Source organism: Phalangium opilio, unplaced genomic scaffold, assembly GCF_054372755.1.
Source record: "Phalangium opilio isolate 3A_F unplaced genomic scaffold, DU_Popi_V2 ptg000105l_1, whole genome shotgun sequence".
NCBI classification, from domain to species: domain Eukaryota; kingdom Metazoa; phylum Arthropoda; class Arachnida; order Opiliones; family Phalangiidae; genus Phalangium; species Phalangium opilio.
This window is the reverse complement of record NW_028324207.1, coordinates 9124491-9196579: the sequence shown is the minus strand read 5'-3', so window position 1 is coordinate 9196579 and position 72089 is coordinate 9124491. Positions and strand designations below refer to the sequence as shown.

Genomic DNA, 72089 nt, shown 5'->3' with positions numbered 1-72089 from the left:
GGTTTCCATGCTAATAATATTCCCTCGAATTCGAAGCACTGTACTAGATCGTCGGTATGTAGGGAATAAGGACCTGTGCTTAAAGATTTTTTATAGTGTCCATCTTGAGGCCAGGAGTTAAAAGTACGATACTTTCGCAGCTCTGAGTTCATGATGAGGAATGAAAATGCTTATAGAAATATCCGATTTATATATCCGCCAAACTTTCCTAGCCCCCTCTTTTACCCCCCTCCCCACATTCCTTAACATAAGAAATAAAAGAAAACAGTATTAAGAAAAGGTGACACATTTATTTTTTAAAAGTCCAAAGGAGATTGCAAAGAGTATTTTTTAACAAAAGGAGTAAGTTATTCTTTACGGGCGCGTTTCAACATGTTTGTAACAATGATGTCATTTTTCAAACCATCTCGTCTTTATTTTTTATTTTATTCTCTATATCATTAAAACTAATGACCAAGAAGTGAGTAGACCTTTTCGGTATTACGCGCAGCGCCATTCCCCGTCGTAGAGGAGCCCGTCTTTCTATAATTGAGCGTTCAGCATTGAAAAAATGTGATAACTAATATGTTCTTCCCTCTCTGTCAATTAAATTTTTTTTAAAAAATTTAAACATTATCAAAAATCCAGAATTATTTTTGGAGTCTTTATTTTCCCACAAATACATTTAGTAATTATTTATTTTCCCACGAATACATTTAGTAATTATTTATTTTCCCACAAATACATTTAGTAATTAATTATTTTCCCACAAATACATTTAGTAATTATTTATTTTCCCTCAAATACATTTAGTAATTATTTATTTTCCCTCAAATACATTTAGTAATTATTTATTTTCCCACGAATACATTTAGTAATTATTTATTTTCCCAAAAATACATTTAATAATTATTTATTTTCTCACAAATACATTTAGTAATAATTTATTTCCCCACAAATACATTTAAAAATTAATAATTTTCCCACAAATACATTTAGTAATTATTTATTTTGCCACAAATACATTTACTAGTTATTTATTTTCCCACAAATACATTTAGTTATTATTTATTTTCCCACAAATACATTTAGTAATTATTTATTTTCCCACAAATACATTTAGTAATTATTTATTTTCCCACAAATACATTTAGTAATTATTTATTTTCTCACAAATACATTTAGTAATTATTCATTTTCCCACAAATGCATTTGGTAATTATTTATTTTCTCACAAATACATTTAGTAATTATTCATTTTCCCACAAATGCATTTGGTAATTATTTATTTTCCTTTTTTTTTCTTAGAATACATGTAACAATTTCAATATCTCGTAAAGAAATTCTTAGGCTTATATTCGTTTAGTGAATCATCGCGAGATTTCAAAAATATTAGTAATTCCAGGAGTTCATAATAACCCCCTTCGGGGGGAAGTATGATACTGGCCATAGAGCTAATGGTAAAAATCGCGAACAACAAGATTCTGTCGTTGCGCATAGAAAGGATTAGCCTGTTTATGGACATACAACCTTACAGTATATCGTAGTGGTATCTATGCTCCTTGGTTTTCGTTCCAAAACTTCCGTTGGCTGGGATCTCCGTCGAAAAGAAAAATGGCGATATGGTGGACGTAGAAACACGTTGCAATTCTTATATTAAAGATACTGCGAATAAATTTGTCCAAACCGTTTTAATTTAACCACGGAATTCTCACTCACACATATCACAACAAAACATTATTGACGATCGTTTAAATGTTTTGTAGAAAACTAGAAACCCCGACTAAAAGCCAACTTCTTAGCCAAGGCTTTAATTTACACCGTTCCGACAGAAGCAGACGTGAGCCATTTTCGCTCCCAAAATCACAAGATAAAAATAGTGCTAAAGCGGAAGTGTGGAAGTTAATGCGCGTGCATGGGCGCTAAAAATTGGGATAACTATTTCTTTGGGAGTTAAGCGGTGTATGAATCCGCTGAGCTTTACGGCGAAACTTTGTTGTTACGGGCTTTTTAACCAGTTTCGGACTTCGGGTTATTATGAACTCCTGGTAATTCCATTATTCTAAGTAGTTAAGTAGTATATACTGTGAACTTTCTATTCCCTAATTGGAACGCACCATCACTAGATTATTCTATTTTTTAAAAATTTTGAAAAAGACTGGCTTCATTTGCTGACAGAAGAATTTGTTTACGGTTAGGCCTACAATTGTGTAAGACCTCTTTGGTTTCACTTAGTACTTTGTTTAGTTCAGTGTTTGTCAAAGATCGCATTAGCTATTTACACGCCATTATAGTTACTTTAGCTTATGGTGATTTCCACATCCGCGAACGACAATAAGAAATATAGTAGCTTAGTATCAGCAAAAGTGGACGAGGGGAAAGTATGAAAGTCGCAACACATCAGATTTTCGCCGTAGTTGGCCGTTGAATCGGCGTAGCTATATAAGGTTTATTCACTCCCTTCAAGTACGTCTTAAATTTCGGTTTTAATATTCTCAAATAAGTGAAACCCGCCATTGGGCTGGAAAGTTAAATAACAAATAAAATATTTCGGTCGAATGCGGCCTCGCTCCAATTGGCGTATACCCTTTCCATACCTTTTCTTACAATTTGTAATCAGCTTTTATCTGTGCAGGATTAAAAACATGACTTCGTCTTTGCTTGCGGGTGGTGCATAATTTTTCGATATGCAGATAAACACAAATTTTATCGTTTTATTTTGCATGTGTGATTTAACTGTGAAGGCGACACCAATGCTTTTTGCAAAAACTAGTCTTAACCGCCTTGGTGTGATGTGTTTGATCGGATAAATCAGATTTTTTTAAATCAGTTTTCGGTTTAAAGTGCTGTTGCAAGGGGTTACATTCCTAACAATTTTCGTTTCATCCTAGTGATGTTCAGTGGTTCTCGAAACTGGAATCTTGTCAGTAGCTCGACGGTGAAGACGAAAGAAGCGACTCCAAGCATTGCCGCCCACAATCTGAACTTCGCTTCAATGTCCTTGAACCCGAGTACGTGGACTTCATTCTCAGCCGTCGAATGTTGAGGTTCCACTTCGATGTGCCAGTCTCTCTCGATCAAGCGGTGATACGATGTGATTTGGCCGGTTTCCACGAAAGCCCGCAATCTGCAATCACCAAAAAGTGAGATACTTCAAATCGGTAACAGAAATCAGGTTGTAAAATTTGTCTGCATGATTAATGTTGACTTTTTTCTACCTACAAGGTGAAGGCTTCTCAATTTCGATAAACTCCATTTGTAAAGAAAAGCTAACTGTTCCCATGAGCGTCAAATTTTGCGCAATTATCTTAAAAAGTGCTACACTGTTCACGTACAGCGCCTGTGATTAGTCCCTCTATGCGATTTAGAAATGAGAATAACGTTTCGGGGGATACAAAAACCTTTTTGGATTAATACTAAAGTGTAGGGTCCCATGGACCCCAAATTGGACTTAAAGTCGAACGAAAGGTTTATTGCAAAATGTAATTATGTAAAGTTTTGTCCGCATTAGGCTCGCGCCATCGTCGCACTACTGTTCAGATGCCTGCAAATATTTTGCTTTTCCTATTCTTAGAGCCAATGAAATTTCAGTAACCATTGCTCTATCTACGTAGGTCTAGTCTATATTTATTAACAATGACTCGACTGGACTCGACTGAGTCACTCAGCTACACGCTGCTTTCGACATTATGAAAAGTGACGAAACTAATCGACACCCTTCCTCTCGCCTGTGATTGGTGCATTTTTCGCGATGTTCTTGGCCTAGTCGCGAGAAATTTGTATCTTCGCGAGGTGAGGACGCAAAGTAGCGAAAACCCAATGTGGATCGGCAGTAGCGTGATCTTGCAAACAAGCGATGGGTAGATGCGAACGCGCAAAATGTGTCAGTCTGCACTGTCCTTAATTTTAGCAAGTTTCCAGCGTTATAAATCAATGCACGTAAACGCCAATAGAGGTACAGAATTATCGAAGCAGAAAATAGTAGCTATGTTTCATGTTAAAGATCATCGCCAATGTGCAAATGAGAAACACGTAACGCACACTGTTCTTACATTAAGAAAGTTAACGAACCTTCGGTTGATGTACTTCAGAGCTTTCGGATTCATTGTTCTATTATTGGTTGGGAACACTAGCGCATTTTGCAAGTACTTGGCCGAACCAAGATGAAAATGCAATAGTTTCAGCTTTGGCCCATCCGACATTAATAGCGAGTACGACTGTAAAGAGATTATATCTCCAAACCATATTTGCTTTCCTGAAATTAAGTCTTCAGCTTCGATAGTCTGGTCGATTCCTGATCGCTGATCCCAGAGAGTTTTCATTTCATTGTCAGTCTGAGGGAATTGAAATTTTACTAATGGACTTTCGTGATGAGACTAAAGTATTTAAAAATCTCCACCAATTCTTTGAGATTGCCGCCTATACCCGGATTAATGAAAACTTTGACTTCGGGTACTTTCAATAAATCCAGAATTCCGTTAATGTTTTCCTTTTTCTGAGAAGAGAAATTGGCTTTCAAGACTCCGTTGAACAAATTGACGAAAACCACTACTATCAAGAGATACACTCCAACGCTGAAGCGAATCGCCAGTGACGAAGGAACATCGAAGCCTGCAGGAACGCAAACCAATTGAAAAATTTATTGGTTGAAGGCCTGTTCATTTTGTTTGACTAAACCATCCACTTTGTTGGACGTGTGGGTGTGTCTGTGTGCATTCTTACAACCAAGGGGACCGCGTTCGCAGTTTGCAAATCGAAGCAAACGTGTTTGCAACTTCTGGACCGCATTCATAGTTCACGGAAATTTGCAAAAATTGTTTTTCACTACCTTAGGTATTCGTCGTTTGTATAATGTGTAAGAACGGTTTTGTACCTCTCCTTGTGAAGATGACGTCACGGAGAGGTATAAATTATTAGGTAACAAGTTGACCGAAGGGCAGAGCCATAATAGTGGCAACATCGTTATCTATTTATTTAGCACATAAAAAAAAAGAAAAAAATTCGAAGACCCTAAACAAAATCAGAGGTGTCCGACCCCACAGATAAAAATTCAAAATTAACCGACTCCACAGAAGGAGAGGAACTCTCCCATCTCCGACACTTAGGAGATAAACTAAAGAATGAAAACTCAAACTTCCTATCATGTCTCCAAGGTACTGTGGTGGAGTGTCATACTTCTGCGCGACCGACCCGGGTGCGATCTGAAAATTTTTAAATCAAAATATAATCTCTAACCGAGCTCAGTTACTTCTATTAATTCCACTAAATCGGGAGTTATATAGCATTGTTGTCCACTATGCTATTTTACCACGCGCAATTTCGGAAAAAAATATTTAACCACGAAAATAGAGATAAGAATGACCAGGGATAGATAGACTTTTTTAAGACGGAATAAACAATGTTTGGTCTTTACTTCAGTCCGACTCATAGACGAGTATATAGCCCCTTCCTTCAACACGTAACCAAAAAATTAAATTATCTTATTGGCTCATTAAAACTACGTATTGGTGACGTTGCTGACAAGGAGGGCCACAAATACGTAATTCCTGTTTACCTTTGTCGCTATGACTACGACCCCTCTTGCGTTGTACCATAGCCCACTCGATCACGCGCGTCACGACGCAAGCTGCTCGCGCTATAGCGGGAGCGCGGATCGAGTGGGCTATGGTTGTACAGATAAGCGTCTTCACAGGGGCTCAAAATGGAGCCGTCTAAATGCGAGGGTCCGGTAATTATTCGGGAATTGTTTTTAATAGCAATTAAGAAGTTAGTTAGTGAATTTGGTGCCGGTGTTTTGGATTTGGAGTACATCTGTAAGGGTGAAAAGTGTTCGCGAATTCTTTCTTAAGCCAATCATGTCTACTATCCTCATGACTTTGTAAACGAATTTGATGAAGTTAACCGCCCTATGTCTTGCATAACTTCCATTTTTAAACAATGTTATTTCAAAAATTACAATCCGAACCCATTCCAACTTGGCAGACGAAGGGGCAGACGACGTTTATTTGACCCGGATATACATACAACGCCATAACGAAAATAAGACCCGCCTCTTCTTTCATACCCCTCCGTCACGGGTAAGGGGGTCGTGGACTTGGACGCGCACCCGAATAACCCTGTTACCCATTCCGTCTTAAAAAAGTCTATCTATCCCTGGAATGACATTTTCGATCTCTAGATCGAAGTCGCTACAGAATTTGTGGGTGGAGTCAAAGTATAAGCAGACGAAGTTTCTCAATAAAGTATGCGAGGATGGTACCAGAGGCTAAAGCTATGATCCCACGTTCTTAGTACATAAATCCGTTTTTGATCATACGAATAAATACTAACTTAAAAAAACAACATTTTGAAAAAAAAAACCAGAAATTAAAGGAAAATTCATGATTGGAAATCCGCCAAAATTGCGGTATTCGGTCCAACGGGATTCGGTCGAACAAGACATTCGATCCAATGAGATTCGAACCAATGGTACACAATCACCCCTACTGGTGGGTTGAGGTACTATAGAGTTCCTTTAAAGCTAAAATCTATTGATAACAAAAGCGACAACCCTGGCCACAACTACTACAACGGCTCGGGTGAAACTAAGAGCCTATCGTATACTATGATGTGGCTAAAAATATAAGAGCATGATTTTTTACCAACAATACATTACCAAGAAGCGATATCTAGTTTACTATGGAGAAGGTATAAGATGCCTAAGTATTCGCCTGCCATAGTCCCAGTCCCCCTTTCAAAATACAGAGGGGGCGTTAAAGGAGGCCAGACTATTTCACCTCTCATAAGTCGGAATTTACGTAATTTTCGACACTCGCGTCGCACTGACGTGAGCTTTCAAGAACCAATGAGATGCTGGTTGTAATTTAGAGGCGGGGATTAACTCCGGACATACGTTTGGGCTTGAGATAAAGCTGGAAATGTAGCGAATTTTAACCTTGTCCCTAGTAAACTAGATATCGCTTCTTGACAATACCCTTGTCAATACCCTTTTCTCTACCGTGCTGGAAGAAAATGCTGATACACAGAAATGTTATTCGCCCAGTACTTCTAGTGAGCTGTAATATGAACCACTTAAGTCTTTACTTTGCACAAACGTTAGCAAATTGAAAATACTGCTGAGCTATATCGAAAAGATGGTGTTTACACGGCAACCGAGTTATATCGCTTGAATAATTCAGCATTTTAATTATAACGCCTGTAGTTGCTTATCGATAAATAGCAAATAATAATTCGATAATGAGAGCTATCATTTTGGTGTCCAATCTTATAATTTAAAGTCCTTTGTGGATTTGACCGGAAAGGCGCATATTTTTTATTCTTTAAAATGGATTATAGGTTGTGTTTAAAATAGCAATTAGGCTGTCGGGCGCCCATGAATTAGCACTTCTTAAATTCGAATTCGGTGCTTTTGCTTCTCTGACAAACATTAAACCAAGCGCGGTATTCTATCTTCAAGATGAAAGAAAAATCATGCCGACTCAAGCTTCCGCGAAATGACATTAACTCTACCTTTTCCCAAAATGGCTCCGAAATAAAGTAAGAGTTTTTGGGCAACGAATGACATCATTGATCCTGGAATTCCCTTGACTCGCTTGTGAATGATGTCAATCATCGTTAAGACTCCCATGACGCAAAGCAACCCGATCCAAATCTGAAAAGTGTTTTCAGAGGAGCAACGATTAAAAATTACTTTGCTAATAAATAGATGGCTCTCAAGCAAAGAGCTTAACCTTAGCATCACCGGCACTAACAATAGAGTTCTTGGATACGCTACACATCCTTACTGATTGATATTCTACAGATTGACATGAAGATATACATTCTACAGATTGACATGAAGATATACATTCTACAGATTGACATGAAGATATACATTCTACAGATTGACATGAAGATATACATTCTACAGATTGACATGAAGATATACATTCTACAGATTGACATGAAGATATACATTCTACAGATTGACATGAAGATATACATTCTACAGTTTGACACTTTGTAACGCCAAATTTAATAAAAAGTCATCTTCCCTTTAAAATTATTATATTCCCTTTAAATATTCTATAATTCTCCTTGAGTTGGGGTCAGCGCTGGTCGCAAACCTCGGTTCAATGGGGAATTCCCTAGCAAATAGAAGGCCAATGGCCATGGTCTCTATATGCGCACCTGAAAGGCTTACAATTCTCTCTGGGGGTTCGTGAGAGTCCCTTTTTCTTGTATATATATATTTTTAACCCTTTACCTAAAGAATGGAGTTTGCCAATCGTGTTTTTCAAATGTATTATTGTGTAGTGTGGGATATTTTTAGAGTATTGTTAGTTTCGTAGTATATCATTGTAACATGGACGAGAGAAAACTCGGACCACGAACAAAAACTCTGACCTCTTGGTTCACAGAATAAGAGGACGCGTTCGTGTTTCAAACACCTGCAAATAAACAAGTGCTTCATCGTACTTAAAAGAGAACGCGAATAAGGAATGGTCATGGAGACGCTTACAACCAAAAGATCGTCGATGATTGGCTCGACCAAAAGAAACCCTTGACCACCAAAAACCTATATAAGCCCAGAGTGAACAATAAACAGAAACTCTTTGTCACTCTCCACCATCGAGGACGCATATACCGGAGACCAGTTCCATGCCGTAGACGAAGGCCCGAAGCTGATCGCTGTCCGAACCCTTGCCGCCAATGTTCCTGCCCGACGCTATGAGCAAACCGCGCCTGTCTTAAGTGCGCGTAAACGTTGAACTGAGAAAGTTAATTACGGTCTCTCTTGAGACATAAAGAATCTGGCAATGAACATTCAATTGGTTGGGCCCTCGCCCTTGTTCGTCCGCGCCACGCGTTAATCGCTCGTCCTTGCGCCGCGTCGTACCGCACCGTGCAGATAAGGGTGTTCCCACTTAAAAACGTGTTAAGTACAAAAAATTTACTAAACGTCCTTATGAAACATTTGTTTAGAACTCTAAACCCTTTTGTGGTTAACGAGATCAAAAGCTATTTAATAGCTTTATTAATGTTAACACTCTTATGTGGTGAACTATATTTTTATAATTATTACTTAAAACCCTTATGTGGTTCAGTATTTTTATAAAGTTTTGTACAAGAGATTCATTTAGACAATTTGACATGTCAGAGTCCAACTTTTTCCCTGAAGAGAAGCGAATATTGAGACGCTGAGGTTGGCTACGAATCTGATGGCCATTTAATGAACGTCGGGGGAAGTGGCGCTAGGTATGTTACATATAAGCTGACCGTCACATCACACGCGTTTTAGAACCATTATATTTGAGTAGGTTTTTATTTCTTTTACTTATCTGGGTGGCACGCTACTGACGCTAGAGTAAAGAAAACACATAATAAGGCAAGGCAGTGGAGAGGGAAACATGTTTTGGCTTTGTAGACGATACCCTTATTTTTCACGCATAAGGTTAACTAAGTAAGATAATCAAAGTTCTAACGCATTTAATAATGAAACCCTCACACGCAACACTAATCATGTCGTAAGAAAAGTAGGAAAAAGAGCTTACATCTATGGAAAGAGTTTTTAAATCGTCGAAGGCTCCGACTGGAGCAGCGTCGAACGTCAGATTTTTTGCAGACAGTAATCTTTGTTGGTCGTACATGAAAGGCACTGTCGATGTTGAGATATAAGAGAGAGAATATACAGATGCGTAACTCATTGGCTGGGGTAACAAGTCATAATCCTGGAAATGCGTATTTGAAAAAGAGTTAGTAGTTGGGTGTTAATGGGAGCATGAAGGGTTGAAACAAGTTTACTCAATCGCTTTAAAATTATACAGTGAAATCAATAGCCTTAATGAAATATAATGCGTTAATTTTTAAACAATTTTTATGTTGCCTGAAATAGTTTGTTTTCAGCGTTCCTCTCTTGAACCTTTTAACCTCTTTTTGAAACTTGTTAATCGATTAGCGAAGTGAGAATACAAGTTGGAAAAACCAAAATATTGCCTCTCCGAGTCAAGAGGAGGACTACTTACAAAATTATTTACCTAGATATGGAAATATTTCTTTTTTTATGAACAAATACTGAAGTTAAAATTTATAAAATATCAAATCTGTATACAAAGCATAGCGAATGAACTGTAAAGCAGACGACATTTTACATACAATAAGGATATGTCTTGTAGACGTTAAAATCATCCAATGGGGAAAAACCAAAGATTAAAAGTAAAACTTTTGGAGGGATATTACCTTTATGTGTTTGTAAAGGCCCGATTATCTGCACCTGAACTGTATACCCTCTGCTTGAAGGAGAGAGGAATGGAGTGGAAACCGCATACCTATAGCGTTGCCTCTGTACCCCACCTACGGCACCGTAGTTCTCCCACCCTCCTCAGCGGTTAGGTAGGGTCGTACCGGACGAAATGGTAAAAGACTCTACCTCTATTTTAAAAATAAAGCTAGTTCTCATACAAATACAATGGCGCTACGCTGCAGCACTTAGGGTAGGGTCGTGCACGAGGTACACTGGGAGAGTTACGGTGCCGCTTCATCGTTTCCAATCCATCTCACCTCCCTTATCCCTGCTCAATGTTCTAAGCCATATTCACAACAGAGTTGCCGTGTAAACACTATCCTCTCGTTTTACCTCAACGATTTTCTTAGTTTGTCAACGTTACATAACACCAGGGGTTATTATGAACTCCTGATAACACTAAAGCAAGTAGTCCACTAAGCCTTGCGAAACCGTATCGTTAACGTAACGTCACGTATCCGAATACGAACAGAACGCCATCTGATAACGTTTCTTAAACAATGCTTTCGGACTTAGGTAATGGGCGCCCTCTTTCGGATGATTTACGAACTTAAAACGGTAACGATACGGTTTCGCAAGGCTAAGTGGACTACTTGCTTAAGGCTTTTTTGTGGCTACACGCACTGAAAGTGAATTCGCCCCTTAAAAAGTGTGAAAACTGCAAAGCTATAACCCGACTATGATCAGACCTTTGAGTGATCTGATTTCCACCATGATCTTTTCTTCTATTATAATATCTAAACCTGATTATTTAAAAGTGTATTTAACTTTCGGCTCACTCTGAACTGTTAATCTCTCTTCAAACCTTGAACAAAAATTAGCGGATGTCTCGCGAATTCCCCTCGTGCTAATAAAAAAAACAAGGTGGTCAAGTATAAATTTACCGTCTTTGCAGGGCCGTCTTAAGTGCTATATGGGCCCCTGGGCAGTGCAGTATATTGGGCCCCTAATCCCCTATACAAAACAAATTAATCGAGAAATAAAAATAGTTATTATTTTCTTCAAACAAAAGTCTACAAATTTAAAAGTCAACGCAAAGTCAGAAACATTTGCGCACTTCCTTCCTTGAAAATTCCTTTACAATTGGATCGAAGTCGATCCTTTTTTGAATCGCCTTTACGTGATTCACGTTTGAACACATTTTTTGACAAATCTCTTGTCTTGGAATTCTAATGCTTTCTCCATCCTCTTTATACACTCGGCGTGTCTTGGAAATGTCGCTTTCATGGTTCTGACAAGATGTCGGCCCATTTCGAATCCAGCATTCATCTGTTTCCTGGAAGGAAGATGTTTTCGTTTCACATTTAGGCACTTCCACTGGTGGAATATCCTCATCTGGATCAGTTGTAGGAACAAGTGATGACTCCACTGCAATGTCGGTTGGAACTGTGGTAGTCGTTGAGGGCTTCGGTGATATTGTTGAAAGAGTAATTTTACCAGTCTCAGCACTTCTCATAGCATTTTGATGGAACCATGATGTTACCTTGCGAAGTTTGTTAGCTTTCTCTTTCTACTGAGCAGCTCGTTTTATCATCTGGGCACCGCTTAAAGTATTACGTTTCATTTTTGATTTGATCACTAATAATATCTATTTATAGTTTGTCTAACATCTCAGCCATAATTTTATTCATAACAGGAATTATATTTTAAACAGAGTGGTCTACTTTCAGCAGGGAAAGAAATAGACTTGTACCCCACGTGCCACCTAACAGCGAGAATGAGCGAGAAAATTCCAGGTTTTCTCTCTGCGCATGGCAAAATGACAGTATAGACTGAGTCTGATTTAGTGTGTTGGTTTCAAACTAAACCGATGTGCGGTTGTGAAGCGAGGCCATGGGGAGGGGAGATAATGTAAAAACCTAGGCAATGGGTGACTGTCTTATAGGTCTCAGACTTTTAGTTTTACATTTTTCAAGTTCGAAGGCCAAATTTTTCATTGAAAAGACTAAATGACAAATGGAAAGTAGTTTATATTTTCCAGTGGTTTTCTTGTGACAAGAAATGTAAATTAAGTATTATTTGACAACTATGGGGGCCCTGTTCTTAAGGGGCCCCTGGGCCAGTGCCAAACGGGCCCAATGGATAAGACGGCACTGCGTCTTTGGTTAAAAAGCAAGACATAACTTAACGCTTTGGTCCCATTGAACCGAATTCCCATTCGACAGTACGGCTTTTTTGTGGTGTCCCATTCGACCGAACGTAGCCAAAAGGTACGATTTTATTATAGTCCCATTGGACCGAAATTCTATTGAACTGGAAGAAGACATACTGTGTGGTTTTGCATTAAATATATTTTTAATTAATAGGAAAATCTTTTGGAAAAGGTGGCAGCTAATTAATAGGAGAATATTTTCGAAAAGGTGGTAGCTAATTAAAAGGAGAATATTTTGGAAAATGTGGCAGCTAATTAGTAGGAGAATGTTTTGGAAAAGGTTGCAGCTAATTAATAGGAGAATATTTTGGAAAAGGTGGCAGCTAATTTTTAGGAAGATCTTTTGGAAAAGGTGGCAGCTAATTAATAGGAGAATGTTTTGGAAAAGGTGGTAGCTATTTAAAGGGAGAATATTTTGGAAAAGGTGGTAGCTAATTAAAAGGAGCATATTTTGGAAAAGGTGTCAACGAATTATTGGAACCAAACCAAACTAAAACTAACCTAACCTAACCCACCCGAAACCAAAATATTAAAATTTTAATTTAAAACTTAAAGACATTGATGGAACTACCATTAAGACTGTACTTCATTTTAAGCATTGTTTATTAATTCTATATATCTCTTGCCTTGAAAGGAATGAAAGAGAGTGTTTTAATTAGTGTCACGAAACATTTATTTTTATATTATTTACATACCTTTCGGAGATTCGAACCAAAACCCTATCGCTTCGCAGTCCAACATCGTATCCACTACACCACCGAATCGCTGACGGCTACAGTGTTTCAAGTTATATTCATGTATTTTTTAGGGGCATATTCGGACGATTGGGAATTCGGTCCATCGGGAATATAGCCATTGGGCTGGAAATCTAAAATCATTGCGGGATATTCGGTCGAGTGGGATTGCGGTCCATTGGGAATTCGGTTGAAAGGGACGATATCAACTTGCCGACCTGCTTAACTCTTTTGTTATGTTATCACCCTCGTGATAATTGAAAACGGTAAAATTTTAACTTGGCCACCTTGTTTTTTTATTGGCACGAGGCGAATTCGCGAGACACCCGCCGATTTATTTTCTGCTCAGAGGGAGTTGTTCATATTCTCAAATTTTCCTCTCTTGTGTGGATAGATTTGCTTGGCAAAAAGGAAACCGAGGATGGGATATTTTTTCAGACTTAGAGCTTAAATATTTTATGTATAGTTTCATACCAAAGAATCAGTGTTGTCTGGTCCTTCATTTTTCACGTTTGTGTACCTTAAAATAGAAGTTTAATTAGGAAAGCGTCTTTTATAACACCAAGAGCAAACCAAGGAGTACCCCCACTATAAACTTTGAAAAATTTTCAATATAATAAAAATTTCATCGAAAATTAAGTTTAAAAATGAAAATTAGACGCAAATTGAGTGAAATTCAATAAATTTTTTTTATAAAATTTGCAATGTCCTACACGCCCCCACAGTCGGCCGACTTCTTTTATCAAGAATAAGAGGGCGAGATTGTATGGAAATTTTACATTTAAATTTGTATCGCGTTTAACATAAAGCGAGTAATTAAGACGCGTTCCCATTGAATTATAAATCATAGTAACTATTCAAAGTTAATTAAGGACGAGTAATGATGTCGTTGCCACGAAAAGTTAATAAAAGCGAAGCAGAGAAATCGACTTGGGAAAAATGGAAATTAATGGTTCGTTTGAAGCTGTCAGTTAGGGTGGAGACGATTCCTTTTTCGTAACTTGAAAATGTTGAGATGCAAAGCATAGGCCTAATAAATAAGGTTTTGTGATGGCATGAAAAGAACTCTTACAAAACCATAAAATTTTCATTTTGCGAAGTATTATTTGAAAATATGGTAAATTTGTATTGGCATTACGATTATTTTAGCAGTTACTTAACTGTAAACTTCCGTTTCATTTCGATATTCCAAGAAATTCTTTGATACAAACAAAAATGCGGTGTTGAAAATTACGCGCATAGATAGCTCTCGTCTCGACTCGGAGAGGTTTATTTTGGTTTCCCAACTTGTTTTGACTTGGTGCAACCAGCTTGACTGGAGGCTAAAATTCTAGGCCCAGAGAGGTCTAGCACCAATGCTTGGCATTATAAAGTACCCAACACACTTCGCATTAGCCTACTCCTCATGTGGCATCTAGTTTCCATGGTATCGCGCGTATACATGCCGAGAGGTAAACTGACAAGCAGCGAGTCTAGCGGACTGAATTGAAATATCTTGGCGGGAAATTCGCAAATGGTACATTAGCAGTTTAAAAATGGGGAGCGCTACAATTATAAAATACGTCGCGTTTTTATCATTAGAAGGTTTTCAAAATTATTTTAGGAATTGTCTAAAATATAATAAAAACTAAACACATTTTTAACGTAATTGAATTGTAAAGCAAAAGAAGTTAATACCGTAGTCTCTGGAGAGTGTATCAGGGAAACTTCTGTAAATAAGCAAGTTTATGATATTACCATCTGTGTAAGTGTTCGAATTAAATGTTTATATTGTAAATTAATTTAATTAACTTGCATGTGCTTTTAGACAGATACATTTTTGAGGTTAACTATACCTGTACATTTAATTTGGGTTTTGGGATTAGATAAGCTAAAGTTTAAAAACTTATTTTTCTCTTTAAGCGTGTTACAATTTTGGACAAACAAAAATGATAATTAAATGTTTCATTTTAAGTATTGGAATTCGCAATAAAATCTTTCTATTACAGTTTGATTACTTAAATAATCCTAATTATAAATTTTACCAAGCACAAGCACTTTCGAAGGTTCTTTTCACTTTTAAGTAACAAGTTTTGACAAAGAAAAATTATCATTTCAAGTTTGAATTTGCCTAAAAAGTTAATGACAATTTATTTAATTAACTTTTAATTGGGTTCTTTTCTGTTACGTATTTGACAAAGAAAAATTATCGTTTCAAGTTTAAATTTACCTATGAACGTTAATTATAATTTATTTAATAAACTCTTACTTTTAATTAATAAGAGTAAGCAATTACTAATCATCACTTATGATCACTAACTTTAAGAAAAAAAATTCAGTATTATTTTGATAAACGCAATCAAAATAAGCATTGCTAATATAATAATTACAAACCTAATACCACAACTTCACATTAAGTAATGAGTTCAGAAATAAATGTACTTGTTAGTAGTTAATGATTCTTAAAAAAGCAGGGGTGTGCACAAAAGAACGGAAGCTATTGCTCGATTTAGTTGAGATTATAATAATGGGTGCGAGTTAAGGAAAAAAAAAATGTTGATTTCATTGTGAAATTGCACCTGCCTGTAGCACAACGGAGTCAAACCGACTTTCCAAAGACTGGTGTTTGCCTATAGCGTGTGAATTAAGCGTTTTAGAACTAACTTCACGCGGGTTTTCAAACGCGTGTTTGTATAGGAACCTGCTCTAACAACGATGCCAATGAATTACGAAACCTACAAGGTTATGAAAAATTGGACTGCGACCGCTCCTATCACCAATGACTGTGAAAGATTAATCTCACCAACAAAGTTGACATTCAACCCGACACCAATCGGCGCCTTCGACGAGTTAAACATTATTTCGAAGGAAGTAAGAGAACACTTTCATCATCTGAAAAAATCTAATAATATTTACAATTTGAACGATATATTTACGACTAGAAGTAAGATGAGACTAGAAGTAAAGACCTCTAGCATTGGTAATAGATCCTGGCACTAGTGAACAAATTTTCGCCTACACTAGAGAGAAAAAAATTGGTCCAGTTCCAAAAACATTTCCTACCCCCGTTCCCCTCAACCTAAAGCCGCGGAACACGCACGTCTGTGCTTGAATCTAGTTCGGCCGTCTACCGCCACGAGCGTCTCACGTTTTGGAGGGAACTCGGAAACCGCTACCAGAGGGCCAACCGTTGGTGGGTTATCAAGAATATTCACTTTCGCCGAGTGAAGAATTTGGTTAGCTCAGTACTTCTAGTCTCTTATCTTACTTCTGTTACGACAAATAGACAATTTCAACAAAACTTTAGACTCTTCCACACTGTTTTTTTACACTAATACATATCTTTTATTGCTGTTACAGATTTGGATTGGGTTGGCTTGCGTAATTGCTGTTTTAGTAATCGTTGACTTAATTCACATGTGGGTGAAGGGAGTTAAAAAACAGTGATGTCTATCGTCTTTGAAAAGACCATACTATACTTTGGAGCCATTTTTGGAAAAGGCAAGGAGATTTTTTGTGAACATAATAGTGTGGTATTTTTTTCAATTGTTAAAGAACAAGTTTTTAATGTGGCTGTGCGAATAGTGGTTTTTCAAACCGAATGAAATTGTTAATCTCCTATTCAAAATCCGAATAGAATACTCTTTCAAACAAATACTACTCATTTTTCAAAAATTTTGGTCGAGAACTCATTTTTAGCCACATTGTAGTATACGATGAGGCTCTTAGTTTGACCCGAGCCGTAGTAGTTGTTGTAGTAGTAGTAGTAGCAGTGGTAGAAGTAGTAGTGGCCAGGGTTGTCGCTTTCGTTAGATTTTAGCTTAAAAGGAACTCGATAGTCCCTCAAGTTCTCAACCCACCCATAGCGATAACTGAGCTCGGTTAGAGATTTTATTTTAATTAAAAAATTTTCTTGGTCGGAGCCGGGAATCGAACCTGGGTCGCTCGTGCAGAAGTAAGACATTCTACCATTGAGCCATAGAGACTTAATAAGAACTTTGAGTTTTTATCGGTTAGTTTTACCTCTAAAATGTCGGGGTGATATGGAGTGGGGTACCTCTTAATCTGTGTGGTCGGATACTTTTGAATTTTTATCTGTGGGGTCGGACACTTCTGACTTTTTCAGGTTCTTTGAATTTTTACCTCTCCGAGTGACGTATGTCACGGAGAGGTTCTAATTTCGACGTGTGTGTCTGTCTGTCTGGCTGTTGTTATTGACTTACACCCCAGGGGACCGCGTTCGCAGTTTCCGAATCGAAGCAAATGTGTTCGCTATTTCCGGACCGCATTCACAGTTCCCGGAAAATTCAAAACTTGAGGCTATCAACAATTCAACTGACCACTATTACTTCATCTGACTAGTCAATTGTCCATTCCACGTGGACACCAGTCTGTACACACTGGCTTCTAACACCACCATCTTCTGGTCTTTGTTTTTGTCCATCCCGCATGGACACCAGTCTGTACATACTGGCTTCTAATCACCACCATCCTCTGGTCTTCGTCCATTCCACATGGACACCAGTCTGTACATACTGGCTTCTAATCACCACCATCTTCTGGTCTTTGTCCATCCCACTTGGACACCAGTCTGTACATACTGGCTTCTAATCACCACCATCTTCTGGTCTTCGTCCATTCCACTTGGACACCAGTCTGTACACCTGGCTTCTACTCCATCGTCATCGTTGGGTTTAAGACATTCGCGGCGATCAGCTAGGGTTACGAGAAACGTCTAGCCTCCCTAAGGTGGGATCACCACCAAAGGTTTTCGCAATTGCGGTTGTTCTTGCTTTTAGCTGTAGTTCGACACCCTTATATACTACCTATTTGAGTGAGGCGAAGCAACCGGCGTATGCTTCATTTCAAACGCCAATATTAGTCAAGTCTCTCAAGAATGTTTAATTGTTCTTTATCAACACGATGTAACGATCAATAAGGCGAATAACTAACGAAGAAAATGTTAAATATTAATTATATTTATTTTAATATTTAAGATAATCTTGTTTCTCAATTCAAAATTAATACGGAAAGAGTTAAAAAGCAGCCTATGTTTTTGTCTGTGTGTGTCCGTCCGTTGTTACAGTAGTGCGCTGCGTTAGAAGTTCGTTTTGTTTTGATGTGTAAAGACATCCTACAGAACCATAATATTCCCTTTATCCTTAATATAAAGTGAATATGTGGAAATATTTTTCGTAATTATGATGCATTTACTACTTTTGTAGCTTTAAAGCTCTATTTCATTTTGATATTCCAAAGATTTTTTTAAATATTATTATTTAAAATGGATGTTTATATATTACTTAAGCTATACTAGATCTGTTTATAGGATAATCCTTTCTAAAGTGAATACAAGCACAACGCTACTATGTTGGTCAAATGAACTTTTATTTGTCAATAGGCCTAGTGAACCAAAAAGTAAACGCTTGGTTTTCGTTTCTGTAATGCAGAGACATTAACGGTTCAGAGTGAGCCGAAAGTTAAATACACTTTTAAATAATTAGGCTTAAATTTTATAATCATGGTGGAAATCTGGGCCGCGTTCAGCAGAGCCCAGCGCTATGAACAGTGTCCTTCATAACGGGATTTTGTTTATGAATTTAGACGTCATGGTGCTCAGCGCTGAGCTAGCGCGGTCTTCAAAGAAAATAGTCGGCATTGTGGATAACGTGACGTAAAACGCGTAGTTCTCAGCTTGGCGAAAAAACCATGGAGGAATTAATACAAATAGCTTGATTATTCTGATGGGACTATAGTTATTTAATTGGCGTGAAATCAGTTGATCACGCGAGAATTTTAAGAGATATGTTAGTTTCTAATTTTAATTATAAAAGGTGTTATCTATCTCTATAAATATGTTATCATAAAATTTTTGTTAAGCCTTGGTACCTTGCACGCTTTATTACGCCAGCGTCATTTATAAAACGCGGATGACCGGAGAAAAGCTATGACGACAGAGCTCACCGGTAAACATTTCCAAAATCCGCTGTCGTTTTTGGTGAGCTCTGCTGAACGCAGCCCAGACCAGTGAAAGGTCTGATCGTAATCGGATTATAGCTTCGTGTTTTCATGCTTTTTATGATGCGCATTTACTTTCAGTGTGTGTAGCCACAAATAAGCTTTGGTGTTATGTAACTTTAACAATCATGTTGACAAAACTAAGAAAATCGTTGAGGTGAAACGAGAGGATAGTGTTTACATGGCAACCCTGTTGTGAATATGGCTTTGAACATAGAGGGCATACAGTTGAGGAGTAGAAAATTGGGCCTTTACAAACACGTAAAGGTAATATCCCTCCAAAGTTTTATCTCTTCATTTCCCGTTTTTCCCCCATCGGATGATTTTAATGTGTACAAGTATATCATAATTGGATGTAAAATGTCGTCTGATTTAGAGTATATTTGCTATGCTTTGTATACTGCTTTAATATTTCATAAATTTTAACTTAAGAAACATTTCCATATCTGGGTAAATAAGTTTGTAAGTAGTCGTCTTGACTCGGAGAGGTAATATTTTGGTTTTCCCAACTTGTTTTTATTTATGTGCTAATTAAAAAGATAAAGATGTGGCTACTATTAAGGCCCTTGGGCCATCTTGTTTTTAAACACGAGGAGGCCTACTCGAAAATTCGATTTCTCGGTTTTACCAGACAAATATTCGTTTCAAAACGATAAATCGTTCTGTAACTACACCTAGCAGTACTCGTTTTTTAAGAAAGAGTACTCAAAAATTTTGATACTCGGTTTTATCAGAGGAATATTGCTTTCAAAACTATTAATCGTTTTCTAAATACACGTACGACTTCTGTAGTTCCCCCATGGAATTGAAATTATCTTTTCTCTCTGGTTCCCACTCTAAGTCTGAGTATTTAAAAACACCGCGAACAAAAGTTAATTACTAAAGCTGGCTACTAATATTATCCAGGTTTGGGAGAGCTAATACGTATAAATTGAACCGACTGAAAAAATAAATTTATAGTAGCCCATATTTTAACCAAGTTTAATTTTAGTTGGAGTTAATTTCTTCAAGGTTGAAATTCTAAGTTTTTGTTGATGAAATAAAGTGCAATTTTTACTTGAGAAGTTTGGTCTTCTCTCTAAAGGTTGCTACAATATTGTGGTTTATTTATACATTGAAAAAAAGGTTCTTCGAGAGATTTTTTACTTCCTTCCCCCATGTTTGGGGGTATTTTTATGCCCTTTCAGAGGCCATGCTATCTATAGTTTTCAGTGACGCTATAGGTTCTTTGGTAAGTTGGACAGAACGTCTTTGGAAAGGGTGTACTAGTTTGATTTCAAAGGATCTGGCAGAGCTTCACGTCAGATTATTTTCTAGTGAAAGGTATTATTTAAATTGAAGCAATGAACTACTAAACTTCTAAGGTGGACCCGTGAAGGCACGATTTTAACCAATATTATTCGAATAGAGTTTTGAGTTATTTCTCGTGTTTACTGTCATGGTTAGTTTTATAATTTCACCCTTGACCTTATTGTTATTTTTAAGCTTGGGTTTTATGCTCATTTTTGTACACGAACTGCGCAATCCATGAAGAAACCCGATTCATATATGTCATGTGACCATATTCCCTCCAATTTCCAATAGAATACTCGTTTTTTATTCGAATTTAACCCCTTGGAAACGATTATTCGCTTCAGATTAAATCGGTTATTCGAATTTCTTTTCGAATAATCATTTTGTGATTCGAATACACGTTTTTCTCAAAATGTCAAATTCTATTCGAATCAAACGAATACTATTCGAATATTCGAGTATTCGCAAAGCCCTAGTTTTTACCCTAAAAATGTGCATTAATTGTATGAATCAAAATTCAAATAGTAACGGGTAATGAGTACAAAGTTTAGTCCACGACTAATTGATTTTTCGTGTAGGATTCGACATTTCTCCGTCACTAGCGATCCGCTTCAGCGTTGGATCTTTTCTCTTGACTATGGTGGTTTTCGTCACTTTGTTTAGTGGAGTCTTGAAAGCCAGCTATTCATCTCAAAAAAAGAGAAAACATTAACAGTGCCTGGGATTTATTGAAAGTACCAAACATCAAAGTGAAGTATTTCTACAAATCTACGGTTGAACTTTGCCAATTGGTAAATATATGTATTCTTTAATTATATGCCTAAAGTGATTCCATCAAATTCCAATAATTACAGACTGATCAGGAACTGAGAATTCTATGCAAAAGAGTACTACGTAACAAAACGGATTACAAGAACCATATTATGCTTAACAGTTTATCTCTGATGGAGTATTACGCGGTGAATTACAAAACTGATCGAACTGGGCGTCATCTTGGTTCGGCTAGGTACTTGTGCAAACCGAAATTGCTCGCTTTAACTAAAATAACGAATTCCGAAATTGTGACATACATCAACCGAAGGTTAGTTTTCGATCAAAGTTCAACCATAGTTATAGCTCAGATTAAGTAATTAATCTGAGGTTATAGTGTATACGTTTCGTATTTGCACTTTTATGGATTGAATAATTTTTTACTACAAAAATTGTCCAAATCCGTAACCCGAATCATGATGGTGCTTGGTTTTCTTCGCTTGGCTTCATGTTGGCGGTTGCATATCTAATTATTTTTTATTTATAAATATTAGTTGGGGTGGCGTAGCGGCTAGCGCTTTCGCCTCGCAGCAAGAGAATTCCGGGTTCGATCCCGGACTATGGCACCGGGGTTAAAATCTGGGTACAAATCCTTTTGCGTAGAGTTTGCAAGTTCTCTCCCGGCTTGTTAAAATGAGTTTTCCTCCGCGGCCTAACCCGGTTTCTCCTTTCCATCAAAACTTGCAGAGGTTAACGCCTGTAATAGTTAGAAGGTTAGCTGTGGCATAGGGACTAGCCACCACCCCTCTATGCATTGTAAAGGGACACACCTGTAAATAAGCCACAGGCTTAGTGTGGAAATCCATTCATAGACAAAGCTTAGATTATTATTATTATAACTAAATGAGTTTTAATATTTTAACAAGCAAATGTATGTTTAGAAGTTGCTTCTTAATTATCACCAACAATAATAGCAACTGTGTGAAATTTCTTCGAAAGTGACAATCACTCCACCCACCCGCTAAAAACTGAGAAACTCTGAATATTACCAAAAACAGATTTATGTAAAAAGAACGTTGAACGTAGCAAATTCCCTTCCCATGCTCGACTACTATGTATGTTTTGATTGGAGTGGCTTATAATTTCAAAACTCGTGCTCGCCATCTATCGGCCTAATTCTCTTATATTTTGGGCTTAGAATATAGATACTGCATAAGGCAAGTAAATAATAATAATAACAACTAATAAATGTACTACAATAATAATTTTAGTACAAAGAAAGAAAAACCAGATACAGAAAATGTGTAAAGAAGCATCAATTATATATATTCTTCACTTTGAAATTTAATTCCACTAAATCGGGAGATATGTCGCATTGTTATCCACTTTGCTTTTTTACCACTGGCGAAATTTAGGAAAAAAAATTTTTAGCCTCGAAAACAGAGATATGAATGACGTTTTCGACCACTAGAAGTCGCTATATACAAAATTTGTGGGTGGAGTCAAAATATAAGCAGACGAAGTTTCTCAATAGACCTTTTCACACTTAGAGCGAGGGTGAAAAGGGGTAAAATTCTCAATAGGTGAGCATGCGCAGAAAGAATGTTTCTTGCCAGTCGTATCTATGTAGCCATTGCTTTTACCTTACTAGTTAGGCATTCGAGTTTATTTTTATAAAACAGTTTTTTTTTTTTTCCATTATTTCGTCGAGCTAGGGTCACAAGGGATCATACAGCTCCAATACTATATACATATACATAGATAGTTAAATAGTCACAAGGATCACACGGCTCCAATATTATATACATATACATAGATAGTTATATTAAAAATTGTGTCTGAGGGTTAGATATTTAGAAATTTTTTTAGTCCTAGTTTAAATGTGGGAAGGGTAGTCGAGGAAACTAGTTCATTAGGGAGTGAATTCCATATGGGAATTGACCTTCGAAAAAACGAGTGCTTCATCGGATCCTTACGGGAGGGCGGAAGAAACAGCTTAAAGTCGTGGCCGCGGGTGGTATACAAAGTAGGGGCATTTCTAAAATAAGGCTGACCGGGTGTGTGGAGTATGCGAAACAAGCTGACGAGGTCTAGATATGTACGTCGCGATGACAAAGACCCCCACCCCAAGGAGGAAAGTCTAGAGGAGCGAGGGAGCTGCCGTAGATGAGAAGGGATTTTCGAAGCACGAGCTTGGACGTTGTTAACTAATTGGATATCACGGGCTTGATAAGGGTTCCATAGTTGACTACCGAATTCCAATATAGGAAGGACATAACAGTTAAATAGGCGTGTCATTAAGGGATTCGAGATTTTGGGGAAATTAGCTTTGATCGTTGCTAATAGGCCATTGGCACGACTACAAGCTTTCGTGATGTGGCTATGAAAAGTTAAATTGTGGGAGATGTGCACTCCTAGATCGCGACACTCATTGACCCTCTGTATGTTTTGATTGTTAAGGAAGTAAGGGGATGGAAAATTGACGTCAATTTTTGAACGCTGAATGGACAAGACTAAAGATTTTTGGCCATTGAAGGCCAGACCATTTATTTTTGACCAAGCTTCAAGGCGAATAAGGTCAGACTGCAATAGGTGTTGTATTAATAGTTGTAAAATTATAAATTGAACTTCCTAAGTGAAATTTTATCGAATTCAATTGATAGACGTAAAATTGGGGTAGTTTATAATATTCTACAGACCAAATTGGGCGCCAAGGCTTACGAGCGTGTTATACGCGGCGCTTTCGGCTTGCTTTCGGTACGGCATCGGCAATTTCCGCCGATGAAGCGATGATCACATACGGTCGCGAGGCTTAGTGAGTTTTAACAAACTATTATCATTCCACCGTTTCCATAAGAACTTAAACACTGTTTATTTCTTAACGTGGTTTTAATTTTACGCTCTCGATTTAAATACTATGCATTTTTACCTCTCCGAGTGACGTATGTCACGGAGAGGTTCTAATTTCGACGTGTCTGTGTGTGTGTCTGTGTGTCTGTGTGTGTGTCTGTGTGTGTGTCTGTCCGTTGTTACACCCACGTGACCGCGTTCGCAGTTTGCAAATCGGAGCAAACGTGTATTCAATTTCCAGACCGCATTTACAGTCCCGGAAATTGTATTGCCTGTCTAACAACTCTGTTCATTTGTTCACCCCACATGGACACCAGTCTGAACTTACTGGCTTCTAAACACCACCATCTTCTAGTCTTTCGCCCATTCCACATGGACACCAGTCTGTACTTACTGGCTTCTAAACACCACCACCTTCTCGTTTTTGTCCATTCCACATGGACACCAGTCTGTACACCTGGCTTCTAACACCACCACCTTCTCGTCTTTGTCCATTAAACATGAACACCAGTCTGTACACCTGGCTTCTAACACCTCCACCTTCTCGTCTTTGTCCATTCCACATGAACACCAGTCTGTACACCTGGCTTCTAACACCACCATCATCCTTAAGGTTAAGACATACGCGGCGATCGGCTAGGGTTACGAGAAACGTCTAGCCTTCCAATGGAGGGGTCTTCCTCCAAGGTTCACGCAATTGCGGTTGTTCTTGCTTTTAGCTGTAGTTCGACACCCTTATATACTACCTATTTGAGTAAGGCGAGCAACCGGAGTATGCTTCATTTCAAACGTCAATATTAGTCAAGTCTCTCAAGGTTGTTTAATTATTATTTTTTAAAACGATGTAACGCTCAATAAGGCGAACAACTAACGAAGAAAATATTAAATATTAATTATATTTATTTTAAAATTTAAGATAATCTCTTTTCTCAATTCAAAATTAATACGGAAAGAGTTAAAAAGCAGTCTATTTTTTTTCTGTGTGTGTCTGTCCGTTGTCACACTAGTGCGCGGAGTTAGCAGTTCGCTTTGTTTTGATGTGTTAAGAAATCCTACAGAACCTTAATATTCACTTTTTCCATAATATAAAGTGAATATGTGGAAATCTTTTTCGTTATTACGATGCATTTAGTACTTTTGTAGCTTTAAAGCTCTGTTTCATTTTGATATTCCAAGGATGTTTTTTAATATTATTATTTGAAATGGCTGTTTATATATTACTTAAGCTATACTACATCTGTATATAGAATAATCCTTGGTTTAGTTATTTTAAGAAAAAAACTAAGGCCTGGATTCTGTCGGGTAAATTAAGTTTGATCCGCAATAGGCTTAGTGAACCAAAGAGTAAATAATTGAGACCTGAAGTGGAGTAATCTTTGGGTTTTGATTATCGTGTCTGTAATGAAGGGACATTAACGGTTCAGAGTGAGCCGAAAGTTAAATACACGTTTAAATAATCAGACTTACATTTTATAATAGAAGAAAGCATCATGGTAGCAATTAGATCAGTGAAAGGGCTAATCGTTATCGGGTCATAGCTTTGAAGTTTTCATTCTTGTTTCAAAGTTAATACAGAACGAGTATTGATACCGTTAGTTATTTAAAACAGAATTGTATATTTGATTTGCGATAAATGATAAAATGAAGTTTCAAGTACGTGTGACTCTCTGAAATAAGGTAGGGGGTAGAGTCTAGAGACGAGTGCTTTTTATTGATATCGTTAGTTACTAAATTCAATGTAGTGAAGTTAATTTTGGGATAAATGACAAGCGCAGGCTCTCTTTCAAATGACCGTAAACGGTTGGTCTTTCATAATACGGGAAATCAACGACAAAATGTATAATGCAACACAATGCAAAAAGGTCAAAGGTTATATTCTTCCGTCCATACTCCGTGATTGTTACCTCTCCGAGTGACGTATGTCACGGAGAGGTTCTAATTTCGACGTGTCTGTGTGTCTGTCTGTGTGTCTGTCTGTGTGTCTGTGTGTCTGTCTGTCTGTTGTTACACCCACGTGACCGCGTTCGCAGTTTGCAAATCGGAGCAAACGTGTATTCAATTTCCAGACCGCATTTACAGTCCCGGAAATTGTATTCGACTTACAGGCTATTACTCCATTGCCTGTTTAACAACTCTGTTCATTTGTCCACCCCATATGGACACTAGTCTGAACTTATTGGCTTCTAAACACCACCATCTTCTAGTCTTTCGCCCATTCCACATGGACACCAGTCTGTACTTACTGGCTTCTAAACACCACCACCTTCTCGACTTTGTCCATTCCACATGGACACCAGTCTGTACTTACTGGCTTCTAAACACCACCATCTTCTATTCTTTGTCCATCCCACATGGACACCAGTCTGCACACCTGGCTTCTAACACCACCATCATCCTCAAGGTTAAGACATACGCGGCGATCGGCTAGGGTTACGAGAAACGTCTAGCCTTCCATTGACGGGGTCTTCCGCCAAGGTTCACGCAATTGCGATGTTCTTATCCATAGCTGCGATTCGAAACCCTTATATACTACCTATTTGAGTAAGGCGACGCAACGGGCGTATGCTTCATTTCAAACGCCAATATTAGTCAGGTCTCTCAAGAATGTTTAATTGTTCTTTATCAAAACGATGTAACGCTCAATAAGGCAAACAACTGACGAAGAAAATATTTAATATTAATTATATTTATTTTAATATTTAAGATAATCTTGTTTCTCAACTCAAAATTAATACGGAAAGAGTCAAAAAGCAGCTTATGTTTTTGTCTGTGTGTGTCCGTCCATTGTTACACTAGTGCGTCGCGTTAGCAGTTAGCCTTGTTTAGATGTGTAAAGAAATCCGACAGAACCTTAATATTCCCTTTTTCCATAATATAAAGTGAATATGTGGAAGTATTTTTCGTAATTATGATGCATTTAGTACTTTTGTAGCTTTAAAGCTCTGTTTCATTTTGATATTCCAAAGATTTTTTTTAATATTGTTATTTGAAATGGCTGTTTATATATTACTTAAGCTATACTACATCTGTATATAGAATAATCCTTGGTTTAGTGATTTTATGAAGAAAACTAAGACCTAGACTCCGGCGGGTATAACAAGCGCGCATTATCCGCAATAGGATTAGTGAAACAAAGAGTAAATAATTGAGGCCTGAGGTGAAGTAAACTTTTGGCTTTGATTTTCGTGTCTGAAATGAAGAGACATTAACGGTTCAGAGTGAGCCGAAAGTTAAATACACTCTTAAATAATCAGGTTAAGATTTTATAATAGAAGAAAAGATGGTGGCAATTAGATTAGTAAAAGGGCTTATGGTAAACGGGTAGTAGGTACAGACTTATTATTCCATTTATGGTGCGCATTGACTATTAGTGCGTCTAGCTACAATTTAGCTTTGGTGTTATTTAACGTTAACAATCATGTTGGCAAACTAAGAATATTGTTGAGGTGAGACGAGACGATAGTGTTTACACTGCAAACCAGATGTGAATGTAGCTATCAGAATATACGGTAAACAGCTGAAGCGTAGACTTCATTTCCTGTTCTTTTCCCCATTGACTGATTCCCATGTGTCCAAGATTTGGATGTAAAATGTCGTCTGCTTTACTGTACATTCGCTTTGTTTGGAATACTGCTTCAATATTTCGTAAATTTTTACTTCAAAAAAGTGAAATAATTCCATATCTAGGTAAATAAGTTTGTAGTAGTAGACCTCTTGACTCGGAGAGGTAATATTTTGGTTTTCCCAACTTGTATTTTAATATTAAATCACAAAATACTCTAAAACACGTCCATCGTAGTTTATTTTACACTGTAAATCCATTAAAAGCGTAAAACTCATGGCGCCAAACATTGCACTGCTCATGCGCGGCCATAGGTGTGAAAAAGCTAACAAGGTATGCGAGGATGGTATCAGAGGCTTAAACAATGATCCGACGTTCTTAGTACATAAATCCGTTTTTGCCCTCACTTCTTAGTTGCTTTATTTGCTTAGTTTGCGGTGCACTACTCTAAACCAACTCTTCAGTTGGATTTTTCCATTTTCTTGATAAGTATAATCTAGTTGTGACTCACTCATGGTGTAGATTGAGGACTTTCGTGGAAACCGGACAAGAAACACCATATCAACGCAACCTAGAAAGAATGTGGCGTAAACACTCAACTACTGAAAATGAATTGCACACAATCACCTTGAAAGACCTTGGAATGAAGTTTGCGTTGTGGGCGGCAATGCTTGGAGTCGCTTCATTCGTCTTCACCCTCGAGCTATGGCAAATAATCAAGTGTCTCTAACCACGGAGCGTCACTGAAATGAAACAAACCGGAAATGAAAGCAGGTAGGCCCTAGACGCAAGGTCGTATGTGACTTATCTGTAAAGTATTTGAGATTAGTAAAGATGGTGACGGCGGAAGGTTTTTGGGGTAAGTCTCCACCTGCGGACACGATCTAGTCAGCACCTACTGGGCAGTAATGTGAAGTAGTCCCCTCAATATGGAAGGGTTTTCGTATGCTTTTTGAAAAGTAATTTAAAAGCAAAGTTAACCAGAACACCTGATCCCAAAACAAGAGAAAAAATATCAGTCTTTATTCCTCTTCCACAGGTGATATTTGACCAAACCTTACCTTGACTGTCAACAAAAGAAATAACACGGTTATCTCTAACTAAACCTACTTTGTTTATATATTAACGCGTTTGTCAAGCATGTTATTCTGTTGAACAGAAGCCATACTACAATTGAGTAGTTTCAAATATTAAATTATAAATGTAACAAAATATTATAAATGTAACAAAATGTTATAAATGTAACAAAATATTATAAATGTAACAAAATATTATAAATGTTACAAAATATTATAAAAGTAACAACATATTATAAATGTAACAAAATATTATAAATGTACTAAATGCGAAATGTAACCAAATATTATAAATGTACTGAATGTAACAAAATAATATAAATGTACTAAATGTAACAAAATATCATAAATGTACTAAATGTAACAAAATATCATAAATGTACTAATGTAACAAAATATTATAAATGTACCAAATGTAAGAAATTAAATATTTACTAAATGTATTTGGTCTTAAAAATTAATGTGAAAAGATATTAGAAAAACCATTCACGTATTTAGTTCATCAAAGGAAAAACTTTTTAAAACGCTTGAACTTTGTCTGGTATGATCAGATGGTTAGAACTCTAACAAAAGTTCCAATTCATTTTGAACCCATGATTATATAACATTAAGTATCTTCGTTTTTCACCAAAATCCATTACCAACAATGTTCTACCATGAAATTTAGCAGTATTTTTAAAATAAAATCGTGTCCAAACTAAATCTATAATACAAAGAAAAATCAATTTAAACCAATCATAGCCTTAAGCGTGAAAAAACAGGTAGGATTTTACTGTATCTAACTAACCCAACCAACACTTGATTCTGATTAATGAGACCACGGGGAGTTTGAAAAAATAGTGAAAAAATTCTAAACCCGCCGCAAGTTGGTCAAAAATGTTTTTGAAAATTTGAAAATTGCATGTACTTGCCACCATTGAGACCGCTGCGCCCCTCAATCTTGAAAAATTACTCGAGGGGATGGTAAACGTAATAACAAGGACTCGAGGCGGAAATATAGCTATGAATTTTTCAACACCCGCTGAAAAATTTAAAATTCTCATACCAGGGTAGAAAAATATTTGAAGAAAGCTCCAATTTTTAAAATAAACAACGATATTTTGCTAAAATGCGTATATAATTTCGGAAGTAATTGAAGATAAACAACAAATTATGGAAAAAGGTCTACATTATTTGGGAAGTAAATGAAAATAAACCACAATATTTTGGAAATTTATCTTCATTTACTTCCCAAATAATGTTACGCCTTTTCCAAAATAATATTGTTTATCTTCATTTACTTCCCAAATAATATTATGCCTTTTCCAAAATAATGTGGTTTATCTTCATTTACTTCCCGCATAATATTACGCCTTTTCCAAAATATTGTGGTTTATCTTCATTTACTTCCCAAATAATATTATGCCTTTTCCAAAATATTGTGGTTTATATTAATATATTTCCCAAATAATGTAACACATTTTCCATAATTTTTTTGTTTATCTTCATTTACTTCCGAAATAATCTACGCATTTTAGCAAACTATCGTTGTTTATTTTTAAATTTGGAGCTTTCTTCAAATATTTTTCTACCCTGGTATGAGAATTGTGAATGTTTCAGCGGGTGTTTAAAACTTCATAGCTATATTTCCGTTGCGAGTCCTTGTTATTATATTTACCCCCCCCCCTCCCCCGAGTAGTTTTTCGAGATTTAGTGCAGAACGCGTTTACCGTTTAGGCGCGCAGGGTCTTAACGGTGGTAAGTACATGCAATTTTCAAATTTTTAAAAAAATGTTTGACCAGCTTGCGGCGGGTTTAGAATTTTTTCACTATTTTTTTCGAACTTTCCGTGGTCTAATTAATCAGAATCAAGTGTTGGTTGGGTTAGTTAGATAAAGTAAAATCCTACAATCCTACCACAAAACACCTTCACAGACAAGACAATCTTGGCGTTTCCCTCAAACTCAAATAATTTAACTCATTAAAAAACCTAGGCAACCGGGTTCTTGAAACCATCAGGTTTGAAGCTAAGACCTTAACACCCATGCACATTCTCTCCTGGGTTACAACTTATACAGAACGTCTCGTCCATAAACAATAACGCCATCTAGGAAAGCTATCATCAGAGAACGGGGCATTTTTCCATAAAAAGGCTTAGTTTCTCTTTTCTCGCGGTAAAATGGATTTAAAGCATTCTTATCTGTTCATACGCATTTCAAATAGCTCGCGAAAAAAAAATAATTGCAAAGGAAATCCATCAGCGTTTTTCTTTTAAATATCAAATTTAAATACCAAACCCTAACAGACATAACTTCAGTCGGAGCCTCCGAAATGAACTAGGCCCATGCGTGTCGCGAAGCGACAATATTTTTTTAACCAATTTACTTCGCCGTGGTTTTACGCTTGGGGGCGCTTATATTACCTTAAAATAAACAAAGTTCAACCCCATGACCCTGTCGACTGCTTAAGTATTTGGGCCAAGGCGCGGATTGTAAGTATACGTTTTTATTACTCTTACTGAATTATTTTAATTGAAATAATTTATTATGTTGTCATCAATACAATCTAACCGAAAGATTCGATAAAAAGTGAATAGCCTCAAAAACCTTTACGTTAATTTTAGGTTGAAACTTTTCGCTATCATAAACATTTTATGACTGACCCCTAAAATATCAACGATAATTTAAGGAAGACCCCTGTCACAACGGTAATATAAGCGCCATCTCGTACACGTATATGGTGAAAATATTTTCCTTAACAAACTGGATATTTCCCCACATAAAATTTGACATGCATGGGCCTAGTTCATTTCGGAGGCTCCGCTTCAGTGAATCTTTTTAAAGCAGCAAACGCAATACGAAACAAGTTGAGAAATCAAAATAAACCTCTCCGAGTCGAGACAAAATTAAGAGAATTTTCTTAAAAAATTATAATTGATACTAATTATTTTAATCGTCAGTAATTTACCTTAATTCTAGTTAAATCGTTTTAAGAAACGTTACTCCTAAAATAATTTTAAACGTAGCTATAGTTGTCGTTTGAATTCTAGCGTATACCTCTAGAACAATTTTTGGAAATTTAGGGTATGTAAGGCAATTGATTCACAATAAATAATGAATGACCTTTGGTGGAAGCCCTGCCAATGAGAGGCTAGACGTTGCTCGCAACCCTAGCCGATCGCCGTGAACATCTTAAGCCTAACGTGGTAATGGAGTAGAAGCCAATCTTGCTTTTTGTGAACTGCAAATGCGGTTCGAAAATTGGGAACACGTTTGCTCCGATTTGCAAACTTCGAACGCGGTGACAGACACACCACGAAAACGTCCGGTTCAATACCTCACCGTCACTTGGAGGTATATGGTTATTTAGAGGCTTAGTGCAGACTAAATAGGATGATGGACTGCAAAGTTAACCGATTGAAGTCAATTCTCGCTTGTCGTTCTCAAATTAGCTCTCAGAAAGTCTCTAGCATTAAGAAGCATAGGCATTGTCATACTTATGGAACATAAGCCGCTAAAACATTACTGTCTGGGGCACTGTTTTCCATGATATGAGAGATTATTAGATATTTTTATATACTTTTTATTACATTTTTTTGCTATGAAAATAATCAATATATATTTCGAAGAATTTTATTTTACCTATGACGTCAAATATTATTTTGATGAAGGCGCTTCATTGGAAATGTTGTCGGGGTAAACAAAATATTGGGGCTGCAATATTAATTTCATGGAATTGTGGTTAGTTAGCATTATCCTTAAAAATACCCTACGTATATTGTAAGGATGTAAGGAAACAGTACATGGGAACCCTATATAACTTTGTTTTTGAAATACATTAGGAATGTTGATAAATTTTTAGTTTTTAAAACACATAACTCATCATTAAATTTCAAAACATTGACATACAGATAGAGGATGAGACGGAGAAATGAAACCGTTCTTTCGAATCCCGGTTATAATTGCCCACATTAAAACTAAATAAGACTAGATCCTAGTTTAATTCTTCGAGAATACACGTATTCTAATTAATTACCACTAAGGATAACGCCTTTCATATTTACCAAAAAGTTCATATTTATTAGGAAGAAAATTCGCAATCCAAAATAACTGAATAAATTAATATCGGCTCAAGGCATAAGACGTGTGTGTCTGTCTAATCGGAGGAATCGTATATGTTCACATAAGTTTGTACGGCTGAGGAAGAACCACGGTTCGAAAGCTCCCGAAAATAATTTTTAATTTTTAGTTTTTTAAATAAACTATTCTCCATGAAGTAGCAGCACTTATTTTAAAATCAATTCTTATAAAGTTTTACCATGGAACGGAATTTTAATATTTATAAGTATATGTTCACAGTTCAGAGAAAGCAATATTAGCTTCTACTCCATTATCGTCGTTGGGGTTAATATGTACGCGGCGATCGACTAGGGTTACGAGAAAATTCTAGCATCCCAATGGCAAGGATTCCACCAAAGATTCACGCAGTTGCAGCTTTTCTTATCATTTAATGTGAATCAATTGCCTTATATATACTTAATAACCAAAAATTGTTCAAAAGGCAAACTCTAGAATTCAAAAGTCAACAATAGCTATGTTTAAAAATGATTTTAGAACTAAAGTTTCTTAAAACGATTTATCTAGAATTAAGGTAAATTAATATCAATTATATTCATTTAATTATTTAAGAAGAACCTCTTAATTGTGTCTCGACTCGGAGAGGTTTATCTTGGTTTCCCAATTTGTTTATTCTTAAACAAGAATTTCTAATACAAAATCCACACAAAATTACTTTGAATTTTTTCAGTCGGTTCTCAGGTAAAAATAGCTCTCTCAGGAGAAATATTGCACATTATACAGTGGTAATATTTCTTCTCCAAAAGACGCGGTGTCTAGCAACTCTCGTTTAGGCAAATGAGGTTTAACGAGTCTCAATATAGGTGGGTGCTTTCCAGAGAAATTGCGGGGATGCGTACTGGTATGGGTGTCAGCAAAGACCATTAACAACCCCGGGACTCGCAACGCAATAAGATAATCGTATTGACATTTTCGCCTCTAGGAGGTACGGCTCTTTTCGCGAGAAGGCTGCCACCAAGCGGCAACGGATAGAAACTTATAGGGTGTACAGAGCTTCCGGTTCCGGATTTCGCGTAAAAAAAAGAAATACGATCGTCTTCTTCTAAATTCAGAGGCGAGGCCGCAACGGTTTAATGTACAATTATGATATAATAGCAAAATAATATATCGTTAAGTTAGCTTGATATCTGCAATATGGTAGTTAAAAAAATATGTGTACACATTAACATTTTCATTCTTAACATTTTCATTCTCGTCATCATCGACATGATCCACCATTTTTAAATTGCAAAGAGGAACCTGTAAACTGGAAATTCGGGAAGCCCTCAGATGAGCGGTTCCCGTATGAGCGGATTCCATAATAGCGGTCCTCATATCAGCAGTTCCCTAAATAGCGGTTTCCCGAAATGGCAGTTTACCCGTTACAACAGTTACCGATACAGCGGTTCTCGTAAACGCGGCGTACCATTACAGCAGTTCTCTAAAGAGCAGAAAAACAGGAATGCGAAAAACGACTGCTCTTTTTTATGGTGTACGCTGTGTTATATGAACTTAAATAGAACTAGGTCAGATATGGTTAGCTTCGAGTTGATTAGGTTAGGTTTTGTTTGGTTAGGTTAGGTTAGGCTAGGTTAGGTTAGGTTAGGTTAGGTTAGGTTAGGTTAGGTTTGGTTAGGTTAGGTTAGGTTAGGTTTGGTTTGGTTAGGTTTGGTTAGGTTTGGTTAGGTTAGGTTTGGTTAGGTTTGGTTAGGTTTGGTTAGGTTAGGTGAGGTTAGGTGAGGTTAGGTTAGGTTAGGTTAGGTTAGGTTGGGTTCGGTTGGGTTAAGTTGGGTTCGGTTGGGTTTTGTTTTGATTGGTTAGACTTAGGTTGGTAATATTTTGGAAAAGGTGTAACAATTTTACGCCTTTTCCAAAATATTGATGTTTGTCATATTTCACTTCACAAATAATAATATGCCTTTTCCAAAAATTACTCTTTACAATTATCTACTTCCGAAATAAAATAAGCTTTCTTGAAATATTTTCTATTGTGGTATTAGAATTGTAAACTGATACAGCCTGAAGAATAGTGTAATATTTAAGTGTACTTTAAAAACACGATCCGATAGTAGGTCATATTACTGACTAAATGATCACAGAAAAAGGTAGTTTTCGAAAACAACGAATATAACTGTATTGTTAAGAAATACTCGAAACTTAAGACAAACACTGCTATTTCCCAAAATAGCAGCCGCTATTTCTATAACAGCGGCCGCTATTTCTAAAACAGCAGCTGCTATTTCTAAAACAGCAGTTTTGAAGAACACCGCTGTCTTTTTGGAATCGCGGCTGCTATTTCGAGAACTGCTCTACCGGGAACTGCTCATACGAGTTACACCCGGAAATTCGGTACCTTGTAAAAGTTTCCTCAATATACCGCAAGGGTCGCTAGGATCGCGCGTAACAGAAAACCACGAAAAGTAGAAAGCTTGCGTTGCGAGTCCCGGGGGTTGTTAATGGTCTTAGGTGTGAAAAATATCTAGTACCATGGGCGAAGTTTCCCGCCTTCTCATTAGGGCGTCGGGGTCATCTTGGAGCGACGTCGATGCGTCCACTCGACCGAAAACGCAATTAACTATCGATTAGTGGAGCCCAAAGTACAGTACCACCCAAACTTCAAATCTCCTGGCCTTACAACAAACTCGTTCTCTTTTCAGCAACCCTCAATGTTGTAAACTGTACTGATTGAGGTGTGACGTCATAAACGAAAATCGTTGTTTTCTTTCGCATCATCGTGAAAAGATGAAACAAAACTTCAATTTTAATCAATAAAATATATAATAGAACGATTGTAATCAAGAAATGATTTTTCAATAGGTGATTAAAAAATAAATTGCTTTTGGCAGTCACAATCTTCAACGGTGAATTAGAGGAGCTTAACTTTAACTAAATGTAACCCAATTTAACCTAATCTGGGAGCACGGCAGTGCTCCCCGCCAAGTCGAGCACTAGGGCTGTGCGAATAGTACTTTTTAAGGTATTCGTCGAATACCAAATAGCAGTGTTTTTGGGAGCCATCTCTCGGCTCGGAATAGGAAAATGACCAAATAATTTGACCAAATAGTGTGAAGTTCAAAAATTCGACCAAATTTAAATTTCTATAAAGCTATTCTACCAAATTTCAAATTTATAAATAATGGGACACGGAAAGGTACTTTTGAACGGCTGAAAACTTATTTTTGAACGAATCAAAGGTTTTATTTTAATCAAAATTAGGTTAGCTGTCAATATATCCCTACTCGCTTTGCAATGTATGACCTCTTCAATGTCCATGATACTATTTTTTTTAATAGTTATACTGTAGTGACATATTATTAGGAAGTTAAATATAGTTAGCTTCGTAGCGAGAAGTTGATAATAACCATTACCATTTAAAACATTTAATGGTTTATCCTTGTCTATGAACTTCTAAAGACTGAGTGGCTGATTCTAGCAATAGCCTCCTAGATCACGCGACTCGGTGAACGCGAGTAATACTTAACAGCCAGTAGCCACGTCAGAATTTTAAGGCTGTGTCTGCCAGGTCGCGTCATCTATGAGGCCACGGTCCAGCGGACACTATCACAGCGCCCATAGGGATAGGAGCATAACATTTATGTTCCTATCTCTATGACAGCGTCCTCAAATTCACAAAATCAACAGAAAAATTCGAAAACTGGTTGCGAATACCAAATAATTTGGTCAATAGACTGTTAAAAACATTCACTTTCACATTGTTTTATCCGCTATAGAATAGTCGGTTTTTCGAGGCTCATTATTTGGTATTCTAGAATTCTGAAAACCATTATTCGATTCGTCGGTGCGAATAGTAAACGTCAATTTTGACCAAATTATTTGGTCCGACCAAATAGTAACGAATAGTCTGCACGGCCCTATCGAGCACTGACATCCTTTTCTCGAAGCAACTCACGGCACTTTTAAGACCACTGTAACTTCGTGATGGGTATAGGTAAAAGTCTGAAATTTTGCTAGCCGCGAGGACTGTCATTCCTAGCAATAGTTTCCAAATTTCAAGCTCCTACCCTATATACTTTTCGAAATATCGAAGGTGAAATCTACCTTATTTTGTCACTCACTCACTCACTCACCGATCATCAAAATTCTAAGGTACTTCTAGGGGAGATAGAAACTTAAAATTCCGGATTTAGTTTTCATTTATTTTATAAAGCACAGAAAAATTAAAACATCCCGAAATTTTTATAAAATTGTTCTTTAGTTCTTTATTTTAAAACTAGATGGCGCTGTCGTCTTTTCAACAGAAATAGTGTGTGTTCTTGTTGAAAGGACGTAAAGGTCGTAACTGATGCTACATTCTTATATTAGGATATAGCGTACTATCTTTTTTGTATAATCTCTAGGGGTCGAAAGGGGTAATTCAGCGTAAATATGGGTAAGCGTTAGCAATTATATTGGCAAACGAAGTACAACGAGAGGGTCTTGTTTTAATATAACTACCGAAGTACAACGAGAGGGTCTACAAAAAGAAGTGAGATCCTATGAAAAACATTAACATGTGCAAAAATGGGCCAAGCCTTGCCTCGTGCGGCGTGCCCTTTCCGCCGTAAAACGTTCTGAGATCCCATGTAGAGCCAAGTCTGCCTTTTTGTTCTTATTCAATCGCCAATTGAACAATTATGTTATAAATTAAGTCCTTTTCCTAATTAATAACCAATATTCTTTGACTCTATCATTATTATACATCTTTGATCGTATCAAAAATATCGTGACTTGGCAATCGCATGTAATTACCTTATAAACGTGTATATGTAGGGTTATGCATAACTCGCCTTATAAACTTGTACATAGTATTATGCATGACTCATCTTATAAACTTGTACATATCCACTCGACCATAAACGATTTAGTGAACATCCCTCCAATTATTTTAAAATCGGCGACGATTTATTGAATATCCCCTCGACTCCCTTTTAATATTACTTACTTGCGATTGCCAAGTCACGATATTTTTGATACGAACAAAGATGTATAATAATGATAGAGTCAAAGAATATTGGTTATTAATTAGGAAAAGGACTTAATTTATAACATAATTGTTCAATTGGCGATTGAATAAGAACAAAAAGGCAGACTTGGCTCTACATGGGATCTCAGAACGTTTTACGGCGGAAAGGGCACGACACGAGGCTTGGCCCATTTTTGTACATGTTAATGTTTTTCATAGGATCTGCCCTTACTGTAACCTAAATTAGAAATCCTTTTACCAGGAGTTCATTATATAGCCTTGGAGGTACTGTGACTGGCGTTGGTTATGAAAAGTTTCCAAAAGCACAGTATTTTAGTACAAATGGAGGTAAAACAGTTTCTTCTGCAAAAGTCGAGGAGTGGTGTTTTTATACGGGGTAGCATATTTTCAAAGGGTAGGTCACCATAATTATATCGTAACTTCATTCAAAAGATATGTTTCATAAGCTTGTCACTGGTTACTGAGAGCCTCTCACTAGGTGATGTAGGTGAAACGTCATAGATTCTCGTAAAGCGACGCCTGGTGAGGCACTGTCAATTTGCTTAGTACAAACTAAATAAGAAGATGGACTGGAAAACCGAGAGTAGTCAATTCTCGCGTCGTTCTCGAACTAGCTCTCAATGAATTACGAATTATAGGTCATACATATGGAACGTATAAACTTTTGATATATACAATTAAAATTCGCTCAAAACGGATATTTTGACCCTACACACTCTCTTGCAAGCTTCGTTTCTCTCACAAAAAAACGACGCCATTTTTATCCAGTTGAATTTTATTTCATTTATTGGATATTTTTGACGAAGAGGGTTCAAAAATTCAGTATCACGCGCTGCTGTCGTACAAATAGAAAAAATCATCGCAATCGCCGAGCTGAAGAGGCTCCTAATGTGAACTTCCGTGAGAGTCATTAACTTCTGAACGTACTTCATCCCTAGAAAAATTATTTCTCAAGCGCAAATAAAATCAATACTCTTTTGTATGTGAACCACCCAGATACATCCATCTGTCTTCTCGATAAAGAACTAAAATATTCAAGTTTTAATCAAAACTACTTTCCTTTCTCTGAAATTAAGCATTGCGTGTTAATTAGCGCCAGTTTTAGGAAATGTTTGCAATTTAAATAGAGAAAAAGAATGAAAAAAATCGATTTCTTCCTTGATCTTCTTAAAGTGTAAAATTCAATAAAATCTACAACCAAATGATCAAGCTATAATTTTCAGCAATCCAAGATTGATAGGGATCAACATTACTTTGTTTAAATGCTAAAAACTCAGCCTGGTTTTCTCACACTCAATTTAAGTTTTACAAAATATATTTCATAAGTACGGGCAACGTTTTCACAGAGTATTTACCCCTTCGCTCCGGTCTTTCTTATTAAAGCCCTATTACGTTGGTTTAACTTGGTTATTATTTAATTTTTTTATAAATGTATCAATTTTGTGAATTATATTACATAATCGCCTAAAATTTTATTAGGTTAACATTATTTCTGATCGTTTTATTAAAATTTGGCAGAATTTCAAATTTGATTCAGGTCCACGATGCTTAGAATTGTGTCTAAGCCGCAATGATGGCTTAAATTCTATATGAGATAAAGTTTAATATTAGACAGTTACTTATAAGTGCTTAGGATTAGATGTAATTTTCAAAGGGGTAATGATAAATTACTCAAAATGCGATTGGAGATATTTTGATAAAGGTCTTGAAGATGGTTAAATTTTAGAGAAACTCGCGCAATATCAAGGAGTATTAGGCAGGGAGTGGAATGTTTTTAATCAAAGCAAATATGATTAAAAATTATGCAGGAACTACAACCCAGGGTATATGAAAAAAATAGATAATTGTCACATGACCAAGCACTCTTTTAGTAATCCTTCATTCTCCCTTCGAAACAAAATTTTGATGACTAATACCTGTAAACTTAAGATTTTCTTTTCATATTCAATTTTATTTTCGGGAAAATTTGGTTCCACAAAAAAGTCGTCTGGAGCGAGGACTACCTTAATTTTTCTTAACAGCTTACAAAAATCTGAAAAATAATATATAAAATCATATAATATAAATAATATGGTTTATAGGGTCGACATTTGTTTTCCGTACGAAAAGATAACAATTGCTCATGTAGAAGTGTTCCAACCGCTTAGCATAGGCCTGCAAGTTAAAATACACTATTCAAAGACCAAAGGTAAAATACCTATTTTATATTCTTACATTAGACAAAAGCAGTTCATAGGGACAAAACATGGAGACGAAAGATGTATCTATTTTCATTTTTAGTTCAATGTTAAAATTAAACTAACGAAATTTTATGGGAAAAACTGAAATAAATATGAATTAAATTTACTATTTTAAGAATAACTTTCGATTTGTCTGATCTCGAGAGAGGCAAATTGTTGTAAATACTAGGCTTATATTTTGCAAGGGAAACTAGTTCAAGCCTCAATACCGGAACATACAAGGGGGTAGAACCACTGCTGTCTCTGCCCAATCTCATGATACAAATATCCTAGAGCGCAAGCGCCAACGAGAGAAATGTTAGGCAAAGCTTTACCCCTGTCTTTCCTACTTAATTCTTATTACATCGAAATGCTCTATAGAAGACCCTTCATTTGTACGTGCATTGCACGGATATTGGTCTGTATAGTTCTAATAGGGGCCTATCAACTGACTTGAGGGAGAGATAGTCTGACGTCACGCAGCCCCAATAGAGTTTCCAACCTTTAGGGGGATGAAACTCCAGTAAGAGATAGAAGGGTGTGACGTTAGCTCCCTATTGGTTAACATTTAGTTACGGCTCTGTTATGACGTCATTAATGTAAATAAACTGAAAACACTATTGGTCCTAACAACCTATTACTTCACCTACTACACTAGAATTATTTTCCAATATTTCAGTTTCAAAATGCTAAAATAATTTATGTTGAGTTAAAGGTGTCCTTGTGTCCTATTTTTGTCTATTGGTTTTAATGGTCGTCACTCTTTTGAGCAAAGGTTTTCTTTTAGAGGAATTCGTTTATTGGACTCGCATTTCAATTGTAGTATGGCCTGTGGCGATACGGGAGTGTGCGTAAAATATACTGCTCGTAGGTTAGCCAGGCCGGCTCGACAAAGCGGAGGAATGGCTGACTCTTCCAATTCGCCCATGTGGTCCAATTCCAAGATTTCCAACGTTTCGCATCGCTGCGCTGTTAAACCCCAATTGATTCCCAGATGAGATGAAATAAAGCAAAGACATTGAAAGAGGAATGACGTCACTTGGGTTTCAGACTCGGGAAACGAAGGCCATTAAATTCAGAGCTTTTCCCATAAAGGAATCGTGAAACGTTACGAAAGGAATTATTTTAGAAAAAATTTGGTTTACCTTTTATGATGTTAAAGGATACAGGTTTGATTTAATGTTTTTCAAAGTTTCTTTCATTTTACAAAGGGTTAAATATAATTTAAAGACATTTTTTCCCAAAGACCAAGTTTAGGATATTAGAGAGGCTGCGTTGTAAAAGGCTTCAAAAATGATTGTTCAACTTGTTCCATGCCTAAGTTTGTTGAAAGCCATTTCTCATTTTACACAGGGATGAGGGAATAAGCTTCAATCAATGTTTTTAATGACTAACTTTGTTCATGGGATATTATAAGGTTTGGATACAACGGTTTGGGGTTTGATAATCTAAGTTATACTTTCTCGAAGGGTGATGTCAACAATTTCGGTTGATTTTAATCAGTGATTGAGTGTATTAACCAGATCATTGACCATCTTTGAGATCATGGGATGTCATAACTCTCGGATTTTTCATGACCAACTTTGAAATTTTATAACTGCTTGATATATTAAAAGGTTTGGGTAAAATACTTCTGATGGGTTATATTCTAACTGATCCTATATCGAAAGATATGAAATGCTAAGGAATATTTTGCACAGAAATCGAGCAATTACATAATGATGAAACAAAGTAATTTTCTTCATTAACCAAGTCTGGATTTTTATGTTTGGGTTAAGTTAAATGGAAATGAACAGATTATACTTGACAAAATAGTTGGATGAAATTACACACACGCGAAATTGCTTCATGCATTTTTGGAGACCTCATAAGACTGCTTTAAAACATATCTTGAGGTGATAATAACCCCACTTCTCATTTATGTAAAAAAACTAAGTAAAATCATCAAAATTATTGTCGAATCATTTTCGCAGATATTTTGTGTTTCACGGTTCCTTCATAGGCTACTATAATAAGGAATAATACTCGCCTATTGCTAGAAGACCTTTCAAAGTAACGCTCGTTCCACCGATGCATAAAATTTTCAAATCGGTCCAAGATTTTCCAATCGTCGATAGGCATCGGTCTGAAAACCTTTCGGGATGTTGACTAGATTTAAGAAGATACTTGCGCTGTTTGTAAGGTAACTTAATGTATAGAAGGCGTGCTCAAGTTGATATACCTAGGATATACTGGTGGGATTATGAGAGTACGCAAGTTGCGACAACCGGCGCCCAAACTCCAAATGGATTCGGAATTAGCGGGATTGGTGGCGCTAATATAGGCTAATTCCTGCAAGTACGGACAGTGGCAACTAACCAGCCATAGTGTTCTAAATACAAATGATACTCTTATGATCTATACCAAAATAAGTGTTTTACCATATCTATAAGTCTCTAACATCGCATATCGTTGCAAGGCACTACATTAAAAGTTTAAAACAACTGATCTAATACGGAGAATTTCCCTTCATCCCAAAAGAAAACCAGAAGTAAGATGAGACTAGAAGTAAAGAGCTCTAGCATTGGTAGTAGATCCTGGCACTAGTGAACAAATTCGAGGATTTTATGCCGCTTCCATTGCGCCTACACTAGAGGGAAAATAATTGGTCGAGTTCCAAAAACATTTCCTACTCCTTTCCCCTGAACCTAAAGCCGCGGAACACGGAGGCGGCTCCTTGAATCTAGTTCGGCCCCCATCTACCACCACCCGAGAGCGTCTCACGTTTCGGAAAGAAAATTCCGAAACCGCTACCAGAGGGCCAACCGTTAGTGTCTTATCAAGAATATTCACTATCGCTGAGTGAAGAATTTGGTAAGCTCAGTACTTCTAGTCTCATCTTACTTCTGATACTATAGATTCTCTAGAGCGTAACGCGTATCATAAATTTGAAGCATAATTAAATCGAACTGGATTGAATTATATCTGTTTCTTTTATGGTCTGGCACGTGTATCAGAGTAATATAGGTTTCGAAGTCATTTTTGAAACATTTATCGCCTTGTTATCGTCAACACAACCATCACCAACTGGGACTAGGGAAGTTTTTAAAGCTAAATAGTACATATATCTGACCTACAAATATATTTTCTTAGTCTTAATTTGACACATCACTGTTGTAGTTTTACTAAAATTCTCTGGATGTTAGCACCTGTGATCGTTGGAGACTTATAAATGGTTTAAATAATTACTTATAGGATTGGGAAAATACCTCTCAGTTAGATTACTTCCGCAATTGATTATAGAAATGGAAGTTATATTTTGTCGGGATTTCATTAAAATCGATTGTAAAGGTTTCTCCAAAGCGCCTCTATTTTGAAATATTTAACATTAATCACAGTTGATATATTAATGGACAAGCAAACTTGATAAACACCCATTTTTTCCATAGGAAATTTGACACGGTAACGTTTGCCCTTGTTACAAGGTTTATTATACATCAATTGTAAAATATTAAGCAGCTAACTAGGAATGGACATCCACTCTAAGCCTTGCCTTATTTCCAGTGTAGCGTTTCTTTACAGTGCATAGAAGGGTGTTAGCTAGTCCTATTTGCCACAGCTAACCGACAACGTACTATACTAACTAATACCAGAAGTGAGATGAGACTAGAAGTGAAGGGCTCTAGCATTGGTAGTAGATCCTGGCACTAGTGAACAAAGAGCAGATTTTATGCCGCTTCCATCGTGCCTACACTAGAGAGAAAAATTGGTCGAGTTCCAAAAATATTTCCTACCCCCTTCCCCTCCACCTAAAGCGGCCGAACACGGACTCGGCTCCTTGAATCTAGTTCGGCCGTCTACCGCCACGAGCGTCTCACGTTTTGGAGGGAAAATTCTGAAACCGCTATTAGAGGGCCAACCGTTCTTGTGTTATCAAGAATATTCACTTTCGCCGAGTGAAGAATTTGGTTAGCTCAGTACTTCTGGTCTCATCTCACTTCTGCTAATACCATTTTCCTCAGCAAGTTAGATAGAAAGGTAAAACTGGATAAAACCGCAAAAGAAAACTTAGTTAACAAGCTTCGAGTGAACCAGAAAACCTACGCTTATGGATTCAATTGACTTGAATCTTTGAAGACCCATCTTAAAATATTCTAAAGTTTCCCATTTCCTGCATCCAGCGTAAAATATTAATACCCTACCCAAATTTGTTTTATTTTTTATATTTAAAGGGTTATTTTTTAACTATTTATTATCAAGTATGCTTTCGATAAAAAAAAGCCTTGGTTTTTAAAAGGATGAAAGACTGACTTTTCTTGAAGTGGGCGTTTTAAATCGACATCTTCGAAAGTTATGGAAGTAAGGTTTTGACAATAGTCAGAAATATTCTCTAAAAACTGAAATTTCGAATTTAATCAAATGTCATGTTCCTTTAATTCAAACAAAACTCTGCTCTCATTGTTATCACGGGCCTATAACTTTCAATCTTCAGGGTTTTTAAACTAGAGGGCAGAGTTTTCAATGAAATATACAAAAGAAATGTTTAAGTACACAAACCTTTGGCACTATTAAACAGTTAGTTAATCGCAATTTGATCCAATAATTTGGCATTTGAACCATGTCTCTCCATGACCTACAAACTGACCTAACTTTCCAAAGTGTAATGGCGTTCAAATAATAAAAAACTAACTGAAAGACCTCATCTGGATTGTTAAACCTTTGACGACTTGAGTGAGGCTTAACTTCAATGGGTTCTTCTTCCCATTGGGACAAGGTATCGGTGGATAGAACTTTGGGAAATGTTGACTCTGAGAATGAGAGAGTACCATCACCGCCATTTAAATCTTTGAAAGATTTACTTAAATCAACGTCAACATTTGGTAACGATGAAAAGTTGTAATTTTTTGGCACATCCTCTGACAGGGACTCCGAGTACCCTTGAAAAGTGACTTGAGCCTTATTTCGTAAATGACCGACTCTTTTAAAGGACTCGTTTATCTCCGATATGAGTCTCGTGCTAGGGTTACGTTTTGGTGTCCACGTGGGTAACCCTGGTTCAACTGCTGACACATTTCTCTTCGATATCGGTGAGGTATCCCTTGATGTCGTTGGTTGGACATGTTGCGATAGAAAACTAACGCCAGTGTTGAAAGACGCGCGTTTTTCGAGGTTACCAGGTTGAAGTTTATCACGATAAAGGTACCCGATTGAATGACAACTTTCCGCGTGATGGCAAAGTATCTTGAATGTCACAAAGACTTGATTGCATTTCGGGCAACGATATTCCAGCATGATTTAATTGACTAAAATTTAACTGAAAGCCTCAGTAGGTTATCTCTGCAATTACGCTAAACATACGACTTAAAATGATAAAATTGCGCATTGAAAACCAATAAATCAAATATATAACTGGCACTTTTAGTAGCGTTATTCACATTTCGTTTTCAAAATTTTCCATGTTTCGTTTTTCATATTGGTGGACTTTCATTTACTGTGTACAGAAGCGAATATAACAGTCCAAACAAACCGTTGCTATGGTTACAACGATTTTACGAAAGCCGCTTTCACATGTTTGTTTTGACATCTGTATATTTTTTAATTATAATTATTTGCTTTCACAGTTGAGTAAATTTTCAAATTAGTTAATAGAATGTTATATCTTAATTTTATTTAAAATAATAGTAAATCTTTAATTCAGATTAATTTTTGGAGTTGCTGTGTAAACGCTAGATGGAGAATGTAGTTCTGAAGCCGTTTCAACTTGCTTGATTTGCCATCTGTATCTTTTGAAATTAAAATTAATTGCTTTTAAAGTTGAGCAGATTTAAAAATTATTTAATAAGGTATTATATTTTAATTTTACGTAAAATATTTGAAAATGCTTAAATCAGATTAATCACTGGAGCTTTGCTAGATATACGCTAGATGGAAAATGTAGTTCCACTGGCAAGCAGAGAGAAAGCAGCTTGGAGAGGAAAAATCGATTCTCCGTATTTTTAGAGCTCTTTATGAACATTCCCAATTACTCTTACGTTTGCAAGCGTAATTTGAGAGTAATTAGATACTCTCGAAGCTTTTCGAGGAATCCGTTTTTGGATATCGGTGTGCAGAGAAATTTGAGAATGAATACTCATTTCACATTAATATTTAATATTTGTTTTTATTAGATGTTTCGTGCATGTATACTTGGAAAAAATAGTTTCTTTGTTTGTGTGTTTGATTGATTTTTATGCACAATCACAACTCGTTGGATTTTTGAGTATACTGCACCAAGGCTGATATCAGTAACACAGGGGGAGGGGTTGTTGAGTTGCTGAAGGTGGGCCCGCGAACCCAACTACTAAGCCTGTTAAGAACGACCAATAGGCCTTTTCAAAAAGTCCACTATACAAAATATGTAGCGGGGAAAAAAAGCAGAGATGGAAGGCATTTTTCCCTCCCTATTTTGTGCGCGCGCATCTGTGAAACGTCATTTTTAAAATTGCCTATTAAAGATCCCGAACACTTTTTGAAATACACCTACGTTTTCAATCAAGCATTTTCATTCGAAAAAATATTTGACATTTTAAAATTTTACTAGACAATGTCCTGTGCCCTGTGCTTTTTTACCTGCCTCGATGCAGGGTAACGTTATCTGCCATCCAACATTTCTCCAAGATGGAACGATCATTAATAAAGACTTAAAGAATTGGAGTTAAAAAAGGGTTATTAATAGCCCAAGCGACGTGAAAGATTAACACATTAAATTAATTTTGATAAAATAGGCGAGTACCCATTAAAGAGCTTCCACAACTTTTTCCTAATTTTCTCTGGTTATCCACAACTTTTTCTACAACTTTCACCCTTTGAAAGTGTGATGACACATTCGTGAAGCGATGGATGGATGGGTAACACCCGTCCGAGCTCTAGCGCCAAAGACTGGCGTAAGGTCTGGCAATGGTCTGAAATGAAAGCAACCCTGACTCTCTCAACGTTACAAAGTTCCTGCGACACTTCCCCTTTGTTTCCTCGAGCTCCCCGATCCCTATTTGCACCCCTTTGTAAACGTAAGTTGGAGTAACAACAGTGGTACGATGTTCGCCAACCATATCGATATTTTAACAGGCGCTGCTCTGTGTACGTTCGACACTCGAAGAACCGTGTTTGCCAACACTCATTTATTTGCCATGACGCGGAAAATTAACTCTTTTTTTGTTTTCATAAAGAATTATAGCTCCGATCTCGATGCGTCCTGGGTAGTCAGAAGAAACCCCAGAGGCCCTCTAATTCCTATAAAGTCCTACAATTTTAGAAGAATGAGCTATAAAAGTTACATATGTTATATTTTCACCATTTTTAACTTTATGATGTAGTAAATCCTTTTCACTTTATAGTTCTGTGTATTTAGTTAAAAGATCGAAGACTCATTATTGATCTTGCATAGTAGACTTGGTTTTTTTTTCAAAAGAGGGCCGCAGCAACGTCTGCCTGATAGAGATTTAACACAGAACATCCGGTATGTGGATACAAAGACATAAGATAGGGCTTCGAAGTTACCAGTCGACCAAAGTCCTTTGGATTGAATCCACATAAAACGTCTTTGTATGATCCACATACTGGAGGTTGTTATATAAAAAAATAGTTAGAAACCAGTCAGTCTCTGTTTTACTTTTGATTTTGAAAAGGGCATTTTGATGATAATTCTTAAACGTTTGTTAGTTTTGATATTCCTAAGTCAATAAAGTTTACTTTAGTTCATTATAGGTCCGAATTTATCTGCAACTGTTGCTCGTACAAATTAACTTGTGTCTGTGGACTATTAACACACGCGCTTGCTTTAAAAATGCTTTTAGTGTCTTATTTCGCTTAGTTTTAATCTTAATTCCCTCTTAAAGGTATGTAATTAATTAATTATTTTTCTAATTAAACACTTAGTCCTGGATTAGGTTCTATAAAGTAATTTTTTTCTAAAAACATTTTTGAATTAAGCAGTCTTACATAAAAACATCAATATTTTAAATATATAAATATAGTTAGTCTCATAGCCAAAAAAACCATGTTTGTAGTTTTAATTTTTATGATTCGTCGACGCATTAAAAATTTTTAAATTCTGACACAAGTGTATCCTCTCAATTAGATCAGGAAATGAATGATTTTGACTAGTTAACCCCTTTAAAGCCAGCTATATCCCCACGGACAGTGCACCACTCGCGCGAGGAAATTGGACCAAAAATATTAACCCTTCATATCAGATATAATAGCACTTTCACCCCACGGTATCATAAAAAAATCTTATAAAAAAAAATGGTCGAAATTTTTAAAAACAAGTTCAGCCAGACATATTACAGAATCCTCCCCATCACAGAAGTAATTCTTATTTTTTCATTAAGTTAAGGTAATTTAAGGCATAAGTGTCCCAACCTTCATAAATCTACCAACACTTTTTCACGGTTTTGCAAAGTTATCGAAGTTGCAACACATCATTCGCTCAATTACAAAAATGTATGACATTAATGTTCACATAAATTGTTGTAATTTTGAATTCAGATAACAATAATTTGAAGAATTTCTATGGTATATTTGGCTTGAATATAATTTTTGGTGAAAATATTACTTTATATGCGCTGTATTAAACAAGGTCACTAGACTAGACTCCTAAATGAGCCCAAATTATTTGCAGGTCAATAATGACTTAAAACTACCACGTGGTCTACACATATTTTGTAATTTAATGTGAATTATGTTTACGCAAAATTTAACAGTTCATGTAAATATTTCAGGTCACAATTGCTCATAAGAGGTGTAAATAAACCAACCTGCCAGTCGACACAACCAGTCACAATAATACTTAAAACGTTCTTCCCTAGAAAAAGACTAAAAAGTTAGCACGAGATCAAAAAAAGTAATATGACGTCGATGGAACAGTTTATAGAGTGTAAAGGGTAGCGAGTAAAACCTTAATCCTATTAATTACGTTAAAGGGTGGAACCGAAAGGAGTGCTGGTAAAAAGGGCTAAATGTCGAAAGAGAGTTTTTATTCATCCGAACTGCTTTCAGTTCATTAGCGCCACTCTCATCCAGTTCGATGGATTTTTTGAGTCAGGAGTCGCCTAGAGAATTTCGGAATGGGATGACATCACGTGCTAAGGCAAAAGGGTTACAAGCGGTCCCCGCGAGATCCCGATGAGGCCTCGCGCTAAAGCAAATGCGCGCGTCAAAGAACCTCTCTAATTAAAGCATTCGGTCAACCGATGAATAGCGAGAGTACCAAAGGACCAAGAGCAATTCACGTGCAAAAATATCTTAAGTCACATTTTAATATTTGACTTTTTAATTTCTTGGTAAAATCCTCAAGTTGAGATGGATAATCATGTACGACTTGTTAAAACTCATAGGAAAGAAAGTAATATTAACTAAGTGCCCTGAATATCGTAAACAAGTTGCGATTACTTAGACAGGTTAAATTTTTTAATTGGGAAGAGAATTTCCAACTAATATTCAACTTTACTATATGATAACCAAATAAAAATGGTTAAGTCAGTGCTTAACCGTAACTTCCTGCTAAGTTACGTGATCTTACTTTCATTATTCGAGTCAATTGGTTCGATAAAACTGACTTAAGACGTTTTTGACTTAATCGGGAGTAGAGAATAAGAGAACCACTTTTTTAAAGAGTTAAAGAAGAACTGTCGTCAAGGAATTGTGATCATCGCTAAAATGTTATTCTTTGAACCTGCACGAATCGCAGAGACGAATGTTTAGTATACGTTATTTATATTTGATTGCTTTTTAGTGTGTTTGTTTAATACCGTATGTATAGTCACAATTCGTTCATTTCCGAAATTAACCGAACTGCTAGAGTGGCGTCAAAAATTGTGAAGGTTTTAGAAGTAGTTTAGTGGTTGAAATCTTCTCATGGTTTAAACGGAGGTGAACCCCTATTCTAGACCAGTATCATTTTCGCCTTATCATTAACCAATAATTAAGGGAAAAAACGTTAGGGTTTAAAGTCTTCAATCATAGAATGTTTTGTGGCCCAAGAACCGGGAGTTCTTGGGCCTCAAAACACCAGAGCAACAGCGCCAGCTTAGCTAATGTATTCATTTTGGATGACAATTCTCCTTTGAAAGGGTAAGGGATTGATTCTCCCTTTCCGCCGTGTCAGAAAGAGTTAGGGACACGGGGACTGATGTAGTTTGACGAGTTTCGTTGCCTAAATGGAATCTATTCGTCATCATGTTACATTTTCTCTCTTGGAAAAATATTTCTCGCTCACTCGAGTGCCAAAGGGTTCTCCCATCAACCCTCGCGGGATCAGTACGCGCCGCCAGAGAACAGTTCAAACTTTCAAAGCCCGGATGATTCTTTTTAGTGACTCGTCAATGGAATTTCTCAAAATGAATAAGCCTAATTATCAACCCCTTCCCTCTTTTAACCCCGCTGGTCCCAAAGTATTCTACACGGTGCTTTAGTCATCACGGAATCCTCTAGGCTAATCAATGATTTCAAAAGGAATTTTCATTTACTCAATGCGCAAGTAAATATTCGTACAGAGTTTCCCAAATGCCGTATGCTAAAATTTTCAGATAAGCTTTTAAATGTCGAGTTAAAATAATAACTAATGTTATTACATAATATGTAACCGAAAAATGTTTATGTGACCCGTGGTAGTTTTAGGTCATTATTAGCTCACTGTTTCTAATAGTGTAGTCTATACAAAGTAATATTTTCAACACCACATTTAGGCGTATAGGGCACAGACAAAAATTCGACATAATTGTTCAAAAGCTGAAATGCAAAATTGAAAGTGATAATAATTGACATGGAAATTAAGATTTGAAACTCAACTTAAAGTAAATTTCTGGAAACACCGATATTGTCAAACTTAGCAGCTCTACTTGTGAGGAAAGAAATGGTACAGTCATTTTTAAGGAGTATACTATGTCTAGATAATAGTTGTACAAATTTCCACGGACTTGTCGTGTTAGCGCACATTGGTGCATGCGTGGTATTCCATAACGTGTTTTTTCAGCGTGCATTAAAATGTGACTAATCATGGAAATAAATGAGGTTTACTTGCGTGGTGACGGCTGGGTAATGGGGTCAAGTCACCACCGGCGGACACCTTGTAGGAGTGTCGTAATGTATCTACGTATTCCCTCAAACCTTGTCGCGCAGAATTTTGGTTTACAGGATTCTCGACTAAACTACATTAATAACTTAGTCTTTGTCTTCAATTCATATTTTCCATAAATAAGCAGACGATGATCGAAAAATCTGTGCAGGGTCCTCCCTCTCACGATCTGGCGCGAGTTGCATCGTAAATTTATCGTTCGAATTCTTAACCAGAATACATTAGTCAGGTTTCAAATCCTCCTATCTTGGAAACAATGGCTGCATGGTGCATGGTGGTCCCGGCCTATTTGCGCAAATCAAGTCTTACTACTCATAGAGAATTTGGTAAGAGGAGTAGAAGATAATGCATGGTTTTCTAACCAGCGTGGGAAATAAGGCGGTGGCGCAGGGCAAATGACCAGTTTAAAAATTGCCTGGACCAGTTTAAAAATTAAATTGGAGGGGAGTCAGTGGTCCACGGGACCACTAAGAAAATTCAAGGGTAACCAGAGTCCAGACATTATCTCAACTATTTAATTATCCACTTCTTTAGTTTAGCAGACGACGCGCCTTGGTCAATGGTCATGGACCAGTTTTTTTATTCTAGACCAGGGGGTCGCTGGCCCAATGTCCAGTTTTAAAAATATCCTTATTTCCCACCCTGTTTCAACCCTGAGTTACATGGTCGTCTGTTTATGAGTCTGCTCAAACAGGCTTATGTATTTACCTCTCGCACAAGTAATTAAGTCAAATATTCAATAAATATTTTCGCCAGCTTTTATTGTCATTATCATTATCATTTTGTAGAGTTTCGATAAATGAATATAAGAAAATTCAAATTATACTTTTCCTCGTAATTTTCTTATTTTCTGATTTTCTCATAAACATAATCTTTTTGGTAACTCTTGTTAAAACAGGGCTATAAAAAGATTTCAGTCTTTAAGCAGACGACATATTCTAACCAATGAGAGCGATTAATTTAGTCATCAGAAAGTAGATGTAGTTTCTTAAAGAATCCCAAAGATGATGGTTAAACTTCTGCACATAATTTTATTTCTTTAAAGGCAGGAACCAATCGAAACTCGACCTCGAGGTCAGAGCTAAAACTAACGTTTGCCAAGATTAGCGGGTCTTCCACTCCTCGACAATGGGAGCGGGAGCATCTAGTGGCGTTTGTTTAAACTAAACCACAGCCACCACTTGTTTTAAACCGAATGTCACCTGTGCAAAGGCTTAAATCTTCTGCTCCTCTTGGTACATTCTCTCTGTTCTGTAGCAGACAAATAGAACGACCTTTTCTAAAAAATTCGACCCTGGCTGCACTCACAAAGGTCTAAGGCCCGAGTTCAAAAATGGTAACGAATTAAATCCAAAGTTAGATTCAATGCATTGTGCTGCCTGGGGTGGGTGGAGTTATTAGACAGTCTTCTCCCGCTGTTTCCAAAGCGATAAACTCTTGGTGCGTCCTTTTTAAAGATTAAACTCGTTTATTTGTCTCTGAGGGATCATTATTCTTCGCGCCTTTTAACGCTCCCAGCCCCATCTTCCTGAGACCTTCGATACCATTTATAAACTGCGGAGTGGGACTATAGGGTGCGTTTATTATAGCAAAAATATAGTAAGTGAACTTTAGCTCGAAAACGTTTGAGATATTATGAAATCTTTCAAAGTTTTAGGCTCTTTTAATTGGTCCTATCAAGGGGATAAAGTAGGTTTTCAGGGTGCGTGTACCAGGGCAGAGTATAGTAGCTAAACTATAGTCTCAATTGTAAGGGATATGTACGAAATCCTTGGTGTTTTCAGAATTATTTAAATACACAATTTAATTTGTTTGTTAATGGATCTTATAAACCCTATAGTGGATTGAAAAACCGGATATGAATTGCACTTGAAATTAATTTAAAACTATTACAATACAGTGCAATGGAAGACGCTAGGGGGAAGTAAATGAAATTAATGTATACCCCTAAGATTCGGGTAGCAAAATACATCTTTTCTAGTAGTAATTTGAATTATAAAAACCATGGTTTTTTCCCCCAAATCTATTTATGGCTTTTTTGATGCTATGTTTTGCGTAAAAAGATCTTTAAAAATTTAAAAGAAAAAATATTTTAATGAAATTATTAGTAGAAAAAAATTTACCTGATTTTATGCTAGTTAAAAAGTACTGTACATTAATTAGATTAATTTTTTTAAGGAATTCAGCGAACTGTTTTACGACTGTTTATCAAAAATATTTTTTAAGAAATTATATTAAAATAAGTCCTACTCGTTGATATATTACTTTTCAGGGTCTATTTCTACTAATAGTTGAAAGCGAGCCTCGGCTGTGGTTTAGTTACAACAAATGCCACTAGATGCTTCCATAGTTGAAGACCTGCTAAGCTTAGCAAAAGCTAGTTCAACATTTGCTTAGTATTACCTCGGAATTATTGTGATATCACAATAAGAAAAAAACATAGAAATTTGGAGTTACAACATCTGGGCTCTAAAAAATTTGCTACTAGAAATATATCGCGAATCATTTCATTGTAGAGGGAGCGCTTCGTCATAACAGCCTTTTAAATAATAGATGGGGGTGGTGGGCCAAAGGTTAAACCCACGGGGTCAACGAGATTATAAATATACCTTCACCGTAACTTAAAAATATATGAGCTAGTAGTTTTTTTAGTATGAACTTCATTCGTTATCTTGAAAAAATAACGGTTTCACCCCGAGCATCCAACCGAAGCTCCTATGATTTAGAACACTCCCATAAACATGGCTAGAACTAATAAAATACTATAGTCATAGACTTCGCACGCTTTGATAATAAATTTAAGAACATTTTTATTTTTTAAATTTATGCATGGGTGCCTAAAAAATCAATGTCTAAATAACTTCAGAATTTTTATTTAGGCCTATTATAACTTAAATGTGCATCGCGAGATTTTTGGATAAAAGTTTATAATTAGTGTGAAAAAATCCATTAATAGGGGCCTTCAAAAGAATTCTTCAATAATGCTAAGTTAAAGGAATAGCGACGTGATTTAAAAATTATCTCAAATCTAAAGAAAACCTTACTTTTTTGAGAGTTTAAACTCTTCTGATTCCAAAAATATGCTTGATTAATATTTAAATATGAAGGAAAACACAGAAAAAACACTTGAAATTTGGGGGGCAAAAGCAAATTTGCGGAGAAGATTTTTGGCGGGTTTTCTCCTTGCTACGTCACTCACGGCATCTCGCGGAAAAGCCAAGCGCGCGCGCCCGAGACTCCCGAGTCTACTAATGCCGCGCGAATCTGAATAAAATAGGCTTAACGCGGCGCTGAGACACTAACACGCGTCACGTGAGCGACATCTAGAGTGAAAGTTTCTCCTTACTACGTCATTAAGCGAAACAAAATTTTAACTAGGCCTTTTCCAAACACTAAACTTTGATTGCAATTTTACAAATTTCTACGAAACCAAATACAAAAGTAAACATATCATAATAAACTAGATTTTTCAAGGATTTTTTTAGCATTTTAAGTTTGTGGGTGACGAAAATTATGTCACTAACACTTTAATTTTACCCAAATTACACAAGTTTATGCGACTTTTTCTACCGATATAGGTTTGCTAAGCAGATGGAAAATTAACCCTCTAGAAGCTGGATGTTTGATAATCATACGGGCTCAAAAATATATAAGTAGTTGATTGTGGTACAGTTTAGACTTCATAACAGATGTAATAATTATTTTTCTTCTAATAGTGATACCTTTTGTTCAAATCATATTGAACATTTGAATTTTAAATAATTTTTCAATTTCAATTGCTGGTGTGTGGTGTTATTTCCTTACTGGGGGTTGAACTAACCACAGATCTAATTTCAATTATTTATTGCGCTAGTTCAAACTCGAATTCATTCGTTAAAGAATGCTTATTGCGCGTTTTAAAATCTATAAAGATATTATTTGACGGAATTAGATCCCAGGTTTACATGACTAAAACTAATCGACCTAAAAATAATCGTAAAGTAAATTGCTTGGCGATTGGAAAACAAAGGATTTGTCAACTTATTTAATTTCAATTGAAAATTATATCTAATCCTCAATAAGCGGATTGCAATAAAATTTTTCGTGAATCACAGCCATTGTTTATTTACACTTTGAAAGCCAACACGAGCTGATGAGTAACCAAATCTAATCGTAGAGATTAGCTTTTCGGAGGTCATAAAGATATGACTAACTTCATAATCAAAGACATTGTGTAACACATCTTAATCACGTCTTCGTTCAAGTATTTGTTGATATAACTTATATCATGAGTAAGGTTTAAAAAAATTAACGATTTGTTGAAGCTTTTGTAGTATTGTTTCTCTGGTCATACAGAGTGGAACAGATCAGATGAACACATATTTTAAGTACAGTGTTGTTGTACCACTCGTAAATTTCAGATCCACCATCCTTATTTCTAGTTTTAAAGGTAGGCTTGTCGTTTATGATACCATAAGTTTGTAAGATATATTCCATAAGTATGACACTTAATGTAACACTTCGTAATTCTAGAGGCTTACTAAGAGCTGATTCAAGAACAATGCGAAAATTGATTACACGCTGTTTCGCAGTCCATCTTCCTATTTATTCTGTTCTAAGCCTTTAACAGCAGCGCCTCACCAGGTGTCACACTACGAGAATCCATGACGTTTCACCTACGTCACTTCATGATAAGCTCTCAGTAATCAGTGGTAAATCCTGAAAGAAAGGCTTTTGCTATTTTAGGCTTATTCTATGGTAGATCCTGAAACATAGGTTTATGCTATTTTAGGCTTATACACCTACGTCACTTCATGATAACCTCTCAGAAATCAGTGACAAACTTAGGGAACATATCTTATGAACTTATGATTATACTGATAATGTGCAGTAGTGCAAAATTTTAGTCAAAATCAATGTTCTTCTGTATAAAGAGTAAAAAAATAGAAAGTGTGTTTTGATCTTTTCGACGACAGCATCTGGTTTTGTACTGGTTTACCGAAATATCAGAACGCGCCAGGCATACAATTGCGCACCTCGAACTTACGGTACATTTGTTATTATCTTAGTCCTAGCATTGGTAAGAGGAAACGGGGGAGCTTATTGTCTTAGTCACGTCGTAACCCGGACAATGATGTTATGTCAATGATGATACCGTTGCCTAGGTAAAAATTCGCAAATCCGGAGAGTTTGTCAGTCAGGGACCAGACCGGGCCGGGAATCGGAAGCTTGCATGCTCCTAACAAAACAAACCTAGGCAAAGTAGAGAAGTGATATCGGCATCAAAAACTCCCTTGCTCGCTCGAGCGGATGTGACTCAACGGATAATTTTCGCCCTCTTATCTGCTCCTAAACCGAGAGTACTCTCTCTCTCTCTCTCGCTCCGCGGCTTCTCTGTTCCGCCGCTTGCAATGCGAGTCGGTGATAGTTCAATAATTTGACGAAGTGCATTTTTGGAATCATTTGCTAAAACTGAACTTTAGTCAAGGAGTTTGAAACAAAATCTCTCGAAAGATTTGTTTTGTAATGTTGACATGAAACACAAAAGAGGCAATGCCTCCACCCATCATTAGTGGTCGGCATTTGGATAGGATAATATCTGTTTGTTTTATATTTATCCATAATTTGAAATTATCCACGGGAAGTCTATGATTAATGCAATGTAATCACGAATAATTATCTGATTATTATCCATGGATAACTGATTAACCAAAATTCTGTGGATTATCTTGTCCAAACGCCGACCACTAATGACATCACTATGACGTCAGGAAAAAAAGCGCGTGAATCCTATGCGCGTCTCGAGCTTCCCGCCAGTCTAAACTGATAGCGGAGAGTGGCACCATCTCACGTGAAAAATATATTTGTGACGTCAGCCTACAGGGAAACGTTTTAGCCTTTCATAAAAAGTGGACTTCAAATAATTTCACATGAAGCATTTTCAAATGCATATTGCGGCCAAATAACCGCATTCAGAACAATGTCACTGTTAAAAAAGCAAACTAGTTTCTTGTAAATTTAAATTAGTATAGATTAAAACTAGGCTGAAGGACCGCGGTGGTCCGAAAGCTCCCAAAATAAATAATTTTTAGTTTGTAAATAAACTTATAATTTTAAGAAGCAGTTCCGTTTTTAATTAATAAAATGTTAGAATTAAGAACAAACACGCAAACAACTTCCTGAATATATGACTGCACATGGTAAAACCAGAAGTAGGGTGAGACTAGAAGTAAAGAGCTCTAGCATTGGTGGTAATAGATCCTGGCACTAGTGAACAAATTTGAGGATTTTATTCGCCGCTTCCATCGCGAGTGTCTACACTAGAGAGAGAAAAAAATTGGTCGAGTTCCAAAAAACATTTCCTACCCCCGTTCCACTCAACCTAAAGCCGGGGGTGTACACGGACGAAGCGAGTGCTTGAATCTAGTTCGGCCCCAGTCTACCACCGCGAGCATCTCACGTTTTGGAGAGGGAAAATTCAGAAACGGCTACCAGAGGGCCAACCGTTGGTGTGTTATCAAAAATATTCACTTTCGCCAAGTGAAGAATTTGGTTACCTCGATACTTCTAGCCCCTTATCTTACTTCTGGTAAAACTAACCATTATCACTTGCTAGTATGTTTAGTTGTATCTGTGATTCGCCTCATTATTATTTACCGCGTCGCATGGTAAAGCTTGGGCGGTGGGCGTTGAGACTCCAATGATTATTGACGTGATTAAGTGGCGTTTCCCTTATCGCTCATACTATACTACAAAACTGTATTAACCATCTGGCGGCAACCCGTGCAAACCAAATCCCTCCTCGTTCCGGAATACTGCCTAAAAGACTAGCAGACTACAAAAGGAAGATGAACGGAACCGAACCGAACCTAAGCTTGGATATTTTTTTCGATACTATCACCCTTTTTTGAGATTTTCCCTGAAGATAAGAAAAGTAAGAGGGGTTGGACAACTGCATGAAATGTTGTACTACTTTTTATGTCGAATTTTCTACACTTCATTCGATATTAAAGGGGAGTAACGAAATCTTTAAGTCTGTGTGAGTAAATTCGAAATATTAGAAGAAACCTTGAATCATTGAGATTAAATTCGATGTCATGGAAATCACGAAATATTTGAGAATAATTCTCAAATCAATGAAGAAATTGCGAAACGTTTCAGATTAAATCTCAATCAATGAAGAAATCACGAAATGTTTGAGAGTAAATCTCAAATCAATGAAGAAATCACGAAATGTTTGAGAATAAATCTCAAATCAAAGAGGAAATCACAAAATATTTGAGAATAAATCTCAAACCAATGAAAAAAATGACGAAATGTTTGAGAATAAATCTCGAATCAATGAAGAAATGACGAAATGTTTCAGATTAAATCTCAAATCAAAGAAGAAATCACAAACTTTTTGAGAATAAATCTCAAATCAATGAAGAAATCACGAAATGTTTCAGATTAAATCTCAAATCAAAGATAAAATCACGAAATGAATTCAAAGAATATATGACGATATCTTTGAGATTAAATCAACTACTAAATCACAAGATCTTTGAGGTGAAATATGAAATTATCGACCAAATCACGAAATCATTGATAAAAATTCCTAAATGAAAGACAAAATTGCTAGATATGTTTAAACAAAAACCGATATTAAAATAAAAAATTTTAAAGTTGAAGAAAACCTAGAAATATACTGTGATCTTTGTCGTGATAAAGCCCTCATAGAAATCCTTAAATCACGAAAAAGTTGATAAAGGTTCAAAAATCTCGCATTCTTATTTGGGAATGTGTGTCCGACTCTTTGGAAAGTCATCTTCACCCCGTTCGTTATCTACCCTTTCCCTATTAGGCGCTGTATTCAAGATCACTCGCATTTGCGCAATAGGAAAAGCTGAAGCGGATTAATACGTAATGTTAAATACAATTGGAGAGAAGGTATAGTTAGAGTGAACTGGACCTTGTATCGCTTTCCAATTTTTGGTTTGGGAATGGTAACGTGCGCTGCGGTTTTATAGCATTAAGCACCCCTTTTTTTGAAGTTTTGTGATTTCATCTGGCGTTTTGCACGAGGCAACGGCTTCCGCCTCCCATTAGGACCCGCATTAACGACTTTATCTCGGTTTTGTTGCTACCCCGGTTTTTAATTGAATTGTCAAAATTTGTCCTAATTCCTGTCTATGGAATACTGGATTCAAAAACAAATGAATTTACATAAGAGTTTGTAATATTCAACTCCCTAAGTTATGGTTTAGGATGGAGCGGTTTATAAGACAGAGTTTGTGCTGAAAAAATCTTGTTTATACACGGGAACACTCTCCGTGCTTTTCCTAAAACGTTGGTGTAATGCAGGGATGATTTGTGTGGGATTTACATTTGCTTGTAGTGAAATTATATAAGTTCACGCAATGCCTTTCAAGGGAATGTGAATTTACAATTTCATATCATACTTTACCACGAAAATTGTATTATGTTACACTTTCGAGTCTCTACTTTCAAAATATCAAGTTTTTAATATAATTGAACCAAATTTTCTATTTTAAAATCCATTGAAAAATCACGAAAACTCATTTTCGATATATCAACAATTTTGTCTTGTCGAGCTTGTTCGCCCGTTTGATGACATCTAGTGGTCGGCATTTGGATAGGATAATATCTGTTTGTTTTATCTTTATCCATAATTTGAAATTATCCACGGGAGGTCTATGATTAATGCAATGTAATCACGAATAATTATCTGATTATTATCCATGGATAACTGATTAACCAAAATTCTGTGGATTATCTTGTCCAAACGCCGACCACTAATGACATCACTATGACGTCAGGATAAAAAGCGCGTGAATCCTATGCGCGTCTCGAGCTTCCCGCCAGTCTAAACTGATAGCGGAGAGTGGCACCATCTCACGTGAAAAATATATTTGTGACGTCAGCCTACAGGGAAACGTTTTAGCCTTTCATAAAAAGTGGACTTCAAATAATTTCACATGAAGCATTTTCAAATGCATATTGCGGCCAAATAACCAGAAATCGGAAAATTTAAAGCTTGATATTTTTGAATTCACAGTAATTAATTCTATCTTTTGTTATATAAATCAGAGGTTTTTCAAACAAAGATTCTCATTCCCTTTAAGTGAAGAAACCAAAAAAAGCACTAAATAAAATGATCGCCACATTAATTAGAGGTATTTGCAACTACTAATTTAATTTCTCTGGAAGCACCAGCAAATTCAGACTTGTCACCGGAAATAGTTTCCACCCTGTACACAATTTTTTTAACGAAACCACTGACGTCACAATTACCGCAGGCTAAAGGTACAGTACTAATGAGTTTGAATCACCAAAGCGATGCTGTATTTTTCTTTGGTCTCATCTAAACTCCCAGAGGACAAAACCAAACCAAACCATACCGGAAAGACACCCTAGAATAGAACCCAAAAGCATAAGATATAGCTGAGAGTTCTGATGATAGTCCAGTGGGTGACTATGACTATGACGACACTAAAGGTTCCCCGGAAGCATCCTCGAGAGAACAGATCACCCCCTTATAACTATATCATCTCGGGAGAATCGCCGCCATATCCATCCATGATTGGGAGAGTAGAGTGAAGGAAATCTATCAGCCCTGATAGACGATAAATAAATATTCAACGATATTCAACTCCCCTATGTTATTTTTTGCTCCTCGAATCAAACATGCGGTCGTATCGTCAAAAGTGTGTGATAGTCCGTGAGCTTTAGTTTGTTGGATGGTTTGTATCTAAGATACCTGGTGACAGTGTTGCCAATGTGTGGGCATCATGGGAAATTTTGGAATAGTTTTAGGCTCTTTGGGAAAAAGGTAATTTTGTTCCGAAATGGTCCAAATGTGGGAATTTTCTTCTTAAAGGGTTAATGTGTGCAGTTAAAATTAGTGTATTTTCGAAAATGTTGCTTGGTTAAATAATTTCAAGCCACATTTTGAAAAAGAAAGCATATTTTGAGAATTTTAAAGCTTTATAGCGTTTTTGCGCATTTGTCAAAGTCATGCGGAGTGATATTCCATATTAAACTTGGTAGGAAACAATAGTCCAGATAAATTTGACTGTAACTTTTCTTCCGTATTTTAGCTGGGGGCGAGGCAAAAAAGGGGTGTGGGAAATGTGGGAAATTTTTCAAATGTAAGTGGGAAAATCCACTTTCTAACATTGGCAACACTGCCTGGTGATCTTTTAAGGGACTCGAAACAGGGAACAGTTCCACTTTGGATAAACACAAAGCGCTAAATGGTCTTTATCTCGACCTAAGACCAATTAACACAGATGGATTGGAACCCTAGAATGGAGATACAGCGCGTACTAGTTCTTTTAGGGCAGCGCCTCTCTAACGCCACGCCGCGACGAAAATTGAAGCTATTTCGATTCAAACCATAGCCATAACATGATCAATGAGTTGAATGTTTACAGGACTCTCCCGCTAGGTGATGCCAGTAGAAGAAAAGGGGGTTTTAGCTTATCATGCCAGTCCATCTGTGTTTAATGGTCATAGCCCCGACCAACAACCTGCATGATGTTTTTTTAGAATGAAATTTATCAACAACTTAATTTCAATTTCAGTAAAACGAAGCTTAATTGGGGTAGCTAATTAACGTTGCTAGTCGAGTTCTTAACAGGCTTAGTGGCTAGAGATTCGCCGCCCTCCCAACCAACAGATTCGGTCTCACTGGGGATCAGAATAACATTAGTGGGTTTCAGTCCAATTGAAGTATAGGATGATTATACCAATCATATGATGCAAAGCAATATTAATGTTCTTCTGGACATTAGCACACGGACTGTCAAAAAGATGGTTCTCGGAAAATGTCGATGGTAAAGAGGAGAGGCGCATAGGATGAATAGAAACTTGAATAGTTGTATAGGGGGGCGATCGTTTTGGAGGATAAAAAAGAAGTATAAGGGATCCACTGATTCATCCAAAAATCTCCCATCCATGGAAGAGGAGTGAAGAGAAGAAAAGGTCTGTCAAACGACTTGTCACTCTTTCACCGCAAACTTCAAAGCGAGAACCAATAGGATCCCCGTTCTGTAGCATCACCCTCATTCGCTCTACATCATCATCTTTTTACCTGCACCTTTTCATCATTCTCTCCTCGTCCATCCCTTGCAAACTAAAGGCAAGATGGAACGGTACGTAAATACAACTTGGACATGTTTTTTATTATGGTTCCTTGACTTTAAAGAGACTATGAAGAAGGCATAAGCGGGTCGGGAAAAATTATTTGAAATGCGTCATAGGTACCACGTGACAACAATATACAAAGACCACACATGGAGTAGGACTAGACGCCTAGTCCTTTATTTTTCTCGAAACTCCAGCGCCAATTCTCCGAAGTGGTAGTTTCCGAAATAAAACTAACTAAGCTTCTTTGAACCATGCCTTTCCTCAGTCACGTACCTATGACGTATTTCAAATAATTTTTACCCACCATCCGATGCCTGCTTTACAGTCCCTTTAAAGGATACGGTATAATTTCTTCGGGGTGAAAACGTTTTCCAAATTGGGACTCATCTTTTGCCAAATAAATAAATAAATAAATATACGACTCATCTTAATTTCAATGTCATACTTTTTTGGATATTTTTGTAAATTTTCTGTGAAGAATTAACAAAATAAAAATCTAGGCATACTGTTTGTATAATAATATTAAGTTTTATTTTTAAAAGGACGACTAGTTTCACCAGTTCATTTGGGGCGAATGTCAGTATTAAGCAAATCACAAGGAAACGTGTGTTTCGGCTTCTTTAAATAGAACTTTTTATAATTAAAATTTACTTAGAAATCAAAACTATAAGGAAAGGCAACAATGTAAGGAAATAAGCCAACTTTAAAATGAATTTTGAATTTTCTAATTATTGGAAATTTTAAATTATCTTGCGTATATTTGAGCTGCACAACACGAACAGTTTCTTTCAGATAATTTATTCCAATCTTATGAGTTCAAAAAACAGTCGTTGTAAGTTGATTAGAGATATGTTAAAAATAGAGTGATGATTCAGTTTCTCTTTAACGGTCAAAGACATGATACGAAAAAGACAACACACGCTCAAAAGCTTCTCAATGCTCATCCCCAAACTGCCAATTTAGGGAACGGTAAAGATAAGAACCCTCAATACACCCGATGACTAATCGCCCGAACGGTGCGTTGCTCTGCAGACCAGAGATGGTAGGTTCCCTATTCCGGAACTTTCAGGATTTTATTCGGGAATCATTTTACAATATGAAGACAGTATTAGTTTGTATCTCTGACTGTTAGTAAATCGCTTGATTTGTTAGTTGTAGGAAGGAAGTGTAGATGGCGTGCAAGTGCGGTTCTCTGCAGTCCAGATTTGTTAGGTTTCAAAGGAGATAGTGGGATAGAGTCAAAAATGGGAGTGGGCCATGTGCGGCAATGAGAGTCTCAAAGTGCACCTTGCGCATGCCCCTAGCCTTCGGTAGGCGATTGCTAAGTGCTGCCGCGTAGCGCATTTGTGTGTTTTAAGATACAGGGTAACCTTTCCGTACCGTAAGACCCTACCGAAATAATGGTGATGCTGGGACTACTTCCTTACCTTAGATGGGGTACAGAGGCAAAGTTATAAGTATAGAGACTGTGACTCCATCTTACCTTGTTCCTAACTGGTTATGTTAGCTTCCGGAACATTCTGAACTTTACTCGCAACCATTTTATAATAAGAAGACCCATGTTTGCCAGTTATTTTTGCTTGATCAGATAGTTGCAGGAAGTTAGCGCAGATGGCGCACATCTAAGTATTTACGCGTCCCTCTTCTTCAAAATTTACAAACATTTTAACTATCGTTCTAGGAAGGTTACTAGTTTGTATGGTAAATGTCTGTTTTTAATGATAAATAAATATGTTACGATGAAATACGTTCTGGGACAGGCTGGCATAAATGTTTACGTCGCAATTGAAGTTTAAATCGGGTACTTGACAAAATAATTTGTTTTTATTTTGTACTGGGTCGGTTATGTAACTTTGATTTAACAATAAGATGAAACTGGTGTTCGGGGTTCAAGAACTCGGTGACGACATTCTACCCGAACACAAAAAGAATGATTTATTTTTTCAGGAAATGGGTTACCCATGCATTTATAAACCCTGTCACACCATCATTTTTGCAGCATCCCAAAGTGGATGACGACTTTTTATCCAGTTCTAGGACAGTTAAGACAGGACTGGTTGGAGTAGCTCTTTAGCTCTTTCAACCCTGGGTCGTACTCACTTGCAGTTTTTACACACAGTAAGAGGTGAACTCTTAAGCGCAGCCGAACGCTTTTGCCTACGAAACTTTGATTCAATTAGAGTTAAGTGACTTGAGAGTTGATGGACCATTCCAGTAAATACTTGCAGAGAAACCAACCCACAGGAGAAGGCCGCCATATTAGGCTAGTTCCCTAGCTCCAAGAGGCAACGCCAGATGGAGCTCGCAATCGCTAATCGCAGGAGGCTAGTCGACTCACACTGCCGCTTGCGGTGTTTATTGGCGGATTTGGTGCGAGAGAACTAGCCTAATATGGCGGCCCTTCCCCTGTGCTGTTTGCTTTTCCTTTGGCATTACTGGAGTGGTCTATAATCAGCAGGAAATAGTCCAAATGATCTGTGGAAAATGACGAGCCAAACAAGTCCCAAATTTGACCTCAGACCAGGCATGAGGATAGGGAGCTAGGTTAGCAAAGGGTAACACCTGACGAAAGCGCCGCGGTGGCCGCTACTGGAAATTCATCTCCACAAACAGACTCACGTGAAAAATATTAATTCTTGCTCTCTCGAGAACAGTGGCCTAATAGGCTTCAACAGATGCCAAAAATCTTATAAATGTGACAAAGTGAGTAAAACTTTATCATTCGTTTATTTCTAATTCATCTTATTAAAGATTTATAAACGATATATTCATAGTAGTTTAGTAAATATAACTCGGGGTTACTATGTAAGACGAATATAATATTAAGCCTTGGCCAAAAAACGAATTTTGTCTCTTTAAATGATCACATGTCAATTGTGGAGATATAATGAATGCGATCCGCCCACACATGAGGGCACGTACTACGCGTTTCAATTTGAAAACCGCGGTTTAACACGGGGATGCCTGTCCATGGGTAGATGGTCTGAGATTTGACCACCACTGGCTCTTAGTGGAGTGTACCACTTTTACCAGGCTCCCATACACCAGTCCCTTCTTAACTATCCTAGAATCAACCAGGAAGCCACTGCCTATTTAACTTCCTTCCTATCTTTTCCTCTTCGTTTTTTTATTCATAATACCCATAAAAAGTTTAAAATGAAAATAAAAAATATTAAAATGTGCCCCATATGGAGTGGATTTACGTTTAAATAGAGAGGATTTAAAACCACTTATTTTGTCCAGAACCTAAAACCATTGAATGGAAAGCTTGTACCTGAGAGATGACAGTATATTATATGGTATTCTTTATAACTTGGCTTCATTGCATCTAAATTAGTTCACAAAGATAAGATTAACAGCAGGGAAAAACTTGAAACAGTCATTTCAATTTCGACGTTTTAAAAAAAAGTGATGCAAGATTTCATTTGCGTTTTTTTTTAACATTGAAATTTCTAGTTATGATCTCATAGATTTGATCTCTATTTCCGTGACTTTTGCAATATCAATATATGCAAAATGTTATTTCTTTAATCTTTATAGGTACATCGTTTTATGTATATCTACGATGTGGCTATTAGTTTAACCTGCTCTGTATTAGTAGTAGTAGTAGTAGTAGTGCCAAAGGTTTCGTTCGTCATTTTTATATCGTGAGAGAAACTTCATTTTGGATTAGTTAGCAGGTGCAGCTATGTATTTATAATTTACCGAAGTAATTTATCGAGCAGGTGTTGTTATTTGAACCTGGCATTATAACATTTATTAATTTGAAGGCGCGTTCTCTGTCCGCTAGTCTACGAAGCTTTATTGTAAAACTAAAGTTTTTTTCCTTTTCAACGCAGACAGTATCAAGAGAGAACGAAAACAAATTAAATGTCTTCAATTTTCTGTACGTCTATAAAGGTACTGGTCTAGGGCTAATCATTTTAGCACTGTTAAAGGTACAAAATCGAGGGACAACTCACTGCTGTACGCCTATTATGAGTTTAAACTGGGTTATTTGTAATCATTTTAGCACTGTTAAACGTACAAAGTCGAGGGGCTATTCACTGCTGTACGTCTATTTTGAGTTACGAGATGGTTATGGGTAATCAGTTTAGCACCGTTAGATTCTGCGCATCAATAGGCTTCTAACTCAAGTTGTCTGTTTGTGTAAGGGTTACGGGTGATTATTTTAGTACTGTTAAAGGTACAAAATCAAGGGCTATTCACTGCTGTAGGTCTATTTTGAGTTACGAGTGGGTTATGGCTAATCATTTTAGCACTGTTAGATTCTGCGCATCGATAGGCTTCTAACTCAAGTGGTCTGTTTGTGTAAGGATTGCATTTTATCATTTTAGCACTGTAAAATATAGTGCATCGAGGTGCGAATCACTCAAATTATCTGTACCTCTATTAAGGGTTAGGTATGCGTTACGGGGAGTTGTTTTAGCAGTGATTAAGACTGCGTATCGTGGGGCTACTCACTCATCTTTTCTGGTTATGTCATACTTTTACATTGAATATTATTATTCTAGTAAGGATATCGAGTAGTGATTTTAGATAGGTTAAGCCTAGTGCATTGTGGGGCAACTCACTCAAGTTTTCTGTTTGTGTTTTCTGATCATTTCATTCGCCCTTTAGTTTTCAGTTAAATTAAAATTAAACTTATAATCGTTAATTTGAAACATAAACCTGAAAAGCACGTAGTATTTTTTCTTGCACGAACTTTTCGTTAAGTGCCTTAAACTCTCTATTAAAAAATCAAATATCGGACCCTCTGTGTATACACAAAGACTTCGTCATCATAATGATCACGGAACCCCCTAAAATCTGCCAAAAATGATTAACGAGGTATTTTTATGGCGGGGTAACAGAATGCTCTACAAGCCGGTGCCCCCGTTATAGGTACAGGCTAACACTAACACTAGACTATGCAAGCACTTAATGAATACATTATGAGAAGGAATGACCCCTCATTAAAAGTAATGCATGTTTAATCTTTTATTACCGAGTGGGATTGAGATTTTAAACTAATATAACGCATAAATTTGTGAAGAGAACTTAGCACACGTTGTTTAAAGCAATGCCATCAGTATATTTGTGAGAGATACTTAAGTAATGTTGTTTTTGAACGACGCATCTCATTAGCAGTATTTTATTTAAGAAGTCTTAACTTGTTAAATGACAAATTTTCTATAGAAAGTTATGTGAAATGAAAACAATTAATTTGAAATGATGTGAAATGAAAAAAATAAATTTAAAATTATGTGAAATGAAAAAAAAAAATAAATTGAAAGTTATGTGAAATGAAAAAATAAATTAATTTAATGTGATGTGAAATGAAAAGAATAAATTTAAAGTGATGTGAAATGAAAAGAATAAATTTAAAATGATGTGAAATGAAAAAAATTGTAATTGAAAGTGATGTGAAATGAAAAACAAAAGTTACGTTGTTTGACTAAAACATAATTTACCGTAAGGTTAAATGTCCTATTCAATCTAAATTTGATAATCACATTTTACCATGAGTGAATCATATACTAGCTCCCTAGGGAGCTAGTATATGATTCACTCATGATTTTACTTATATAACACCGTTTTCAGTAACATTTTAGCCTTTCAATATCACTTTGAACCGTTTTGTGAGACATTTAAGATGCCTTTTATTTGCACTCCATACGATGCCTTTTATTTGCACTCCATACATAAGTCTCTTTGGTTTTACATTGGATTATTCTATTCAACTTTGGCTTTGAAACCTTTCAAGTTAGGTATACTATTGATTGAAAGTCAGTATTTTAGTCATTTCTCTGATTCACGGGTATTACCCCGTATGTAAAAATATTACGACTATCGCATAAAAAAATAATTATTCAAACACGCTTTCCATAAGGGCGCTGCTCCGTTTAAGTCTAGGCCAAATTACCATGGAATAGAGGCACACTCCAAATACGTTTGGCTACAGTTTTCGAAGTTACGATTCACATCTTTAGTCCAATAATAGAAATATGACGCATCTTCATTTCCATCTCAATTTTTAAATATTTTGGATTTGAGAGAACTTTGTTTTGAAGTATTTTTTTATTTTGAACAATGGTTTTATTTAATTTTGAACAATTTTTTTTGTTTTGAACAATGTTCTTTATTTTGAACATTTTTTTATATTTTTTTTACTTTCAGCATTTTGAACATTGCTTTTTTTTCAGCAATATTTTATTTTGAATATTTTTTTTATTTTGAACTACTTTGCTTTGACTTTTAAGACCAAATTGGTTAGTGAAATAAGAAATAGAAACTGAAAATATGCTGCCCAGACTTAAGATTAACCTTCTACTAATGAAGTAAACGTTGTAAAAAATTGTTTGTTATCGAAAAACAACCTTTATTTAAAGACAAATATCTCTAAGGTGTGGTCGAACGAACTGCTTTAATGTACATAAAGTTACTTGTCTGACTTTCTTCAAACCAAAATGTAAAAATTCTTTGGTATTGGTTTTTAGTTTAGGTGACACGTACTATAGTGGTATCACTAGTTTTTACAGAGACAATCAAAGATTTATTGATGGTTTGAATTGAGTTCATATTGATAACAAACAATAAAACTAAGCTTAGCAGTTATTTTTTCTATACAAATATTTGGTTTAAAACTAGGTTCTAAAAATTTATTTCCCTATATTCTCTCTCTGCTAGTGTGTATAAATATTGCCTTAATAATACAAGACAAATTTATTGCACTATAACAAGCCGTATTTCTCATCTTTTTCTGAGTAAAAGTTCGTCGTATGATTTACATTGAATTCCATAAATAATCACAGCTAGTCTGGGTCTTTGCTTCAATGTTGCAACTCTTATTCCAATATTTTCCGGAATAGTTGCGCAAGGATCCCATATTATTTTTCTGCGAATTTTAATGAACGCGTTACATGGATTTTTTTCGGAAAATAGGGGGCGTCACTTTATCAACTTATTTCCAAAGAATCTTTAACTTTTTTTTTACTTTTATTTTTAAATAAATATAAAAATAAATATTTTAAATAACAATATTAAATTTTGCATCGTAGCTGGAGGTTGTAATGGTACGCGTGTAAACCGATTATGTTAAGTGAATGGCCCCTCGATTCTAGATAAAACATCAAGAAATCACATAAATACGAAGACTTATCTTTGTAAGCATCATCATCATCGACCTCTAATTAAAACGAATTTTTTAAGTGCGAATCTCGTGTCGGAAACTATATTCTTCCGTTTTACAAAACAAGGCTTAACAAATTTTTACGCTTGCAAAGGTTGTGTTAACTAAACCGAATAGGTCTTTACACTAATATTTAAGTCATTATTATGTGCTAATTTTAATTAAATCAACGAAGCAGAAATATTAATACTGGTCAGTAAATTTACTATATTAACAACTAATGATATTTACAATTTTATTATAGTTAGTTTTAATTAGACTTCTCGTTTAATATTACTAATTAAAACAAAATATTTTGACGTTTTAGACATCAGTTCAAATCTTTATAAAACAGTTTATGAAAATCACAAATATCTTTTAAATTGGTCCAAAGTGGACAAATTTTACTTAGATGAAAGTTGATGAGTCGTATTTTAATTCATAACATATAATACGGTTGATTCATGACATGACCAATAAAGATGATCTCATCTCTGAGTGGTCGTATATTACTCCGATAAAGAGGATGGGGACAGAAACTAAACGTCCCGATCAGAAGTGGGACTCTAGTGAGAGACACGTTCATGTACCCGCCTAGCACCCTCCTGCCCTAACTAGGACAGTCATCGTGGTATATACAATACACTACAGTCGTTTTGAGTATTGGTTTGTATACCAAAATTCATATTTAAAACGACTTTTTCATTCAATTTTTTACAGGCCAAGGCGCTCAGTGACTATACAACTTTAGCTTATTTTTATAAAAATAATTGAATTGAATTTGGGTGTTTATTTTTGAATCCTGTAATACAATATGACATAGTTACTTTTTATAGTAATACATGAATTTTCCTAGTTATTTGCACGAATTTTCATAATAGATCCAAAATTCTCGGAGAAAGTTTGAATTGAAGGGCTCAGAAAAATAAGTAATCTTTATTAGTTCAAAATTAATTCTATATGGTTATGAGAACTTCAAGGTTAATCAATTTTATTAAAACTGTATTCAATTGCTGTAAAATAAATAAAATCCATTGAAAAAAGGCTTTCACAACTGGAACAATATTTTGGACTATACAACATTAAATGGATCTTGGAACTTATGGAGTGTTTTAAATTTAATGTTAGCAAGTGAAAGGATTTTTATAATTTTAAAATGTATTTTATTGTAATGGAATATTAAGCTAAATTAATTTAATATAACTAAATCTAAATTTAGGTGTATTCTGTAAAAGTAATCAATGGTGGTTAATCGAATAAAGAAAATATTGAACTGTCGACACATAAATTCTATAGGATTTTGTTTTTGCAAATAAGAGCTAGTGGTAAATAACGTATATTAATTAACAACAACTGAAATCAAAACGTTAATGTGTTTCCTAGTACCACAACAGCTAATTTCTTTTCCTTCGTTAGACTTAGTGATTCTAATGAAAGGCAATTAAAATCCAAGTAATGTGTTCTACTTATTGTAATATGTTACCTATACTGAAATGATTAAAAATGAAACAATAACAATTGAAATTACGTAAAAACTATATTAATTTAACTAGATAAGATTTGAGTAAGCATTTTATTTAATTGCAATAAAAATTCAAGTAAGTTGTTAAGATTTCGAATGGCCCTATTAACTACGCTATCTTCTATCTTAATTACATTTTACAATCCTACCATTCTCTTTTAACAAATCTGGTCCGAGGGCACGCAGTACTACACATCCCATACGCAACTTTTAGCTTATCAAGCAGATGTCCGCTGACTATGATATTACTCAATAGGCCTAGTCGGTTGGGTCCATTGTACAATACAGTGAGTGATACGACGGTGATTCACGGGCCGCGGCCACGCGCCCAGGAAACCCGGGAACTTGATGCCCCGAGGCCCGTTGACGCGACATCACACCCGCACGCCTGTCAAAAACGAACTGGCCTTTTCTGACGTCATTATATGTATAATCATACGTTAATAACGTTCGCATAAGTTCCCATGAAAGTGGAACCAACGTCTTTTGCGAGTTGTACGCTCAGAGATAGGCTAGTATTGCGGAAAAAAACGTATAATTAAATCCAAAGCCAACTAGAGTTCATGGATGTTGAGGCAACGTAACGTTTTTACGACTTCGCTTTAGAACTATGGGCCTCTCTAAATTATTTTGCGATCAAGTTATATGAAAATTGATGGCAAGCTGTGCTGATGTGAGTATGAAAATATAATTAATAATATTTTCTTAACATCTCAAAAGATCTTTCTGTTGAATAAAATTTAGTTAAGCCTAAAAGAGGAATTAGATTTCGTTGTAATGATTATGAATAAGCAACTAGACACAAATTTCCATGAATTATGGCCATTGTGTATGACAAAAACCGAATATTTAAAAAAGTGTTTAATTTTCAAGTATGCATATATGTAAAACTAGATTGGTATTTACTTTATGCTGCGCAAAATAACTTTCCTTGTCCTTATAAGTCAGTTTACAACTTCGTGCACTCCCGTTTGCAGCCTAGGTCAATAAAGTGTGAAAACGTAATTTAGAGCGAGTACCACGTCAGCGGAAACTAGAGCTCGGCATTTTCGATCAATTATCCACTTTATTTTATCTTTATCCATACCCGAAAATTATCCACTGAACTTACATGTTAAATCGTATTATATTCACAAATTTGTTTATAAATAATCGGTTATCCACCAATTTGTGGATAATTGATCGAAAATGCCGAGCTCTAGCGGAAACCTATTGTGCTTTGC

The 72089-nt window shown here is 36.3% G+C and overlaps 3 protein-coding genes across 5 annotated transcripts; all 3 read right to left on the bottom strand.

Moving 5' to 3' along the window:
* Positions 1 to 3954: 3954 nt before the first annotated feature.
* On the bottom strand, positions 3955 to 10641 carry LOC149629864 (uncharacterized). Of its 3 annotated transcripts, none has more exons than XM_089851548.1 (3): positions 9513 to 10641; positions 7489 to 9320; positions 3955 to 4590 (listed from the first exon to the last, which is right to left on the bottom strand). In XM_089851548.1, the coding sequence occupies exons 2-3, from the start codon at positions 7715 to 7717 to the stop codon at positions 4334 to 4336; spliced, it is 486 nt and encodes a 161-aa protein (XP_089707674.1). In that variant the 5' UTR covers positions 7718 to 9320; positions 9513 to 10641; the 3' UTR covers positions 3955 to 4333. The 3 variants fall into 3 exon arrangements, with proteins under 3 accessions (XP_089707674.1, XP_089707673.1, XP_089707675.1); XM_089851547.1 differs by having other exon boundaries at positions 7489 to 7630; XM_089851549.1 differs by lacking the exon at positions 9513 to 10641 and having other exon boundaries at positions 7489 to 8703; positions 8863 to 9506.
* A 28350-nt stretch (positions 10642 to 38991) lies between these two features.
* LOC149629863 (F-box only protein 41-like) lies at positions 38992 to 41584 on the bottom strand. The gene is made up of 3 exons (XM_089851764.1): positions 40783 to 41584; positions 39670 to 39785; positions 38992 to 39338 (listed from the first exon to the last, which is right to left on the bottom strand). Exons 1-3 carry the CDS (start codon positions 40898 to 40900, stop codon positions 39276 to 39278), a joined length of 297 nt encoding a protein of 98 aa, XP_089707890.1. The 5' UTR covers positions 40901 to 41584; the 3' UTR covers positions 38992 to 39275.
* A 377-nt stretch (positions 41585 to 41961) lies between these two features.
* Positions 41962 to 45243, bottom strand: LOC149629862 (uncharacterized). The gene is made up of 5 exons (XM_089851720.1): positions 44509 to 45243; positions 44263 to 44348; positions 43221 to 43319; positions 42194 to 42343; positions 41962 to 42120 (listed from the first exon to the last, which is right to left on the bottom strand). The coding sequence occupies exons 1-5, from the start codon at positions 45241 to 45243 to the stop codon at positions 41979 to 41981; spliced, it is 1212 nt and encodes a 403-aa protein (XP_089707846.1). The 3' UTR covers positions 41962 to 41978.
* Between the last annotated feature and the right edge of the window lie 26846 nt (positions 45244 to 72089).

Coding starts and splice junctions, on each gene's coding strand:
- LOC149629864 (XM_089851547.1), bottom strand. CDS start 9,665: ATGAGTTACGCATCTGTATATTCTCTCTCTTATATCTCAACATCGACA. Junction 7,631..9,512: donor TAAAAACTCTTTCCATAGAT/GTAAGCTCTTTT, acceptor AACACTTTTCAG/ATTTGGATCGGGTTGCTTTG. Junction 4,591..7,488: donor CGGAGCCATTTTGGGAAAAG/GTAGAGTTAATG, acceptor GCGTTCCTGCAG/GCTTCGATGTTCCTTCGTCA.
- LOC149629863 (XM_089851764.1), bottom strand. CDS start 40,900: ATGGGCGAATTGGAAGAGTCAGCCATTCCTCCGCTTTGTCGAGCCGGC. Junction 39,786..40,782: donor GGCCATACTACAATTGAAAT/GCGAGTCCAATA, acceptor ATTATTTTTCAG/ATTTTTGTAAGCTGTTAAGA. Junction 39,339..39,669: donor AGAAAATCTTAAGTTTACAG/GTATTAGTCATC, acceptor TATCTCATATAG/AATTTAAGCCATCATTGCGG.
- LOC149629862 (XM_089851720.1), bottom strand. CDS start 45,243: ATGCTGGAATATCGTTGCCCGAAATGCAATCAAGTCTTTGTGACATTC. Junction 44,349..44,508: donor ACTGTTTAATAGTGCCAAAG/GTTTGTGTACTT, acceptor TCGAAATTTCAG/TTTTTAGAGAATATTTCTGA. Junction 43,320..44,262: donor AAACGCCCACTTCAAGAAAA/GTCAGTCTTTCA, acceptor ATTTCAAAATAG/AGGCGCTTTGGAGAAACCTT.